The sequence below is a fragment of the Zea mays genome, chromosome 7 (assembly GCF_902167145.1).
Source record: "Zea mays cultivar B73 chromosome 7, Zm-B73-REFERENCE-NAM-5.0, whole genome shotgun sequence".
In the NCBI taxonomy this organism is placed as follows: domain Eukaryota; kingdom Viridiplantae; phylum Streptophyta; class Magnoliopsida; order Poales; family Poaceae; genus Zea; species Zea mays.
In genome coordinates, this window is record NC_050102.1 from 110,892,390 (window position 1) to 110,964,478 (window position 72,089).

The following is a 72,089-nucleotide window of genomic DNA, read 5'->3' on the forward strand; positions in this document are numbered from 1 at the left end:
CTAACCCCCCTCTTATTTTATTTTCTCCCTAAACTCCACCCTTAGATCATCTCATCATGTGCATACACTTGATATGATAGGAGCACCTCACATAGACTATATTCATCACTCAAGATCATTTAGAAAATTATTGATTCAAAGGAAAAAGAATTAAAAAGAAACAAAAGTAGAAAAGGAAAAGAAAAGAAATAGAAATCAGAAAAAGAAAAGAACCCCCCTCGGCTAGGCCGAATCTGGCCCAACCCGCGTCGCGCGCCCGCGCTCCTTCCCCCCTCTCCCCGGCCCAGGCGGCCCAACTCCACGCGCCCGTGCCTCCGCTGATAGTTCGGCCCCACCAGTCAGCAACTCGACTCCCTCCCTCTCGCGCCACTCCCTCTCCCTGGCAGCTCGGGCTCGCCTGTCAGCTCCGTCGTTCTCGCCCATGCCTCACCGGCGCGTTCGCCGCCGAGCGCCTCACGCCCTGTCGCCTCGCCATTAAGGCTTGCACTGGCCTCAGCGACCACCCCGCCACTGTGCCCGAGTCGTCCCCTCACCCCTCGCCTGCCCGAGCCGTCCCAATCGCCGTTAGCTCCATTCCCGCCATCATGGCGAGCTCGTCGGTGCTCGCCGTCCCCTCCATCCCTCTCCCTCTCCCGGGCGCCTATAAAAGGAGCCGCCCGAGCCCCGTCCTCTCCACACCAGCTCCGGCCAACTCCTCCGCTTCTCCCCGAGCAAATCAAGCTAGCGCCGCCGTGCTTCCCCGTCGCTCCGGTGAGCTCCTTTTCCCCCCTTCCATGTAATCATCAGTCCAATTAACCAGTGCACAAAGCTCCGCCACACACTCACGGTCACAGGGCACCCTCCCCACCTCATATTGCACCCGGCAACCTCACCGGCGACCTCACCGCCGTGGACACCCGCCACCACGTCGCGGACCGGCCGCCCTAGGCCTCCGGCGGTCAAATTGACCCCACCCCTGTGATCGCCTGCCCCCGCCCGTGCCTCACCACCACCTCCCCACCGCGGAACCGGACCCACGACGGAGAACCGCCGCGGATTCCACCGCCGGTCGAACTCCGGTCGACCTCCCCCCTCCTTCCGTTACAACCCGCGCCGTTAAACTCCCTCCCCCTCGCTGGCATGTGGGCCCCACACCGCAGCGCCGTTCCCCCGCCGTCCCTCGCTGCTGGGCCGACTGGGCCGCCAGCCGCGCCCCCCCAGCGCGCGCTCGCGCCTGGGTGGGCCGAAATACCCCCCGGCCCAGCAAGGCATGAAACCCTTTTTCTTTTTATTTTCTCATTTCTTTTCCCATTTTTCACATATAGAATTATATGCTAATATTTTATGTACCAAAAATAGTTCAAATAAATTATAGGGCACCAAAATAATGAGATATAAGAAATGACACACCCCATTAGAGTCACCATGATTGATGTATTGTTATTATCTGTGTTTGATTAGCGGAAGAAGGATTCGATCCTCCGGAATTTGTAGCTCCGGAAGAAGGGCAAGAACCCGACCCCCCCGAGATAAATCTCTTGTGCCACGAAAGCTTCGACGATGGCAAGTCCATCCTTCCCTTGATGCATTATTTACCTATTTCTCTCTACCACTACCTAAGCCAGGAATATGGGATGGAATTGAATTGCTTGGTGAGCGTGAGAGAGCCCGCATTAACTACTACCTTTGATTTCAAGGTATGGGATAAGTAAAAGGGTGCAAGTAACATGTTTTCCAAAAAGTGTGCGATGAAGGGTATTCACCCTCATCACCTGGTGAGTAGGATGATCAGGGACTCCCTGGTTTAGGGGAGGGCCTAAGGTGATGGCTCAGCTGGTTTAGGCGTGAGCGGAAGGATTGTCCTCTCGTATAAGGACCGGTTTGTCATCTTTCATTACCTGTACTCATAAAAAGTACAACCACTCGAGGCTATGTGGGCAGCCACTCGATCGGAACTCGTACGATCCAACCCCAGGGTTATGAAGGCTGGGGAGCACCGGGAGGATAAGGAGGGGGAATGATTTGTCCGGTTTGGACATGGCGGTGGCCTGACTCCTTCCGGTATAACCGTTAAGGTTAGGACGTGCAAGGAAGGAAAGAGTTTCGGATTCGGATCTCATTGGCCATGAGATCGCAGAGCCGGACTAGTGGGTAAAGTGTACCCCTCTGCGCAGAGTCTAAACCTATTCGAATAGTCCATGTCCACTGGTATGGACGAGTCTGGTATGGTATGACAATTAGTGTTTCTATAACAATCGGGAACAGGGAAATGTGTGTGTGTGTTTTTGGAAAGAAAATAGTGCCACGAGAGCGGGAAGCTCAGTGGTGGTTACACAAATGTCATTTCTACTGTCTCGAGAAAACCGTAACCACGAGTATTGCCTTTCTCTGAAAAAGGATGAGTGACTTCAACTCTACCATATGAAGCATGTACAATATAGGTCACTTTCTCTTTACGGGAGCCGGGTGGGCTTGCGGAATACCTAGTGTATTCACCCAGATTTATTTATGTTTTTCAGCAGTGGAAGACTTCTTTTCTGCCATGCTTGATTGAAGGGGCTGTGTCTTCACCCAGTTCTGCCTGTGGCCTGGGCTAATTTATCTTCCACTGCGTTTTATGATTTCCGGCTCACTCTCGAGCTTGTACCCCCGGTATTGTAATAACATTACTCAGACTCTGTAACTATTTGAAGTAAGGAATGTGGTTACTAGCCTCCTGGGACTAGTAATTGTATCACATTTGAGTCCCAAAGGATCGGGACGCTTCAGGTGGTATCAGAGCCTATAGGACTGGCCGTAGACCGCATCCCTGACCTTAAAAGTTGCTTAGCAAGAAAACACCTCTTACCCCCAAGAAACATTTTCTCTCCTTTCCTCGATATTAATAGACCATTCTTTTCTTATACCTGATGGAAAACTCTTGGGTCATTAGGACATCATACTGCTCAGAGGAAGAAGGCTTTCCTCACCTTCTACGGAGTTGCGGACTGCGCATGGGGATCCGCAAGAAGCCCGAATATGTCTGGAAGGAATACCGCGAAAATGGAATGGAGAAATGCTCTATGGCAGTCTACCTGGGAGAAAGCCGAAGCTACCCAAACCACCCCCTTCCAAGTTACCTTCATCGGGCATCGCTTCCCAGACACTTGCCAAAGCGTTGCCCGAAAGGCCCTCAAACAGCTATGCCAAAACTACAGCAGAGAAGTCTTTGAAACCCCTCTTCGTTATTTCCCACCCAGCAATAAAAATACCCCCACCTAGAGGAAAAGACTTCAGGCACTATCAGGGAGAGACCCCACCGTGGATGATCCCACCATTGTCTACATGGCCGGATACCTCCACACCCTCGATACTCACTACGATGATCTCTCCTCCCACTGCACCCACCTAAACTCCCGGGTGGAAAGCCTAGAGCAGCAAGTCAAAGAGCTTAAGAAGGAGAAAGCATCTCTCCAAGAGTGTCTCGACATAGCGGAAGGCGAGGAGGCCAACACCCGTGAAGCCTATCGAACCTTAAAGATGGACTATGACAAGAAGCTTAAGAAGCTCGCCCCCACAAAGAAAATCCGGAAGAAAACCACGAGCCAAGGATGCCAGACGGAAAAGAGGAAGAAAGCTCCCCCAGCACCAGCTCCCGCCAGGATAGAGAATTTATCCGATATCGAGGATATGTCCCTCGCTAGCCTTGATGATCTTCTCAAGGAATTTGGGGACACTCTAGAAAAGGAATTCGGTAGTACCTCAGGGAACGCTCGTGTGTAGTACTACTTATAGTAGTCCCATGCTTGTAATGTATTGGTGTAATGAATAAAATAACTTGGTTGAAAACAATTTGCATGTGCATAATAGTGACTCTGTCCCCTGGCAGATGGCTTCGGATAAAACCACGCCTACCGCCTCCGGGATTGGACCAGGGTTTCCCCTAAGAGCTGAAGGGGAAGCCGATAGAGAGGAAAGTGAAACCCACCTCCCCGCACCTCCGCAACTACCCTTAGATCTAGCCCAAGTTCTAGCCAATCAAACCCGACTCATCGAGGTCCTCACTCGAAGCCTGGAAAATCAACGTCCGAATGGTGGAAGACCGCAAGACAGAATGGGGGATTTCCTGAGGCTCAAGCCTCCCACGTTTGCCGGATCTAGCAACCCCCTCGATGCAGACGATTGGCTGCGCACGATTAAAAGAAAGCTGGAAGCCATTGGATGCCCGGAAAATCAGCGTGTTCAACTGTCCGCCCATCAACTTTCCGGGATGGCCTTAGCCTGGTGGGATACCTTCAACGTCACCATCTGAGATGCTACCTGCGCGAAATTTGAAATGGCTTTCCGGTAGCACAATGTACCCTAGGGGCTCGTTCAGCTTAAGGAAGACGAATTCCGGGAACTGACTCAAGACGGAAGATCTGTCAGTGAATATGTGCACAAGTTCACGGAGTTAGCCCGCTACGCGCCAGATGACGTCAGTACCGAGGGCAAGAAGATGGCCCGTTTCCTGAAGGGACTCAGGTCGGAACTCAAGACAATTCTGGCTAACCAAGACTTCCTCAGTTTCTCTCACCTCTCCAACAAGGCCATGCAAGTTGAAAGGGCAAAGGAGGAAGAAAAGGGGCATCTTAAAAGGAAATTCCAAGTCCTCCGGGCTCAGCAGCAAGATCGGCACCAGAAGACTCGATCCTTTGGATTTCCACCCAAGGGACCAAGCTTCAGTAGACCAGCTGGACCCACCCCGTCATGGTTCAGTCAGCAGAGTCAGAGCTCTTTCCATGCCCCCTCAGTTGCAAGCAACCAACCCCCGGCGAATGCATGTTGGCACTGCAGAGATCCTAGTCATTTCAAGAATAACTGTCCCCAGCTGAAGCCGCCAGGACCCGCCTACTCCAACTCGGTGAATGGCCCCAAGAATGCCTCGGCATCCGCCCCCAAGGCGCCCTCCTCCATCAGCCAGCAGAACAAGACCCAGTATCAAGGAAGGGCACGAGTGAATCACGTCGATGCCCAAGAGGCTCAGCAAGCTCCGGGAGTAGTGCTCGGTGAGTTCCTTGTTGAATTTACTCCTGCTACCGTACTTTTCGATTCTGGAGCATCCCACTCTTTCATAGCCACTAGTTTTGTGGAGAAACGTGGCATTCCCTCTACTCCTCTAGAGATTCCCTTGGTCAACCGAACCCCAGGGTCCGACCTTCTATGCCAGCTCAAATGCTCCAAAGTCAGAATCCTTTTAAGTGGGGTAGTATTCTTGGCAGACCTAACCGTCTTGCCTTCCAAAGGGATTGATGTGATCTTAGGGATGGATTGGTTAACTAAACACAACGGTATCATCAGTTGTGCAAGCAAGACAGTCCTCCTCACCGACCACCGGGGAAAGCCAGTCTCTTGTCAGGCCCAGCCACCCGCCAATGACCCGATGATGTTCAATCTGACAGCAGAAAGCATATCAGTAGTCGAAGAATTCATGGATGTGTTTCCAGAATAGTTACCAGGAATGCCACCAGAAAGAGAAGTGGAATTCTACATAGATCTAATCCCTGGAACGGCACCCATCGCAAAGAGACCATACCGCATGGCTCCTACCGAGTTAGCAGAACTGAAACTCCAAATCGCAGATCTTCAGCAAAAAGGATACATTCGTCCTAGCTCATCTCCTTGGGGAGCACCAGTCCTATTCGTCTCCAAGAAAGACGGGAGTATGAGAATGTGTATTGATTACCGATCGTTAAATGAAGTCACCATCAAGAACAAGTATCCACTTCCTTGGATCGACGACCTCTTCGATCAGCTTCAAGGGGCCAAATACTTCTCCAAGATAGACCTAAGGTCTGGTTATCACCAATTGAGGATTAAGGAAGCAGACATCCAGAAGACCACATTTGTCACCCGGTATAGACAATATGAATTCACAGTGATGCCGTTCGGACTGACAAACGCACCCGCCTTTTTCACGAACCTCATGAACAAAGTGTTTATGGAAGAGCTGGATAAGTTTGTCGTGGTCTTCATTGACGACATCCTTATCTACTCCAAGAACCGCGAAGACCATAAGCGTCACCTTCGGATCGTCCTTGGAAAACTCAGGGCACACCAACTTTATGCCAAACTCAGTAAATGTGAATTCTGGTTGGAAAAGATAGCCTTCCTTGGGCATATCTTGACCGCGGAAGGAATAGAAGTAGACCCTTCCAAAGTGGAAGCAGTATCAAAATGGAGGCAGCCGACCAACGTCAGTGAAGTTTGAAGCTTTCTGGGAATGGAAGGATATTACCGCCGCTTTATCAAAGGATTCTCCAGCATTGCAAGACCTATGACAGAGCTTCTCAAGAAAGACCATAAATTTGTGTGGACCCCAAAATGTGAAGGAAGTTTCCAGATCATAAAGGAGAAACTCACAACCGCACCCGTTTTGACACTACCAGATATCCATCAGGATTTTGTCATCTTCTGCGATGCCTTGAGGCAAGGCTTAGGGTGTGTGCTTGAAAGTCGCCTAGAGGGGGGTGAATAGGGCGAATCTGAAATTTACAACTTAATCACAACTACAAGCCGGGTTAGCGTTAGTAATATAATCGAGTCCGAGAGAGAGGGTGCAAAACAAATCGCAAGCGAATAGAGAGTGTGACACACAGATTTGTTTTACCGAGGTTCGGTTCTCGCAAACCTACTCCCCGTTGAGGTGGTCACAAAGACCGGGTCTTTTTCAACCCTTTCCCTCTCTCAAACGGTCCCTCGGACCGAGTGAGCTTCTTCTTCTCAATCCAACGGGAACAAACTTCCCCGCAAGGACCACCACACAATTGGTGTCTCTTGCCTCGGTTACAATTGAGTTGTTCGCAAGTAAGAACGAAAGAAAGAAGCAATCCAAGCGCAAGAGCTCGAAAGAACACAAGCAAATCTCTCTCACTAATCACTAAAGCTTTGTGTGGAATTGGGAGAGGATTTGATCACTTTGGTGTGTCTAGAATTGAATGCTAGAGCTCTTGTAAGTAGTTGGAAGATGGAAAACTTGGATGACTTGAATGTGGGGGTGGTTGGGGTATTTATAGCCCCAACCACCAAACTAGCCGTTTGGTGGAGGCTGCTGTCGCATGGCGCACCGGACAGTCCGGTGCGCCAGCCACGTCACCAGGACGTTGGGTTCCGACCGTTGGAGCTCTGACTTGTGGGCCCGTCTGGCTGTCCGGTGGCGCACCGGACAGGTCATGTAGACTGTCCGGTGTGCCACCCGCGCGTGCTCTGTCCTCTGCGCGCGCAGGCGCGCATTTAATGCGTTGCAGTCGACCGTTGCGCGCGAAGTAGTCGTTGCTCCGCTGGCTCACCGGACAGTCCGGTGTACACCGGACATGTCCGGTGAATTATAGCGGAGCGAATTCCCGAAGCTGGCGAGTTCAGAGTTGCTCTCCCTTGGTGCACCGGACAGTCCGGTGAATTATAGCGGAGCCCTCTGAAGAATTCCCGAAGGTGAAGAGTTGGGCGTCGAGTTCCCTGGTGCACCGGACACTGTCCGGTGGCACACCGGACAGTCCGGTGCGCCAGACCAGGGCACACTTCGGTTGTCCCTTGCTCTCTTTGTTTGAACCCTTTTTGTGGTCTTTTTATTGGCTTATTGTGAACCTTTGGCACCTATAGAACTTATAGACTAGAGCAAACTAGTTAGTCCAATTATTTGTGTTGGGCAATTCAACCACCAAAATCAATTAGGAAATAGGTGTAAGCCTAATTCCCTATCAATCTCCCCCTTTTTGGTGATTGATGCCAACACAAACCAAAGCAAATATAGAAGTGAATAATTGAACTAGTTTGCATAATTGTAAGTGCAAAGGTTACTTAGAATTTGAGCCAATATAAATACTTATAAGATATGCAAGGATTGTTTCTTTATTTTTAACATTTTGGACCACACTTGCACCACATGTTTTGTTTTTGCAAATTTTCGGAAAATCTTTTCAAAGTCCTTTTGCAAATAGTCAAGGATAAATGAGTAAGAATTTTGAGAAGCATTTATAAGATTTGAAAATTTCTCCCCCTATTTCAAATGCTTTTTCCTTTGACTTAAACAAAACTCCCCCTCAATGAAATCACCCTCTTAGTGTTCAAGAGGGTTTTAAGATATCAATTTTTGAAAATATTACTTTCTCCCCCTTTTTAACACAATAAGATACCAATTTGAAAATCATTAGTTTTAAAATTAAGTGGTGGTGCGGTCCTTTTGCTTTGGGCTAATACTTTCTCCCCTTTGGCATAAATCGCCAAAAACGGAATCATTAGAGCCCTTTCCTAACTACTTTCTCCCCTTTGGCAAATAAGACATGAGTGAAGATTATACCAAAGACGGAGAGTTGCTCGGAGCGACGGCGAAGGATGAGTTACGAAGTGGAAGCCTTTGTCTTCGCCGAAGACTCCAATTCCCTTTCAATACACCTATGACTTGTTTTTGAAATGTACTTGAAAACACATTAGTCATAGTATATGGAAGAGACATGATCAAAGGTATATTAATGAGCTATGTGTGTAAGACATCAAAAGAAATTCCTAGAATCAAGAATATTTAGCTCATGCCTAAGTTTGTTCATCAAGTGGCTTGGTAAAGATATCGGCTAATTGATCTTTAGTGTTAATATATGCAATCTCGATATCTCCCTTTTGTTGGTGATCTCTTAGAAAATGATACCGAATGGCTATGTGTTTAGTGCGGCTATGCTCAACGGGATTATCCGCCATGCGGATTGCACTCTCATTATCACATAGAAGAGGAACTTTGGTTAATTTGTAACCATAGTCCCTAAGGGTTTGCCTCATCCAAAGTAGTTGCGCGCAACAATGGCCTGAGGCAATATACTCGGCTTCGGCGGTAGAAAGAGCTACGGAATTTTGCTTCTGTGAAGCCCAAGACACCAAGGATCTTCCCAAGAACTGGCAAGTCCCCGATGTGCTCTTTCTATTAATTTTACACCCCGGCCAATCGGCATCCGAATAACCAATTAAATCAAATGTGGATCCCCGAGGATACCAAAGCCCAAACTTAGGAGTATAAACTAAATATCTCAAGATTCGTTTTACGGCCGTAAGGTGAGCTTCCTTAGGGTCGGCTTGGAATCTTGCACACATGCATACGGAAAGCATAATATCCGGTCGAGATGCACATAAATAGAGTAAAGAACCTATCATCGATCGGTATACCTTTTGATCTACGGATTTACCTCCCGTGTCGAGGTCGAGATGCCCATTGGTTCCCATGGGTGTCTTGATGGGCTTGGCGTCCTTCATTCCAAACTTGTTTAGAATGTCTTGAATATACTTCATTTGGCTAATGAAGGTGCCCTCTTGGAGTTGCTTCACTTGAAATCCTAAGAAGTACTTCAACTCCCCCATCATAGACATCTCGAATTTTTGTGTCATGATCCTACTAAATTCCTCACAAGTAGATTTGTTAGTAGACCCAAATATAATATCATCAACATAAATTTGGCATACAAACAAATCATTGTCAAGAGTTTTCGTGAATAGAGTAGGAACGGCCTTTCCGACTTTGAAGCCATTAGTGATAAGGAAATCTCTTAGGCATTCATACCATGCTCTTGGGGCTTGCTTGAGCCCATAAAGCGCCTTAAAGAGTTTGTAAACGTGGTTAGGGTACTCACTATCTTCAAAGCCGGGAGGTTGCTCAACATAGACCTCTTCCTTGATTGGTCCATTGAGGAAGGCACTCTTCACGTCCATTTGATAAAGCTTGAAGCCATGGTAAGTAGCATAGGCCAACATTATACGAATTGACTCAAGCCTAGCTACGGGTGCATAGGTTTCACCGAAATCCAAACCTTTGACTTGTGAATATCCCTTGGCCACAAGTCGGGCTTTGTTCCTTGTCACCACACCATGCTCATCTTGCTTGTTGCGGAAAACCCACTTGGTTCCTACAACATTTTGATTAGGACGTGGAACCAAATGCCATACCTCATTTCTAGTGAAGTTGTTGAGCTCCTCTTGCATCGCCACCACCCAATCCGAATCTTGAAGTGCTTCCTCTACCCTGTGTGGCTCAATAGAGGAAACAAAAGAGTAATGTTGACAAAAATGAGCAACACGTGATCGAGTGGTTACCCCTTATGAATGTCGCCGAGGATGGTGTCGACGGGGTGATCTCGTTGGATTGCTTGGTGGACTCTTGGGTGTGGCGGCCTTGGTTCTTCATCCTCCTTGTCTTGATCATTTGCATCTCCCCCTTGATCATTGTCATCATCTTGAGGTGGCTCATCTCTTTGATCTTCTCCTTCATCAACTTGAGCCTCATCCTCATTTTGAGTTGGTGGAGATGCTTGCGTGGAGGAGGATGGTTGATCTTGTGCATTTGGAGGCTCTTCGGATTCCTTAGGACACACATCCCCAATGGACATGTTCCTTAGCGCGATGCATGGAGCCTCTTCATCACCTATCTCATCAAGATCAACTTGCTCTACTTGAGAGCCGTTAGTCTCATCAAACACAACGTCACAAGAAACTTCAACTTGTCCAGAGGACTTGTTAAAGACTCTATATGCCCTTGCGTTTGAATCATATCCTAGTAAAAAGCCTTCTACAGTCTTAGGAGCAAATTTAGATTTTCTACCTCTTTTAACAAGAATAAAGCATTTGCTACCAAAGACTCTAAAATATGAAATATTGGGCTTTTTACCGGTTAGGAGTTCGTATGATGTCTTCTTGAGGATTCGGTGTAGATACAACCGGTTGATGGCGTAGCAGGCGGTGTTGACCGCCTCGGCCCAAAACCGATCCGAAGTCTTGTATTCATCAAGCATGGTTCTTGCCATGTCCAATAGTGTTCTATTCTTCCTCTCCACTACACCATTTTGTTGTGGGGTGTAGGGAGAAGAAAACTCATGCTTGATTCCCTCCTCCTCAAGGAAGCCTTCAATTTGAGAGTTCTTGAACTCCGTCCCGTTGTCGCTTCTAATCTTTTTGATCCTTAAGACGAACTCATTTTGAGCCCATCTCAAGAATCCCTTTAAGGTCTCTTGGGTATGAGATTTTTCCTGCAAAAAGAATACCCAAGTGAAGCGAGAATAATCATCCACAATAACTAGACAGTACTTACTCCCGCCGATGCTTATGTAAGCTATCGGGTCGAATAGGTCCATGTGTAGGAGCTCCAGTGGCCTGTCAGTCGTCATGATGTTCTTATGTGGATGATGAGCACCAACTTGCTTCCCTGCTTGGCATGCGCTACAAATCATGTCTTTCTCAAAATGAACATTTGTTAATCCTAAAATGTGCTCTCCCTTTAGAAGCTTATGAAGATTCTTCATCCCAACATGGGCTAGTCGGCGGTGCCATAGCCAACCCATGTTAGTCTTAGCAATTAAGCAAGTGTCGAGTTCGGCTCTATCAAAATCTACCAAGTATAGCTGACCCTCTAACACTCCCTTAAATGCTATTGAATCATCACTTCTTCTAAAGACAGTGACACTTACATCAGTAAAAAGACAGTTGTAGCCCATTTGACATAATTGCGAAACGGAAAGCAAATTGTAATCTAAGGAATCTACAAGAAAAACATTGGAAATTGAATAGTCAGGAGATATAGCAATTTTACCCAATCCTTTGACCAAACCTTGGTTTCCATCCCCGAATGTGATAGCTCGTTGGGGATCTTGGTTTTTCTGATAGGAGGAGAACATCTTCTTCTCCCTTGTCATGTGGTTTGTGCACCCGCTGTCGATGATCCAACTTGAGCCCCCAGATGCATAAACCTACAAAACAATTTTATTTCTTGACTTTAGGTACCCAAATGGTTTTGGGTCCTTTGGCATTAGACACAAGAACTTTGGGTACCCAAACACAAGTTTTTGACCCCTTGTGCTTGCCCCCAACATATTTGGCAACTACCTTGCCGGATTTGTTAGTTAACACATAAGATGCATCAAAAGTTTTAAATGAAATGCTATGTTCATTTGATGCACTAGGAGTTTTCTTCTTAGGCAACTTAGCATGGGTTGGTTGCCTAGAACTAGATGTCTCACCCTTATACATAAAAGCATGGTTAGGGCCAGAGTGAGACTTCCTAGAATGAATTCTCCTAATTTTGCTCTTGGGATAACCGGCAGGGTATAAAATGTAACCCGCGTTATCCTGAGGCATGGGAGCCTTGCCCTTAACAAAGTTGGACAATTTCTTAGGAGGGGCATTAAGTTTGACATTGCCTCCCTGTTGGAAGCCAATGCCATCCTTAATGCCAGGGCGTCTCCCATTATAAAGCATACTACGAGCGAACTTAAATTTTTCATTTTCTAGTTCATGCTCGGCAATTTCAGCATCTAATTTGGCTATATGATCATTTTGTTGTTTAATCATGGAAAGGTGATCATGTATAGCATTAACATCAACATCTCTACATCTAGTGCAAATAGTGACATGCTCAGTGGTAGATGTAGAGGGTTTGCAAGAATTAAGTTCAACAATCTTAGCATGCAATATATCATTTTTATATCTAAGATCGAAAATTGTAACATTGCAAACATTTAGTTCTTTAGCCTTAGCAAGCAATTTTTCATTCTCCATCCTAAGGCTAGCAAGAGAAATGTTTAATTCTTCAATCTTAGCAAGTAAATCAACATTATCATTTTTAAGATTGGGAATTGAAACATTATAAGCATTTGAATCAACCTTAGCAATTAAACTAGCATTCTCATTTCTAAGGTTGTCAATGGTCTCATGGCAAGTGCTTAGCTCACTAGATAATTTTTCACATTTTTCTACTTCTAGAGCGTAAGCATTTTTAACTTTAACATGCTTCTTATTTTCTTTAATAAGGAAGTCCTCTTGGGTGTCCAAGAGATCATCCTTCTCATGAATAGCACTAATCAATTCATTTAATTTTTCTTTTTGTTGCATGTTTAGGTTGGCAAAAAGGATGCGCAAGTTATCCTCCTCATTACTAGCATTATCCTCATCACTAGAGGTTTCATATTTGGTGGAGGATCTTGATTTTACCTTCTTCCTTTTGCCGTCCTTTGCCATGAGGCACTTGTGGCCGACGTTGGGGAAGAGAAGTCCCTTGGTGACGGCGATGTTTGCGGCGTCCTCGTCGGAGGAGGAGTCGGTGGAGCTCTCGTCGGAGTCCCATTCCCGGCAAACATGGGCATCGCCGCCCTTCTTCTTGTAGTACTTCTTCTTCTCCTTTCTTCTCCCCTTCTTGTCGTCGCCCCTGTCACTAGAAATAGGACATTTTGCTATAAAGTGACCGGGCTTACCACACTTGTAGCAAACTTTCTTGGAGCGGGGCTTGTAATCTTTCCCCCTCCTTTGCTTGAGGATTTGACGGAAGCTCTTGATGATGAGCGCCATCTCCTCGTTGTCGAGCTTGGAGGCGTCGATGGGTGTTCGACTTGGAGTAGATTCCTCCTTCTTTTCTTCCGTCGCCTTGAATGCGACCGGTTGTGCTTCGGACGTGGAGGGGTCGTCAAGCTCGTTGATCTTCTTTGAGCCTTTGATCATCAATTCAAGGCTCACAAAATTCCCGATTACTTCCTCGGGAGTCATTAGTGTATATCTAGGATTGCCACGAATTAATTGAACTTGAGTAGGGTTAAGGAAAACAAGTGATCTTAGAATAACCTTAACCATTTCGTGGTCATCCCATTTTTTGCTCCCGAGGTTGCGCACTTGGTTCACCAAGGTTTTGAGCCGGTTGTACATGTCTTGTGGCTCCTCCCCTTGGCGAAGTCGGAAGCGACCGAGCCCCCCCTCGATCGTTTCCCGCTTGGTGATTTTGGTCACCTCGTCTCCTTCGTGCGCGGTCTTTAGCGTGTCCCAAATCTCCTTTGCATTTTTCAACCCTTGCACCTTATTATACTCCTCTCGACTTAGAGAGGCGAGGAGTATAGTTGTGGCTTGGGAGTTGAAGTGTTGGATTTGGGCCACTTCGTCCTCATCATAATCTTCATCCCCTACGGATGGTACCTGTACACCAAACTCAACAACGTCCCATATACTTTTGTGGAGTGAGGTTAGGTGAAATCGCATTAAATCACTCCACCTAGCATAATCTTCACCATCAAACGTTGGTGGTTTGCCTAATGGGACGGAAAGTAAAGGCGTATGTTTAGGAATGCGGGGATAGCGTAGGGGGATCTTACTAAACTTCTTGCGCTCATGGCATTTAGAAGTTACGGATGGCGCGTCGGAGCCGGAGGTGGAAGGCGATGAAGTATCGGTCTCGTAGTAGACCACCTTCCTCATCTTCTTTTTCTTGTCGCCACTCCGATGCGACTTGTGGGAAGAGGATTTCTTTTCCTTCCCCTTCCCCTTGTTGCGGGACTCTTCCGATGAAGTCTTCCCGTGGCTTGTAGTGGGCTTGTCGCTAGTCTCCATCTCCTTCTTGGCGTGATCTCCCGACATCACTTCGAGCGGTTAGGCTCTAATGAAGCATCGAGCTCTGATACCAATTGAAATTCGCCTAGAGGGGGGTGAATAGGGCGAATCTGAAATTTACAACTTAATCATAACTACAAGCCAGGTTAGCGTTAGTAATATAATCGAGTCCGAGAGAGAGGGTGCAAAACAAATCGCAAGCGAATAGAGAGTGTGACACGCGGATTTGTTTTACCGAGGTTCGGTTCTCGCAAACCTACTCCCCGTTGAGGTGGTCACAAAGACCGGGTCTCTTTCAACCCTTTCCCTCTCTCAAACGATCCCTCGGACCGAGTGAGCTTCTTCTTCTCAATCCAACGGGAACAAACTTCCCCGCAAGGACCACCACACAATTGGTGTCTCTTGCCTCGGTTACAATTGAGTTGTTCGCAAGTAAGAACGAAAGAAAGAAGCAATCCAAGCGCAAGAGCTCGAAAGAACACAAGCAAATCTCTCTCACTAATCACTAAAGCTTTGTGTGGAATTGGGAGAGGATTTGATCACTTTGGTGTGTCTAGAATTGAATGCTAGAGCTCTTGTAAGTAGTTGGAAGATGGAAAACTTGGATGACTTGAATGTGGGGGTGGTTGGGGTATTTATAGCCCCAACCACCAAACTAGCCGTTTGGTGGAGGCTGCTGTCGCATGGCGCACCGGACAGTCCGGTGCACCACCGGACATTGTCCGGTGTGCCAGCCACGTCACCAGGCCGTTGGGTTCCGACCGTTGGAGCTCTGACTTGTGGGCCCGCCTGGCTGTCCGGTGGCGCACCGGACAGGTCATGTAGACTGTCCGGTGTGCCACCCGCACGTGCTCTGTCCTCTGCGCGCGCAGGCACGCATTTAATGCGTTGCAGTCGACCGTTGCGTGCGAAGTAGCCGTTGCTCTGCTGGCTCACCGGACAGTCCGGTGTACACCGGACATGTCCGGTGAATTATAGCGAAGCGAATTCCCGAAGCTGGCGAGTTCAGAGTTGCTCTCCCTTGGGGCACCGGACTCTGTCCGGTGGTGCACCGGACAGTCCGGTGAATTATAGCGGAGCCCTCTGAAGAATTCCCGAAGGTGAAGAGTTGGGCGTCGAGTTCCCTGGTGCACCGGACACTGTCCGGTGGCACACCGGACAGTCCGGTGCGCCAGACCAGGGCACACTTCGGTTGTCCCTTGCTCTCTTTGTTTGAACCCTTTTTGTGGTCTTTTTATTGGCTTATTGTGAACCTTTGGCACCTGTAGAACTTATAGACTAGAGCAAACTAGTTAGTCCAATTATTTGTGTTGGTCAATTCAACCACCAAAATCAATTAGGAAATAGGTGTAAGCCTAATTCCCTTTCGGTGCTGATGCAAAACAAAAAAGTCATTGCTTATGCATCACGCCTACTTAAGCCGCATTAGCAGAATTACCCCACCCACGATTTGGAATTGGCAGCCATAGTGCACGCCTTAAAAATATGGAGGCATTACCTAATCGGGAACAAGTGTCACATTTTCACCGATCACAAGAGTCTGAGGTATATCTTCACTCAACCAGATCTCAACCTCCGTCAACGAAGATGGTTGGAGCTGATCAAGGATTATGACCTTGAGATTCATTATCACCCCGGGAAGGCCAACGTGGTAGCAGACGCCCTCAGTCGAAAACCATTCGGAATAAAGGGAACCAACTTTTTAGAAGATTGGAAGAAAGAATCAGCTCAATTGAATACATGTCTGGGAAACAGCGGCAGTCTCGAAGTCAAACCAATGCTGGAAGACCTCATATACAAAGCTCAACGCCTAGACCCGGAGACAGCAAGACTTGTGGAAAAAGCCCGCAAGGAACAACTCCCGGACCTCAGGACAGATAAACAAGGAGCCCTTTGGTTCAAAAATCGTCTGTGTGTACCAAAAGGGGAAGCACGAGAGGTCCTGCTCGAGGAAGCTCACAACTCAGCCTACTCCATCCACCCAAGAACTACCAAGATGTACCTTGACCTCAAAACCAGATACTGGTGGAGAGGGATGAAGAAAGAGATAGCTCAGTATGTGGCCCGGTGTGACACCTGCCAACGGACGAAGGCCAAGCACCAAAAACCTACAGGCCTATTACAACCCCTCCCCATGCCTGAATGGAAGTGGGAAGAAATAGGCATGGATTTTGTAACCGGACTACCCCGGACACAAAAAGGGAATGACTCTATCTAGGTAATAATAGATCGCCTCACCAAGGTAGCCCATTTCATTCCAGTAAAAACTACCTTTGGAGGAGCCACCCTTGCCCGAATTTATCTCAAAGAGATAGTCAGACTCCATGGCATCCCAAGAAAGATAGTGTCAGACAGGGGAACCCAGTTCACATCCAAATTCTAGACAAGCCTTCAGAAAGCTATGGGCACCAAGCTAGATTTTAGCACCGCTTATCACCCTCAGACAGACAGGCAGACAGAAAGAGTTAACAAAGTCCTCGAAGATCTATTAAGAGCATGTGTGCTAACATTCGATAGAAGTTGGGAATCCAGTCTACCCTACGCAGAGTTCTCATACAACAACAGCTATCAGGCCAGCATCAAGATGTCACCATTCGAAGCGTTGTATGGATGAAAATGCCAGACGCCTCTCATGTGGTCCAACGTAGGGGAAAAGCACTAGAAGGACCTTCCTTTGTCAAAGAGGCAGAAGAGAAAGTTGCCTTGATCCGCAGGAGATTACTTGAAGCTCAGAGTCGGCAGAAGAGTTATGCGGACAATAGGCGGAGAGAGCTCAGATATGAAGAAGGAGACTTCGTCTACCTCAAGGTCTCCCCGATGCGTGGTGTCAGGAGGTTCCAAGTGAAAGGAAAACTAGCACCGTGATTCATCGGTCCCTATCCCATCATTGGCAGAGTGGGACCCGCAACGTACCGTCTTGAACTACCAGAGTCCATGTCTGACATCCACAATGTGTTTCACGTATCCCAGCTCCGCAGATGCCTGCAAACACTAGAAAGTCACATCGAAGAAGAGGCAGTGCAGATTCAGAAAGATCTTTAGTACCGAGAGAAGCCAGTTAAGATCCTTGATTCAGCTATCCGAAAGACCCGCACCTCAGAAGTGAAGTTCTGTAAAGTTCAACAGAGCCGAGAAGAAGAAGAGGAAGCTACCTGTGAGAGTGAGGACTCCTTGAGGAGGGAATACCCTTACCTTTTCCCAAATCCAGTCTAAATCTCGAGGGCGAGATTCCTTTAAGGCCTTGTTCGGTTAATCCCGTTACATATGGATTGGACAGGATTGGAAAAAATTGAGAAGAAATTTGACTTGCTTGGGATTTAAACCCACCTAATCCCACTCAATCCATATGCATTGAGAGCTAACCGAACAATCCCTAAGTGGGGTAGGTTTGTAACATCCCAAAAATCCCAACCCAAGGTTTGAAACCCTAACCTCCTAACCCCCCTCTTATTTTATTTTCTCCCTAAACTCCACCCTTAGATCATCTCATCATGTGCATACACTTGATATGATAGGAGCACCTCACATAGACTATATTCATCACTCAAGATCATTTAGAAAATTATTGATTCAAAGGAAAAAGAATTAAAAAGAAACAAAAGTAGAAAAGGAAAAGAAAAGAAATAGAAATCAGAAAAAGAAAAAGAAAAGAAACCCCCCTCGGCTGGGCCGAATCTGGCCCAACCCGCGCCGCGCGCCCGCGCTCCTTCCCCCCCCCCTCTCCCCGGCCCAGGCGGCCCCACTCCGCGCGCCCGCGCCTCCGCTGACAGTTCGGCCCCACCAGTCAGCGACTCGACTCCCTCCCTCTCGCGCCGCTCCCTCTCCCTGGCAGCTCGGGCCCGCCTGTCAGCTTCGTCGTTCTCGCTCATGCCTCACCGGCGCGTTCGCCGCCGAGCGCCTCACGCCCCGTTGCCTCGCCATTAAGGCTTGCACCGGCCTCAGCGACCACCCCGCCACTGTGCCCGAGCCGTCCCCTCACCCCTCGCCTGCCCGAGCCGTCCCAATCGCCGTTAGCTCCATTCCCGCCATCATGGTGAGCTCGTCGGCGCTCGTCGTCCCCTCCATCCCTCTCCCTCTCCCGGGCGCCTATAAAAGGAGCCACCCGAGCCCCGTCCTCTCCACACCAGCTCTGCCCAACTCATCCGCTTCTCCCCGAGCAAATCAAGCTAGCGCCGCCGTGCTTCCCTGTCACTCCGGTGAGCTCATTTTCCCCCCTTCCAAGTAATCATCAGTCCAATTAACCAGTGCGCAAAGCTCCGCCACACACTCACGGTCACAGGGCACCCCTCCCCACCTCCTATTGCACCCGGCAACCTCACTGGCGACCTCACCGCCGTGGACACCCGCCACCACGCCGCGGACCGGCCGCCCTAGGCCCCCGCCGGTCAAATTGACCCCACCCCTGTGATCGCCTGCCCCCGCTCGTGCCTCACAACCACCTCCCCGCCGCGGAACCGGACCCACGGCGGAGAACCGCCGCGGATTCCACTGCCGGTCGAACTCCGGTCGACCTCCCCCCTCCTTCCGTTACAACCCGCGCCGTTAAACTCCCTCCCCCTCGCTGGCATGTGGGCCCCGCACCGCAGCGCCGTTCCCCCGTCGTCCCTCGCTGCTGGGCCGACTGGGCCGCCAGCCGCGCCCGCGCGCTCGCGCCTGGGTGGGCCGAAATACCCCCCCCCCCCCCCCCCCCCGGCCCAGCAAGGCATGAAACCCTTTTTCTTTTTATTTTCTCATTTCTTTTCCCATTTTTCACATATAGAATTATATGCTAATATTTTATGTACCAAAAATAGTTCAAATAAATTATAGGGCACCAAAATAATGAGATATAAGAAATGACACACCCCATTAGAGTCACCATGATTGATGTATTGTTATTATCTGTGTTTGATTAGCGGAAGAAGGATCCGATCCTCCGGAATTTGTAGCTCCGGAAGAAGGGCAAGAACCCGACCCCTCCGAGATAAATCTCTTGTGCCAGGAAAGCTTCGATGATGGCAAGTCCATCCTTCCCTTGATGCATTATTTACCTATTTCTCTCTACCACTACCTAAGCCGGGAATATGGGATGGAATCGAATTGCATGGTGAGCGTGAGAGAGCCCGCATTAACTACTACCTTTGATTTCAAGGTATGGGATAAGTAAAAGGGTGCAAGTAACATGTTTTCCAAAAAGTGTGCGATGAAGGGTATTCACCCTCATAACCTGGTGAGTAGGATGATCAGGGACTCCCTGGTTTAGGGGAGGGCCTAAGGTGATGGCTCAGCTGGTTTAGGCGTGAGCAGAAGGATTGTCCTCTCGTATAAGGACCGGTTTGTCATCTTTCATTACCTGTACTCATAAAAAGTACAACCACTCGAGGCTATGTGGGCAGCCACTCGATCTGAACTCGTACGATCCAACCCCAGGGTTATGAAGGCTGGGGAGCACCGGGAGGATAAGGAGGGGGAATGATTTGTCCGGTTTGGACATGGCAGTGGCCTGGCTCCTTCTGGTATAACCGTTAAGGTTAGGACGTGCAAGGAAGGAAAGAGTTTTGGATTCGGATCTCATTGGCCATGAGATCGCAGAGCCGGACTAGTGGGTAAAGTGTACCCCTCTGCGCAGAGTCTAAACCTATTCGAATAGTCTGTGTCCACTGGTATGGACGAGTCTGGTATAGTATGACAATTAGTGTTTCTATAACAATCGGGAACAGGGAAATATGTGTGTGTTTTTGGAAAGAAAATAATGCCACGGGAGCGGGAAGCTCAGTGGTGGTTAGGCAAATGTCATTTCTACTGTCTTGGGAAAACCCTAACCACGAGTATTGCCTTTCTCTGAAAAAGGATGAGTGACTTCAACTCTACCATATGAAGCATGTACAATATAGGTCACTTTCTCTTTACGGGAGCCGGGTGGGCTTGCGGAATACCTAGTGTATTCACCCAGATTTATTTATGTTTTTCAGCAGCGGAAGACTTCTTTTCTGCCATGCTTGATTGAAGGGGCTGTGTCTTCACCCAGTTTTGCCTGTGGCCTGGGCTAATTTATCTTCCACTGTGTTTTATGATTTCCGGCTCACTCTCGAGCTTGTACCCCCAGTATTGTAATAACATTACTCAGACTCTGTAACTATTTGAAGTAAGGAATGTGGTTACTAGCCTCCTGGGACTAGTAATTGTATCACATTTGAGTCCCAAAGGATCGGGACGCTTCACCGAGCCGAGGCGTTCGCCACTTGCCCACCATAGATCATGAAGCAGTCATGGACCTCGGGGAACTCCTCCACCTTGTTGCCCTCCTTCTTGTCGTTGTCATGGCCTTTGCCACCTTCCACCGGGGGCTCGACCTTATGGAAGTAGCGCCGAAGCATGACACACTCCTCAAGGGTGTGCTTGACGGGACCCTTATGATAGGGGCACAACTCCTTGAGCATCTTGTCGAACAGGTTGGCCCCTCCGGGAAGCTTCCGAGGGTTCCTGTGCTCGGCGGCGGCGACAAGATCTGCGTCGGCGGCGTCGCGTTTCGCTTGCGACTTCTTCTTGCCCTTCTTCGTGCCGCGCTGAGCGGACGCCTCGGGGACGTCTTCCTGCTGGCGTCCCTGAGACTGCTTGTCCTTCCGGAAGATGGCCTCGACCGTCTCCTGACCAGAGGCAAACTTGGTTGCGATGTCTATCAGCTCGCTCGCCCTAGTGGGAGTCTTGCGACCCAGCTTGCTCACCAGGTCGCGGCAAGTGGTGCCGGCGAGGAACGCGCTGATGACATCTGAGTCAGTGATGTTGGGCAGCTCGGTGCGCTGCTTCGAAAACCGCCGGATGTAGTCCCGCAAGGATTCCCCTGGCTGCTGGCGGCAGCTTCAAAGATCCCAGGAGTTCCCAGGGCGCACGTATGTGCCCTGGAAGTTTCCACCGAAGGCTTTGACCAGATCGTCCCAGTTGGAGATCTGCGCAGGAGGCAGATGCTCCAGCCAGGCTCGGGCGGCGTCGGAGAGGAACAGGGGGAGGTTGCAGATGATGAGGTTGTCATCGTCCGTTCCACCCAGCTGGCAGGCCAGCTGGTAGTTTGCAAGCCACAGTTTCGGCCTTGTTTCCCCCGAGTACTTGGTGATGGTAGTCGGAGCTCGGAACCGGGTCGGGAACGGCGCCCGTCGTATGGCCCAGCTGAAAGCTGGCGGACCGGGTGGTTCGGGCGAGGGACTCCGATCCTCCCCGCTGTTGTAGCGTCCCCCACGCCTGGGGTGGTAGCCTCGGCGCACCTTCTCGTCGAGGTGGGCTCGACGGTCGCGGCGGTGGTGCTCGTTGCCGAGGCGACCCGGGGCTGCAGGTGTTGCGTCCCGCGTGCGCCCGGTGTGGACCGAGGCTTCCCGCATGAATCGGGAAGTCGCGGCGCGATCCTCCGGGGGGTACCCTTGCCTTCGGGAGGCAGAGCTCTCGGCCCGTCGGACCGCGGCATCCTCTAGGAGATTCTTGAGTTCTCCCTGGATACACCGCCCCTCGGTGGTGGATGGCTCCGGCATCGCTTGGAGTAGTATTGCCGCTACAGCCAGGTTCTGGCCGACCCCACTGGAAGCTGGGGGCAGCCTTGCCCTGGCATCGTCAGCGATGCTGTGCTGGACGTCCTGGGCCTGATGACGCGCTTCTCCGGCTAGTGCTCGGCCTGCTCACTCCTGCCCGATGTTTTGCCGGAGCTACACAAGTTGTCCTGCCTCCTCGTCGAGCTTGGCCTGCATCTCGCGGATTTGCTCGAGTTGTGTGTCCTGACCCCCCCCCGTAGGGACTGGGACCACAGCTAGCTCCCGAAGGATGTCAACGTGAGGCGCAGGCCTAGGGGGATCGTCGTCCTCCGGCATACCAAGGTGGTTGCCTTCGTCGTGACCCCCTAGATCGACGTGGAAACATTCGCGACTTGGGCCACAACCCTCGTTGTCAAGGCTGTGGCCATCATCGGAGCAATCGGAGAGGCAGTAGTCACATGCGGTCATGAAGTCTCGCATGGCACTAGGGTTACCGAGCCCGGAGAAATCCCAACCAGAGTTGGGCTCGTCATCTTCCTTGGAACCCGGGGCCCGTAGGTCGAGACAGCCGTTAGTCGGTCCCAGGTTGACCACATATGGTACCCTGGAAGGTTAGGATATGCCTTTATGAAAGCATCCACCGAAGTGGGGTCGCTTGGTGGGTCGAAGCTGAATCTAAAAGGCACAGGGTGGAAAACGGACGGTACCTCTTGATCGACAGATGGTGACGAAGTCGCATCGAGGATGGACTGCACCGTTATCTCAGGTACGAGGCTAGCGCTCAGCAAGTCCTTCGCGAGCGTGCTGGCGTCATCTGTCCGCTTGGGGTTGGCGTGTTGCGGGGAAACGACGCTCGTCTTCATCTCAGGCGCGAGGTCAACGCCCGACGTGTCCCCCGCTGGGGCGCCGGCGTCGTCGACTCGCTCGACAGCCAATGAGGTGTCGCCTCCTGCTTGGCCATGGTTGCCCCGCCTCCTCCTCCTGCGGTGGGGAAGGTGACGGGACAGACCCGGATGCTGCTCTTCCGCCATGGGGGGAAGACGTCGTCGATTCCGCCGCCGGGCGGGCTGACGACCGCCATCGTCGCTGTCGCGCGGCGGAGGAAGGAGTACCATGTCGAAGCTGCCGTCGAGGGACATGAACTCGAGACTCCCGAAACGGAGCAGCGTCCCGGGCTGAAGAGGTTGCTGGAGACTACCCATCTGGAGCTCGACGAGAAGCTGTTCGTCAACACGCAGCAGGCCCCTACCTGGCGCGCCAACTGTCAGCGTTTCGACCCCGGGGGGTCCCTGGACCGACGAGTAAATTGTCGCTGCGTGTCCCAGCCCAGATGGGTCGACGCGAGATGGAACACAAGGGGGGAAAAGAGAACTGTGGCTCGTGTTATCCTGCGCGCAGGGCGGATGCGCTTGTAGTAGGGGGTTACAAACGTTCGCGAGGGAGAGAGAGAGCCTGTTCGTCAGCCCGTCCTCCCGTGCGGCCGCCTCTTTCGTACGAGGGCCCTGGACCTTCCTTTTATAGATGTAAGGAGAGGGTCTAGGTGTACAATGGGGGGTGTAGCAATATGCTAACGTGTCCAGCAGAGAGGAGCCAGAGCCCTATGTACATGCCAACGTGGCTGTCGGAGAAGTGCTAGAGCCCTGTGCATGCGATGTCGTGGCCATCGGAGGAGCGTTTGAGCCCTGTAGAAGCACAGCTGTCGGGGCTGCCGGGACCTTGCTGACGTCTCCTTGCTTCTATAGGGAGCTGAGAGCCGCCGTCGTCATGGGCGCACGCGGGGTGCCATCATTACTTGTTTACCGGGGCGAGCCAGATGGGACGCCGGTCTTGTTCCCCGTAGCCTGAGCTAGCTAGGGGTAGGGTAATGATGATCCCCCCTGTGGCGTGGTCAGTCCGAGCCCAAGGTCGGGCGAGGCGGAGACTCCTCCTGAGGGCGAGGCCGGGGTCGGGCGAGGACGCGATTCCGCCCGAGGTCGAGGTTGAGGCCGGGCCCTGGGGTCGGGCGATGCGGAGACCACCTTCCGAGGTCGAGGTCGAGGCCGAGCCCTAAGGTCGGGCGAGGCGGAGACTTCTCCCAAGGCCGAGGCCCAAGGTCGCGCGAGGCAGAGCTTCCTGTGGCACCTGAGGCGGGACTTAGCTGTTGTCAGCCTCACCTTGGCGGGTGGCACAACAGTCGGAGCGGGGCAGGCGGCGCTGTTTTCCTGTCAGGTCAGTCAGTGGAGGGGCGAAGTGACTGCGGTCACTTCGACCCTGCCGACTCAGGAACGCGCGTCAGGATAAGGTGTCAGGCGATCCTTGCATTGAATGCTCCTGCGATACGGTCGGTTGGCGAGGCGATCTGGCTAAGGTTGCTTCACTGCGAAGCCTGCCCGAGCTGGGCCTCGGGCGAGTCGAGGGTGCGCCCGTTGCTTGAGGAGGCCCTCGGGCGAGGCGTGAATCCGCCCTGGTCTACTGTTCCTGCCCGAGGCTGGGCTCGGGCGAGGCGAGATCACGTCCCTTGAGTGGACGGAGCCTTGACCTGAATTGCGCCCATCAGGCTCTGCGGCTCGTGCTGATGGTGATTGCCAGCCGAGTTTAGGAGTCTTGGGGGTACCCCTAATTATGGTCCCCGACACATTTCATAAGCCTTATCAGATAAGGATTTTAGAATAAACTTATCTGATAAGGATTTTTGAATAAGCGTAAAAAAACTATAAAAGGAAGCCACAGTTACGCAAGGCATAGACCTCGAATTCGGCGAACCATCCACGCGCCTATCGCGCGCCCTTCGCCTAGACCGACGAAGTGAGCGCACACGTTCTTCCTTCTACCTCTCACCCAACACATGTAACGATATGAGAAGATCATCAATATTAACTGCTCCATCCATTCCAAAATATAATTCATTTTAGGCTAAATATACATTCATTAATTAAATTATGAATGTAGTTTGTATATATGTTCGGACATAGACAGGAAAACAAGGGCTAGAAAGAACTATATTTTTGGATAGAGGAAGTATTTAAGTGGAGTTCTCTGTATCTCAACTAGTAGGGTGGGACTAATGTTTCAATGTTGGCACAATCCACTTCATGAATGAGACTTTGAGATTTTATAGAAATTATTTTAAAATTTAAATGAATCTGGTCTAATAATTCCAACATTACATAACGCAGGCACCATATGTTGTGTTTGTTCTATATATTATAGGGCTTGTTTGGTTTAGCTTTTTTCTAACGAGCTTTTCTGAGAATCTAGTTGTGGTAAGAATCTGATTGTGTGGAGAATCTGAGTATCGTGCGGATTATGTGCAGAAGAAGTTGAAAAGATCCATAGAGTTTAGGATCTAGAAAGTGACAGATTCATACTATTGCAACAACTTAGTCGATTTCGTGTTTATGTTGATTTTAGATAGTTTTTACCAAATCGATTTTTATAGAAGTTGACTGAAAAACTGAACGTTTGATCGTCCGCAGCAGTTTTTGATGGCTAGAAGCTGAAACAAATAGTGCATATATTGGTTTTTACGTACATGATTATTATATCGGTGTTAAAATATAGTACATTTTTTTATTGTGTACCTCTATTTGTATCTATATATAAAAGGAATATTTTGATCTATATAAAGCTAAAAAACACAAGATATGAATAGTTATGATCATTACAGTAATGTTTTTATGTTGGCTTAACTATTTTTGGCGAGTTATACAGTTCGATGGGCATTTTACGGAAGCCAGACGCCGGCATATCTCCACGCCAACGGCACCACCACCGTGGCCTGAATCACGAGGCATAGCGACAAACGGTAGTAGAAGGAAAAGCCGAGACCGGGGCGTGCTGGTGAAGAGCCGGGGGTCCCCACGGCACAAAAAAAAAAAAAAAAAAAAAACTCCGTGGACGGCAGGATCCACATGGATAGACAGACCATCCGCGGCGCCGAGGCAGGGGCCCGGCAAGCGTGAGCGATCCCGGCGCTTTCCCCAAAAAATCCTTCGCTTTTCGGGAAAGAACCCCAGCGCCGAGAGGAAGAGGAGGGATCTCGTCGACACGCCGTCGGGAACGCGTCCCCCGTTCCCTCGCCGCTGCCCCGACACGGTGCCGTTCTCGCCCGAATCGGCGAATCCCTCCCACCGCTTCGCCTATAAATCTCCCCCTCTGTGGCCCTGATCCTCCCGTACAACAGTGCCCAGTGCCCACCGCGGCAGATCTTCGACGCCTCCGAGGTACATTCCGTGCTCCCCCACCGCCCCCTTCCCACCAGAATATTTTCTCTGAACCATGGCTGCCGCGTGATCTTTTTTCGAGCCTCGCTCTCTCTCTCGTTTTCTTTTCTTTTTCCGGGATAGAGTAAGGATTTTCGGAACTTCTCTTGAAAAATTCGTGGGCGGACAGGGCGATGGAGGAGGACGGCGGCTCCGGCAGCGATAGCATGGAGTTCGTCGCGGGAGCGGAGACTAGCGCTGGCGCAGGCACAAACGCCGGCAGGAACCGCGGCGTGGGTGCAGGGACCAGCGTAGGCGGTGGCGGCGGCACGAAGCTGCCGCATGTGCTGCAAAAGAGTTTCGGCGAGGTGCAAGGGATTCTGGAGCACAACCGCGTCCTGATTCAGGAGATCAGCCAGAACCAGGAGACGCGCGACGCGGACGGTCTCAGCCGCAACGTGGCGCTAATCCGGGAGCTCAACACTAATATCGCCCGCGTCGTGGACCTCTACGGCGACATGTCAGGGTCCTTCGCCCGCGCCGTCGCCGCCAAGAAAGACGCCGCAGGCGACAAGTCGGGCCCTAAGAGGCCCCGCTCCGCCGGCGCTGGAGGGCAGCAGCAGTAGAGCCGGCGTCTTATCCAGTTAATCCATCAGAGGAGGCTCCGTCGTGATTGACGGCGGGGGTCAGGAAACTTCGGGGTTGGGGTGGGTGCACTGCATTGGAAACCTCCTCTTTTTTTTTCTCCGTCCGGTGAAAGGTGACTTGAATGATGTACTGCTGGATTAACTAGTTTGGTGTTGAGAATTGAGATGGACATGGCGTGGACACCTTCTTGTTGTCAGTCGGTGTTGATTGCTGAATCAAAGATGCAGCTAAAAAACTGATTCAGGTTCTGGTGAGCGTGTGCATGGACGACAGTGCAGAGCACCTCCGGCGGCCAAGCCACGAGGCATGAGCGGATCAGGTGGACAGCATCTTGTGTGAAGGTTCAGACGGCACGGCACCGTGGCCACTACCATGATGGCCGAACGAAGGGCTGAAGAAACAATCAGGTATCCTGGATTCTAAGTAGCGTGCAGTACTGTCCTTTCTGTGTGCTCTGCAGTCCCGCCGTACCGTACGTTCGTGCACTGCGAGTCGATGGGCAGGTACAATCGGATCACAAATCCGGCCTGCAAGCAATAGTTGGGAAAGGCGGCTCCTTGTTTTTCTTCTGAAACCTGCTTGCCGTCTCGAAACCAGCGGCGGTGTTCCCTTTACTAAGAACAGATTGCGCCCCACTGTCGAAACGCAAAAAATTAGCAATTCATAAATATACAAACTCTTGATTCAGCTATTTTAATTCATTATAATAATATCGATCTTATTTAGAATAAACATTACAGTGGGAACTAAAAGTGTTTTGTCGCCAACTCACGACTGTTATAAACTCACGACTATATAACAGGAGTGCCAATGAAAGGAACAACCTTCACGATGAAGTACAATTTAGTGCTTCATGTCAAGGCAAGGTAACTTGATTAATAGTTCTTATTTGAAGCTGTCAAAAGGGCAGGGTGAGAAGTACAAATCATGTGCCAATGTTGCAACATATTGAAAGGAACATAATCTAACTTAGAAACAGAGCTTCACTTTGTGAATACCGTGTGAAGTCCCCAACAAGATTGATTTTTTACATTTGGTTTCAAATAAGGTACATATTCAGTCAGACCCTCATCTTTATCCTCAGATTCTTTTATTCTCCTGCAAATCAAATATGGATATTGTTAGCTTGGAAGATAAAAGCAAATACAATAAGTTGGTAGTTCGCATACTGAGCGACAAAGGATGAAAATAACAACCTTGGATGGTGCTCGCTCTACAGGCTCTTCTGAATCTCCAAGCAAGCTCTTTTTTTTATCAGCCTTTGATTTTGGCAGGAATGCCACAACAGCTAAATGGCATGTGTATTGTAATTAGTATTACATACGTACATGGGATCTTATGAAGATCATGTACGGTACAACTAATGCAGGTTATCACATCAAATAAACTGGTGGGAGAGTGGAATAGTTGTTTACCAAAATGCACACACGACCTATCATAGAAGAAAATATCCATGAGTACCAGCTCTTCTCCTTTTCACACGCTAGTGAGTAGATAGAGAAAACGAGGAAAAGGACATAGGGAAGGCACTTCATTGCAATGGCATAGACTAAAAGCTAAGTTAGCTAGCTCTCAAGAAGTCTATGAAAATTGTAAAATGGAAACCCTTTCCAAACATAATGATGAGCTAACTAACAAGCTTGATGCTATTAGTAGTACCTCCAAGGCACCTAAATTTCAAACAATTAAAATTAACAAAAAAATGATGTGTCAAAGATTGTTCGATAGTGGTTACAAGGGGTATGTAATGAGATTGAAAGCCTAAATGTAAAGCCATGGGAGACACATGGGTTTATAAAGGTTTGAGCTCTCATTGTGACATAATACCATATGTACTATGTGTGGTGGTGTTGTAATTTGTGGTGAGATGTCTTCTGATGCCCTCGAGGGCTCCCCTATCCCTACTTTAATATTCCAAGGAGGGATGACAATTTACAAGATAGGCACTGAGTCAGTTACCTAGTTGGAGTCAGGATTGGATTGTATATGAGTTAAAATCTATATTGTACAAATACATCTTTATTACTCGTTGGGATATTTGACATATCTCTTATTCTGATGAGATCTTTGCCATATTTGTGCTAGAATCCTCCTAGCTTCAGGGCCCCTTTTGGTCTTGATCGCCGAGTTCCTAAGCTCGTGGTTGAACCCACAGGCCCTTCTATATAGGTTCTTCATCATGAAGCTTGATATGGATACCTATTGCACATATTATTGATAGTATCCCTCAAGTCTCATTTAGATGAGTCATTGATTCAAGCAAATAAAACTTTTGTCTTCAATCTTCTAGAATGTATTGAATTTACTATATCTGTGTTATTGTCTTTGGTCAAGTCCCTAGCTCATTCATGTAGCCCTTGAGCCTATATGCTTGGCTCATTGTTCAGGACTTGGTCACTTTTCTGAACTAAAATTCTGCACCTCTGCATCACTTTAGCTTCCTTAGTCGCTTCATAAAAGAAAATGCTCTATGGCGCTTTTGCTTCTACAACTTGCTATAAAAGGAAATACCCCATGATGCTTCAACTTCCATGAGCCTCCATAGTCCTACCTAGATGACCAAGAATGACAATGAGGCAAGACTAAGTCACTTCCTATAAAGGCCAAAAATTTGTATTAAAAATAATAAAATAAATAAATATATTTATGTGTTGGTGTTTTGAGATTATGGAACCTTTAGAGATTATTTGTCACATCCGGTTTTGGAAGGCAAACCGAATGCGAACAATGTACGTGCCAGGATCAGAAACCCACATACACAGCGATTACATAATTGGACATCATCACACATTGCTCAAAGTAGATAGCGGAAATAGTACTTTATTACATCAAGATGTCCAAGACATCCACAGAGTCTTTAACATAACATAGTCATTAACATTATCAAAGTGTGGAAAAGCGAACGTAGTAGATATGGCCTTCACAGGAAGCTGACTGGGGGTTTACCACTAACACAACTAGAACTCGTCATAGTCCTAGAACTCCTTAAAGTCCTCCATGTTGCCTGCATCTCCTCCTGAGCCCTAAATACAGTGGGGACAACCTAGGGTGGGGGTGTTTTTAAAGCAACGGTGAGTACACATCAACGTACTAAGTAAATGTCTCGTTTGGCTAAAGTGGACTAGCTGTATGTGGAGTTAAGGTTAAGCAGTTGCTTTTAGTTGGTCAAATATTTATTACTAATAGATTAGCCAAGTTTTAGTAATAAACCCAATTACTACCCAAATGTACTCCCTCTAAGAGGAAATACCAGAGATCAGAGTTATATTCATCATTAGTAACCATCATCATAAAAGTATCCAAAGTTCTTCTAATCAAAGAGGATCCCAAGGCTGCTCTTAACCGTGAGCACGACTGATATACCGGTTTATAACACTCTGCAGAGGTTGCACACTTTACCCATGAGTCGTGATTCCCGTTCTGCCCGGAGATCATGACTCCCCATGGATCACTACCAAGGTGACCTAGCAGGGTCTCACTATGTAGCCTTTACAAAGACTCCTCTGGAGCATAGCTGCTCGTTATGTTTCGCCAGTCGTACAAACACAGTACCCCTCCCTAAGGTGGGTGACTAACAAAACCAAATCGAATGAACCTCGGCACCCACCCTTAGCAGAGCGAGCATTATGCCCCAACCCCCATTGACGGCCTTCGGCAAAGCCAACTACACCCAGGTTCATCTAATTATTCAGCTAAGGGCGTCCCATTCCACCCTCATGGTTGCACTATTATCCCGGGTGGTCACTCAACGAACAGGTCCTTACGAAGAGGTACTCAGGAAACAACCTGAGTCCCCTAAAGTATCACAAGATCATCATGAGGATAACATCATCATGTCATAAATATTCACATCATGTTTGTTGATTAAGTTAAAGCAATAGCATAAAGCTAACCATAGTAACCCAAAAAGGTAACAATGATAAAGTAAATACTGACTACTCGGTCCTTAGGTTTCAATAATGTAATGCGGGATGGTGAATTATAAAGTAAGTAGGACATAATAGGTCAGATGACACTTGCCTTCATGTCACACCCGAGTTTTAGGGCACCAAGACCCGGGCGCGAACATAATCACCAGGTGTGCTAGGACCAAGTCTCACACATATGATGATTCATGACACAGGATCGAATGTCACATCTTTACTACATAACAGGAGTTCTATACAAAATAAATAAATAAATACATTATAAGGAGACAACGGTCCAGCAACCCAAAGTTGACTGGGAGACGATGACCTAGACCTCTCACGAACTCGACACAGCATCCTCCAAGCGCCTCATCCTGCGGTACCTGTTCTTGACCTGTGGGGGGGGGGTGTGAGACAGCAAGAGTGAGCTCACATACGTTCATCGCTCAACAAGTTGTGGGGAATAATGTGCATGAACTCGCTAAAGGTGGGAGCTCACGTGAAGTGTAAGGCTTACCAAACAGGATGGTTAGAGCTGAGCATTGCTTTTAAAGTTGGTCAAAATTTTATTAGCAATTACTAAATATAAGTAAATACCAACCCAATTAAGTAGTAGAACAAAAGTAACAATCTCACCTGCGATGCAATGCATATGACAAATTGAGTTTAAGTTCCATAATTTAATCATGTGAGTGTCCGAGCTGCTCATGACCGTGAGCACGGCTAGTATACCAGTTTTACACTCTGTAGAGGTTGCGCATCTTTACCCACAAGTCATGTTACCCATCTTCCAAGAGACGGCCAATCCCATACACCTCTACCGAGGAGGCGAGGCAGGGTAACACTACGAGGCCTTTACAAAGTTCCACTAGCTTCAGAAAACCCGCTACAGTTTATAGGAAGCTCCAGTGCAGGAGTCGCTCGACTGACCGCCATTGCAGCAAAATCAACCAAGGACCTCCCTACACCGACCACTCCCCTACTGCCCTTGCCCCTTTCGGGTAAGGTAATCATCCACTAGCTTTCCTAGTTAATCAGCCAAGGGCGTCCATAAACCCTTGTGGTAGCACTGTTTTCCCGGGTGGTTCTCCATGTTCCAATTAACATAATGATCTTAACATGAACAATAAATAACAACTGATAACAAAAGTATAATCATGAATAGTGTAATCTTCATACCCAAAACCACATAAAGCAATAGCAGGTACTACCCAAAAAGTTTAGTGGTAAACAAGGTATAAAGATAATCAAACTAGGGTAACCTGTTGGGTCCCATCAAAATTAACCTATGCAGATCATTATGATTAATCAGAACATGACTGGGTAAAAAGAAGTGATCAAGGGCACAACTTGCCTGACACTTGAGATTCCAGGTACCAACTTGCTCTTCAGATGACACGTGTCCTCACTGCTAAACATAGCAATACAAACAAACATGGTATGGGCAAAATTAACATCACACCAAACATAAGAATAAACTGCGTAATAATAATCTACACGCTGATACGAGATCGTGGGTTCGAGAATCGCTAAATTCGGAGCTACGATTAAGAAATTATGGTTTTCCGAAGATCCATGTGGTTAAGTATATAATATATTAAGTGAAACATTTTAACCTATATCTCATGACAAAATAAAGTTATCAGATGATAATAAATATTATTGTGAGACTAATGCAACTAGAACGGATCAAAACGGAGTTACAGATATTGAGTTATGAATTTCTGAAACTATTTAGCACCTAGAATAGATTAATTCAATTGAGCAAATTTAATTCAAGTTTCATGGTTAAACAAAGGTACTAGGTGATAAACAATATTAATACTAAATTATAGAAACTGGAACGAGTCAATTTGGAGTTAAAATGAATTTAATATGAATTAGGCAAGTTCCTAGATTTATTTTTATACCAAAAATTCATTTTCTTTATTAATTTCTGATTTCCTAAAGATCCTGGACTAGGCACATAATTCCTGAGAAGCGCAGGGTGTCGCGTGTAAATTGTTCCTAGACTCCGGCTAATCCCGTAGTGGACGACGGGTTAATTTGGAATAAGCCGAGGGGCTCTTTAGCTAAATGTCGCGGCGAAGGGGTACCGGTAGAGCTGAGCCGTCCGATCCTGGATCCAGGGACCAGATTAGATCCCAACCCACCAATACACCCGAGCCACGGATCATGAGATCGACGGCCATCATCCTACACCCGAGCTGGGCCGCTATGATCCAGTCTGGCCGTCCATCTGCGAACCAACGGATCAGATACCCCAAGCCCAAAACCGGTAAGAGTTATGCGATCTGGAACGTCCCTTCATGATCCGATGGTTTAGGTTGCATCACGCGCAGAGATACGATTCCTCCTAATCCGGCCCACCCATTACAAGATCAACGGCCAGGAGATTCTCTCCCTTACCACTCACACGGCCGGCGAACCCCAGGTAGCGGCGGCATTCTGCCCACAGACCATGGCGGCGGCCATGGCCGATCCCCCCCCAAATCCATAACCCAGACGAATCTTCAATTCGAACGTTGCTACACAGAGCCTTGATGATCACGAGCACAAAGAATTAAGTCTCACCGGTTATCGCGGCGTGGAGAGCACCGGCCACGGTGCATCGCGGCCCGCGGCGGAGCAGAGACACCGGTGAGCAATCTCGGGCTCCCCCGCCAGTGCTTTCGCTGATTGAGGTCACGAGAAAGCTCCAGGCGACCCAAGGAGGAGTTCAGTTCGGTTGTCGAGGCCAGGGAGACGACAAATCGCTCGGCCGACGACGGCGGCCCCACGGTCTGCACTCGATCCCTGCCCGATGCTCTACGGTATCTTCACAAGGTGGCTCTCCTTTCTGATGAGGCTTGACGGAGTTGGTCGAGGGTAGGCTTAGTTTTATACCCGGGGACTGCAACAGCCCGGCGAGAAACCAGCATGTCGCGCGGCGGTCGCGGGAGTTCGTTGGGTTCGGACTTCGTCCCGATCCGAAGCTAGGAGATGACCCTGGACAGTGGGGCCCGCATGTCTGTGTCAGGTGCGGCGCGGGTGAGATTGGCAACTGGGCCCCATCAATCCGTGACACAGGGCATCAAGGAGCTCTCCACATTGACAGCCCAACCCGTGGAGGCCTACCAGTCGGCGGCCCGACACGAAGGCCAGGAGCAAGCTGAATGGGCCGCACGGTAAAAAAAATAGTATTGGGCCGAGGGGAGAGGGGAATCTACTGGGCCGGAGGGTGAGAATTCGGCCCAGCCGAGATCTGGGTTTGTTTTTTTTCTATTTTCTTTTCCTATTCCAAATTTAAAGATTCAAACCCAATTTAAATTACTGGTTTAAATTTCAGATCTCCTAATATTAAATACCATCCTAATGTGAATCTTACACCTGCTATTTGTATTTGTATTATTTATCTTTCTCCCTATTATTTAATTATGGAGAGGGTAATGGACTTAATAAAAATTCCCTTCTTTTTATTCATTTATCATTTGAGGTCAAATTAAGTCTTGATTCCTTGACTCAAACAAAATGCATCACAACAAAATCATCGGCATGAGATGCATATTTCTAAATTTATTTATTTGTTATTTGATCAATATAATTCCATTAGTTGAATATGCTTAAATATAAGAAATTCAAATGATCTCTAAAGGTTCCATAAATTCTCAAACACTAAGAATAATTAATTTTATTTATTTGTTTTACTGATACAAATTTTGGGCTTTACACTTCACCAGGTTGTTGCTCAGGAAGGTCTTCGGCAAAACACTCAGGAACCACGGGTTGCTCGTCGTCTAAATAAAGTGATCGTGCATTCAATACATTTGGATAAAGACAAATGAACAACACACCAATCATGTACAAATAAGTGAACACATCTCAAAAGAACAACATAAACTTAAGAGATAGTTTAGGTTATGTTGGGGGTCTTCTTCTCCGCCGAAGGTCCTCAAAAACACCTTCGGCAAAGTAATACATAAGTCTTCCCTCCTTCTGCTGAAGATCCTCAAGATGAAGACATTGCGTAGAAGCAACGATGCCAAATGCCGAAGCTACCATCAGCTTCGGTTCAGATCAAGCGGAAGAGGAAAAGACTAGATAGACCTTAGTAATCTAAGTTATGTTCATAAATAAATGTTGAGGGTCATGAATGTAATTTTTACTCGGGCTGCGTCCTGTGACTATAAATAGATGAACAGTAACACTGTACTGTTCACGCTGAATTGTAATTGCTTTTTCGCGTCAGCACCTTTGAACAAGCCGAAGGTATCAATGTAATATTAACTCTGTTAATATTTACGTGTATATTATAAAATACAAATGCAAATGAATCAGTAAATTATATTTGTTATCTTTATACATTCTTATTTATCTATGAAATGATGAAGGCATGTTCTTCATAACCTTCATCCGAAGATCATTATATCCGAGAGGAGATAATGCTTCGAAGGACGAAGGTCCTTAATGTTTAGCAATTGCGTTGCCTTGTTCTTGATTCACAGCATTTGAGAACAAGTGACCAACATTGGCACCCACCTCTGGTGAACTCACTTCCATCCACAACACAGCGATAATGGCTTCACAAGGAGCTCAAGCCATGGCACCTTCGGCTACGAAGCTGGTGCTCCCAATCATAGGCGGTTCAAGTTCTGAACCAGCTAACAAGAAGAAGAAAAAGAGGCACAAAGAAGGGTACAACATGTTGGAGTACAAGGACCCTTCATCAAATCCAAATGGTCACACATTCCAATCACCTTCTCTCAGGAGGACTTTCAGCTCAAGGACTACCCCCATAATGATGCAACAGTCATATCTTGTGCTATCAAAGGGTTTCTGGTTCACAATGTCCTTGTAGACACAAGCAGTGCAGCAGATATCATCTTCGCAAAAGCCTTTAGGCAGATGCAAGAGCAGGATGACAAGATACATGATGCCACACATCCCCTCTGTGGCTTAGGAGGAAGGCAGATAGTGGCACTTGGCAAATAACAATGTTGATTACCTTCATCTATGTTCACAATATAAGGATAGAACAAGTCGTCTTTGACATTGTTGATATGGAGTATCCTTACAATGCAATCATTGGTCGATGAACATTAAATGCCTTTAAAGCAATACTTCATCGAGCATATCTATGCATGAAGATACCATCAGACCAAGGTCCCATAGCTATGCATGGGAGTCAAAAGGCTGCTAGAAGGGTCGAAGGGAACTAGACAGATTCAAAGGCCATCCATAATATAGATGAAGCTAAAGCTCATCAACAGTATAAGCACAAAAGAGATAAAGCTGCCTCAGCAAATCAACCGAAGCCTATGCTTCTATGCGAAGACATAACTGAGTAGAAGGTGTTGTTGGGATCTCAATTATCCGATGAACAAGAAAAAACTCTGTTGAGGTTTCTATTCAACAATAGGGATGTCTTTGCTTGGTCAGCAAATGATATTTGTGGTGTTAACAGAGATATCATCGAGCATTCACTTAATGTAGATCCGACTATTAGGCCAAGAAAGCAGAAGCTTTGAAAGATGTCCGATGATAAAGCCGAAGGTGCACGAAACGAAGTTAAAAGGCTTCTGAGTGTTGGTGTAATCAAAGAGGTAACATATCCAGAGTGGCTGGCCAATACTGTGATGGTGAAGAAAGCTAATGGAAAATGGAGAATGTGCATTGATTTTATAGATCTCAATAAGGCATGTCCGAAGGATGAGTTCCCATTGCCAAGAATAGATTCTCTTGTGGATGCAGCAGCTACTTCAGAGCTCATGAGTCTACTGAATTGCTATTTGGGCTATCATCAAATCTGGATGAAGAAAGAAGACGAGCCCAAGACAAGCTTCATAACACCTAGTGGGATGTACTGCTACCTTCGGATGCCTGAGTGGCTCAAGAATACTGGAGGAAGCTTCAGCAGAATGACTGCTAAAGTCCTTTGCTCGCAAATTGGCAGGAATGTTCTAACATATGTTGATGATATCATAGTCAAAAGTACTAAGCAAGAAAATCACACTGCTGATCTACAAGAAACGTTCGCCAATTTTAGAAAGGCAGGTCTCAAGCTCAACCCAGAAAAATGCGTTTTCGGGGTGAATAAGGGGAAGTTTCTTGGGTGTCTAGTGTCAACAAAGGGAATTGAGGAAAACCCAAGCAAGATAGAAGCAATACTTTGGATGGAGCCACTGAAGTCAAGAAAAGGCGCTCAACAGTTGACAGGAAGATTGGCTTCATTGAATAGATTCATTTCAAGATCGACGGAAAGGAACTTGCCATTCTTTGAAGTGTTGAAGTCAGTCGAAGTCTTCCAGTGGGGATCAATTCAGCAAAAAAGCTTTCGAAGTGCTGAAGCAATATTTAATAGAGCTGACAACTTTAACCCCACCTTCGTAAGGAGCTCCATTGCTGCTATATGTAGCTGCTTCTCATGCTGTAGTTAGCGCAGCGTTGGTGCAAGAAAAGCAAGGTGGTCAAGCGAAGAAGCAAGTGCAAGTATACTTCATCTCTGAAGTCCTTAGTCCATCAAAGAAAAACTACACAGAGTTGAAGAAGGTACAATATGTTGTATTGATGGCCTCCAGAAAGCTTCGACACAATTTCCAGTCATACCAAATCATAGTACCTTCTTCTCAGCCTCTCAATGACATAATAAGGAACAGAGAAGCCACAGGAAGAGTTGGGAAATGGGCTGCAGAGCTGAATAAATTCACCATAGATTATGTTCATAGATCTTCAATTCAATCTCAAGCATTAGCAGACTTCATTGCCGATTGGACGCCAAGGGCTCAGGACGAAGAAAGAATAAAGGATGAAGAAGCTTGGATAGTGTTTTGTGATGGGTCATGGGGAACCTTCGATGCAGGAGCAGCTGCCATTCTAATTTCACCATCTAAGATCAGAATCTGCTACGCAGCAAGACTGGAGTTCAGCTACACAAATAACATTGTAGAGTACGAAGCCCTTCTCTTGGGGCTTCGAAAGCTTAAGGCAATGGGAATAAGAAGGGCAATCATCAAATCTGACTCACAAGTTATTACAGGTCACATTGACAAAAGCAACAGAGCAAGAGATCCGAAGCTCGAGAAGTATCTGGACATAGTCCAAAAAATGGAAGCTTCTTTCGAGGGCTTCTTTGTAAAGAATATACCAAGAGGAGAAAATGAACATGCAGACCTATTAGCCAAGTCAGCAGCACAGGGGCTCCCATTACCTTCAGAAGTATTTTTTGAAACAACAAAGGCACCATTAGTCGAACTCATGGAGTGAGCAGTGCTTACAATCTCACCAATGCACAGTGAAGATTGGAGGACTGAGATTGTATCTTTCCTGCAAGGCAATTGTCTTTCGGATGATGAAGCTTATAACAAAAGAATGGAAGCTAGAACAAGGCCTTATGTAATCATAGAGGGAGAGTTGTATAAACAAGGAGTCTGCTCTCTATTACTGAAGTGTTTGTCTAGAACCGAAGGTCAAGAGCTAATGAAGGTGATACATATAGGACTGTGCGGAGCTCATATTGGGTCCAGGCCTTTACTTGGAAAGGTTTTCAGACAAGGATTTTATTGGCCGAAGGCAGCTTCGGATGCAGCAGATTTAGTTCAAAAATGTAAAAACTGCCAGAAGTGTGCCAGAGACCAAAAACAACCTTCGTCTCTAACTCAGCTAATCCAGCCCACCTGGCCATTGCAAAGGTGGGGTCTAGATTTGTTAGGCCCACTTCCACCATCGCAAGGAAATTTAAAATATGTTGTAGTAGCGGTGGAATATTTCTCAAAGTGGATTGAAGCTAAACCTCTAGCTACAATCACTTCGGCCACGGTCCAAAAATTTTTCTAGCAAAATATTGTTTGTCGCTTCGGTGTGCCGAAGGCCATTACAGTTGATACTGGAACTCAGTTTGATGCCGAAACATTCAAAGCTTTTTGTGACCAAATCGGTACAAAAATACATTTTGCATCAGTGAGACATCCAGAATCAAATGGACTGGTAGAACGAGACAATGGAATCATAATAACAAGGATAATAAAGTCAATCTTCAATCAGCCCAAAGGAAAGTGGCCAGACGAGTTAATAAAAGTAGTATGGAACCACAACACTGTTGTCTCAAGTCAACAGGATTTACCCCGTTCAAACTTCTGTTTGGTGACGAAGCAATAACACTGGAAGAAGCAAGAACGGGTTCAATAAGGACCCTAGCTTCGGTAGAAGATGAAGAGGATTGTAAAATAAGAAAAGACACCATAGAAGGGATCAGACTCCAAGCAATAGATCACATCAATAAGTATCAAGTTGAAACAGTTAAATGGCGTGATCGAAAGGTAAGAATGAAAAACATTAAACCAGGACACTTGGTACTTCGGAGAGTGGCCAACCCAGATACCGTGGGAAAACTTTAGCTCGAATGGGAGGGTCCTTTCTTAGTGGTGTCTTCGTCAAGACCTGGGTCGTACAGACTGAAAGACATGGATGGAAATGACATTCCAAGGTCATGGAATGCAAATGAACTTCAGAGATATTATGTGTAAATCTTGTAATTTTCTTATTTTTTCCTATGGCACCCTTTTTCTTTTAAGAGGGGAGAAAGGTTTTTAACGGGGCCACATGTTGTAATTTTTGTTTTTTAGCAGCCCTATGCAATACAAGGGCCAAATTCCCCCACATGTAAAATGTAAGAATCTGAGATTACACCATCGAGTGTAAAAAGTATGAAGAATCTCCAAAGTCATCCCTAAGGGGATGCAGAGCTAGAATGCCAACTAGTAAGAGGTGAAGAAGCTCCAAAGTCGTTCCCAAGGGAATGCAGAGCTTAAATGCCACCTAAGTAAAAGGTGAAGAAGCTCCAAAGTCATTCCCAAGGGAATGCAGAGCTGAACAATCGCCTAAGTAAATGGTGAAGAGACTCCAAAGTCGTTCCTAAGGGAATGCAAAGTCTGGGTGTCTGTTTGTGTGAGTTTATTACCTTCGGCATACATTTGCATACTTCATCACATCATCTTTTGCATTCATACAAACATACATTAGGCATTCGTAGATTCATCATCATGTCATAAAGTATAAAGCATTAACAGGAAAAGTGTGGGTTCCTGCCTTTAATGAGAAAACACTTCGAATACAGAAAGAGACTTCGTCTCAAATGAAACTTCGTTGAATACGAGGGTGCTTTGATGTGAACTAAAATAAGGGAAGGTGTTTTTCGCCTTCTGCTAAAAAAACTACGAACATTGGTTTTGTCCACAGCAAAGCAGACATCACACGAATGAAAGGTAAAATAACATTACAAAGCATTTATAAATATTTACAATTCTGTTCACATTCAATTACAATCCTTCGACAAATAATACACTTCTTGCACAAAGAATTTCCAAAAAGTTTTTCTACAGATATCAACAAAGGGAAGGCCTCTAAAGTCTTCGGTTCAAACCTAACTTTGATTCGATAACCTTCGGAGCCATCACCCTGAAGAATGACGAAGAAAAGGGTAGTGAGGAATCTGGTAAGGAAAAATGTAAAATAAAAGAATAGAGGTAAAGAGTTATACCTTGTTGAGCAGTTTACGAGCTTCGTCTCTAGCCAGCTCTCGGCCACCCTTTGCCCAAATTTGGGTGATAAATCTGTTGCCTATCCTTCGAGCTTCGGCTAGGATATCAACGAGGTCTGATGCCGAAAGGTTAAAATTTGGCCTGTTAACGGCCCTTGCATGACTGCACCCGGCTTTTATGAAAGCGGCGGCCGTACCCCGAGAAGCCACTAGCGCACAGAAGTCACCATGGCTAGTTATGACTTCGTCAAGGACGTCAACCTCCTTCTCAACACATTCAAGTGCTCCGGGCACATCTTCGGCAGAGAGGCTAGCCTCCTCGGACGCATCTCCAACTAAGTTGAATATACTTCTTGATCGAGCAGTGCATTGGCTTGCAAAGTTAAAACATTTCTCCTTAAGAGTTATCAGCGCCTCACTGAGCTTCATGTTCTTCTCAGCCTCAACCTTGAGTGTCATGTTCAGAGCTTCGGTTTCACGGTTGAATCAGCTGGAGTTTTCTTCCAAAAGTGTCTGGGCCTCTGTCAGCTCCTCGCTCAATTTCTTATTCTGAGCTTGCGCTTCAGCAAGCGATCCTTTGGCTGCGAGCAACAAATCATCTTTCTCTTTTAGAGAATCTTCAAGTTTCTTGATCTTATCTTCCAAACTCTTGACAATAACCTCATTTTTCCTATCTTCATCATCTTGTTGCATTTTTAAAGCTTTGCTTAGTAACAAACTCTGTAAAAATGAATTAAAAGTTAGAATACCTAAGTTAACACGAAGATATCAATGTTAACTTGCAAAAAAGAATCTTACTTTGAAGTTCAAGTAAAATAAACTGCCTATGATGTGCTGGCGTCTGTAGCAGCAGATGTCCTTTTCAAGCTTTGGGAAGCCAATACTCTTAGATAGGGTACCTATAGTTTTAGCACCGGTGCGGTCGCGGATGCATCCCACAACTTCTTCATCGACCCTGCCAAAGAGCATTGACCTTGGCTGGTAGCCACAAGATATTGCAAATTCTTTTAGCTCTGACATGTCCTCTTCGGAGAGTTGTTGGCCGCCCAAGTGCCATAGGTTGAAATTCACTTCTTCCGAATAGGTTTCTTCAATCTTCCTCCCCTTGTCAGGAGCTACTGCGGCTACCTCCTTCTCTGTAACCACGTCTAATATAAGTCTGTCAATTTCGGACAGAGTGGTTGTAAGATTTTCATCTTCGACTACAACGGTAGCTTCGACATCAGTCGATTTAGTAGCTTTGTCTGCCGAGGCTGACGACGGGGTCTGTTCAATGGCTTCTTGTATATTCATCATGCGACGTTTCTTCTGGCCCCCGTCTCTCCCATGAGAAGACGAAGAGATTTCCTTTTTTTTGTAAGAGGCTAGTCAGTTCCAACCCCAGAGGACATAGCAGTGCGAACGGGAAAGACTCAGTCATTGAAAGTTGCCTAGAGGGGGGGTGAATAGGCAAGTTAAAACTTTTTCAACAAAAACTAGAAGCAAACTGGGTAAAACTGAATTGATCTTGAAATTCACCCAGTTAACTTTGGAAATGAGATGTTCTAAATGATCCACAGGGTTCAAAGTAGTAGATCTGAGAAGGGCACTTCTCAAAATCCACACACCAAAAAGATATAAATAATCTTTCACGGAACAGTGAGAGAACAAAGAACACAAACAAACACAATGAGCAAGAACACAAGAGACACAAGATTTATCCCGAGGTTCGGTCACACCACCAAGGTGCCCTACTTCCTCGTTGAGGCGCCCACAAAGAGCCGGGTCTCTTTCAACCCTAATCCTCCCTTGCCGACCACAAAGATCAAGCCCACACACTAATCTTTGCTCAAACGAGCGGGTAATACAAACTTTCTTGTGGTCTTCCACAAGATTTGGAGACTCACAAGAGACACCTAGTCGTCTAGGAGCTAGAAACTCCAAGAGTAATGAATCCACAAAGAACTCGATGTAGTACCAAAGCTCGAATCAAGAAGAGCAAGAGGGATTTAGAGATGAAGCACCAAAATCGCAGCTCTTCAATCTCACTCAAAGATTTCTCTCCAAAGATTTGAAATGGGAGAGGCAAGAGGTGTGTGAGAGAGAGTGGGAGGTGTTTCTCAGGTTAGAAATGGAGTCCAAGTCGTGCTCTGCTGTGGGGAAGAGTGTGGGAGGTGTATATAAAGGTGCCCACAAAAGCTGGTGGCCGTTGGGGAAAGTTGACAAAAACCGGTTGAACCGGTTTCCACTAGGAAGAACTCGGTTCACTGATCTACTCAGTCGGAGAGTCGACCGGACTCAAAACCGGTTGAGCCGGGCTCAAATCCGGTTGAACCAGTTTTCCCAAAATCTGCAGACGACTTTTTCTGACAGGACTGACTGGCAGACTGGCAGTGATAGAGGGGAACAGTGCAGAAACCGGTTGAACCGGTTTTAGGTCCGGTTGAACCGGTTTTTGAACTGTTGCACAGATTTTGAGAAAACCGAAGTGAAACTAGGGTAAAATGGAAGTTTTAGATCAAGGATTTTGAGCTTTAGTACCAACACCAACCTTCTTTATGGATCCCCCTTGATAGTACGACGATTCCTATACTCAAGTCAAATAAAATATAATTAAGTAAACTCCTTGAGTCATTGGTGTCTCAAGTGTGATTTCTCCATGATGTTGCTTCATAAGGATCACAAACATCTTTGTCTCACCTTTTGAAGCAAACCCAAATCGAGCCTGTGACTTGTGCCATTTCACCATATATGAGTTCAAATCATGGCTTCAAGTCACCTTACTGATGCATCAACATGTTGTAACTCTTCATAGCTGATTAGTTCATCGACTTAGTGCAAGTACTCTCTTCTTCACCTTAGCCATGGTACCTCGGTCTACAAGCCGTCGCTTGGCCTTCACCTTCGCTTAGTTCCTCGAAGCCCTTTCCTTGCTATCTTCACCCTATCAAGCCATTCTTGAGTCACATCCTATTGAGCATCCATTGAGAGAATCATTTCTTCAATATTGTGAACCTTGCTTGAATGTCATCTAGATATAACTGCTAAGATCAATCAAGCTCTAGTTTGATTCTCATATATTCATATATGGACTAATAGTAATATAGTCAAGCCAATTCACGATTCCTCATATCTTATTCACTTTGGCTTGACCAATCCTCTTAATCACTTCAACCTCTATTATGATCATATTTATGCATAGTGATTTCTCAGGACTTGTCCATATATTCAAACCAATATAGAGACCATATTATATCCATTTGCATTGTCTCATTGGTTACTTGACCTTGTGTTGAACCTTGTTCACTGATCATTATACACTATTCAAGTATGTTCATCATACTGAATTTCCTGTTCAACACTTAGCAAACTTGTTAGACCTTTAAATGTGTTGTTATCCAAATCACCAAAACTCACAAAAGGGATGAATGCACTTTCAATCTCCCCCTTTTTGGTGATTGATGACAACATATTTAAAGCTTACATAAGATTTGATAAATAAGATTTTGAATCCTATGATATAGTTTTCTCCCCCTAAATATGTGTTTCAGAAAATACCAATTTTGTACTCAAATGCCAAAATGCCAAAACCACATATTTGGGTCAATGAGTGAAGACAACTTATATCATACTATTCATATGGTGCTTTGTGTCATAAATAAACGTGATGCTCATGGCATATTATGCACTCATCAATTTCCTTCATCTTATGTTTTACTTATGATTCAACCCCCTTTTGTCAATTATTTCTCCCCCTTTTCAAAAGTCTTCTTACACTTAGTTACATAAGACTAAAGGTAAGCTTTACCCCCTTTTCAAAAGTCTTCTTACACTTAGTTACATAAGACTAAAGGTAAGCTTGAATGCACAATTTCTCCCCCTTTGTCATAAATCTCCAAAAAGGATATAAAGGATATAAAGGGAAGAAATTTTGATTAAGCAAGATTTAAACACACTATCATGAAAATGATCCTTAGGTGGCACAAAGGTAATGGATAAGTGTCACAAGTGATGTACCTTTGCGTTTTACCTTTTCAAGGGGTTTCTAGACTTGTGTTGGATTTAGAATTCATTTGCAAGCTCTTGTTGGCATAATAGTGACATAGGTCCAAGATATCAAATGAATATTGTCATACTAATTGAAAGATAAATCTTGATACCTGGAGTCTAGATGTCACCCAGCATTTTCTTATCATAACAAGAGGCAACATGAAAATTGCACAAGTATGGATTCTACAACTAGTGATCATGTATGAAAAATATCAATTGAAAAACACCAATTGATACAATTTGTTAGATAAGCAGATCACTAATTGCATATTACACTAAGTTCTCCTCAAGTTTTAGTGCGCACATATATATGAATTCAATTGATACCAGTTGAGAGTACTTATTTGCAATTTAAAGTACCATTAGCATAAATGGAGTATCAACTGAACATAATCATGCAACATAAGAAACATGTGCACTATTTAATCAAATTAAGTTCTAGACAGGAGAATTTATAAGCTATGCTACTTTAGACATTTGCAATCCAAAAGAATATGATACATGTTTACCAGTGTTAGATGATGTTGGAGTAGAATATACAAGAGAAACTCATTCTCTTATGAAATGTATAGAAGATACATTTATTGGAGCAAAGAATCTTTGATACCCATCAAAATTTGCAGTGGAAGCGATTGTCTTTGCTTGAAGATTCTTTTTCTAATTTGAGACTACACACATAATAGACTTGAAAATGAAGTTAGTCTCAAAGATTCAAATTATAGACCATTCTCCCCCTAAATGTGTGCATACAAGTGATGAATACTTGTTTAGCTTATGCACTTGGACTTGTGAGGTCAGGGGATTAAGTTCTACAATTTGAACCTTGGTACAAATAAAGTATGAAAATATGAAATTGCACCAATTGAAGGAATTACTCATAATCAAAAGGTATACTAATAGACATGATATGCAATATTTTAAGCCAAGATTCTTGAGAAGTTAGCATGTTTGACTCATACCTCACTAAGATGACTTAAGACAAACTTATGACATCACCACAAGAGGTATTAATCAAATATCTAGAGATTCTATAATCATCACCACTAGTGCAACCTTATGGTGAGACTTAAGATATTGCATATACATGCACACACTAGCATGTAAGAGCCTAGATACAAAAAATGTAATACAATAGTTCATGGAGTGACACACCTTTGTTCTACGCCACATGGTCTCCATTATAATCATGAATTTCCATCTTAGCTTTTGATAGGCTTGACATTATTTTTGCACAAAGCAAGATGATTTTCATTCATGCCCATCAGTCTTCATTACGACATGTATTGAGTAAATTTGCCATGCCAAGGACAAACATATCCTCTTAAAAAAATCAAGAGAAACCCATTCTTTTCAAAGAACTACACAAGTTCACTAAAAGAAAATGTTAGTATTTAAGGACACATGATATAGAATGAGCTCCCCCTAAATGTGTGCATCAAGTACTCGAATTACTTGTAACATGCACTTGATTCAATTAAGATTCTTAGAGGAGTTCATCATATATCTTGGTCAAGGCATAATATATTTGAAACAATTGAATTTATGCTAGAGAACACATATCGTTTCCCCAATAGAAGTAATCCATGTGGTGACATGTGGTAAATATTTGATCATTTCCTTGGAACCACTTATCCTCATTTGATGTTCTCTTTTCACCAAGGTGTGAGACTAAACAACATGAACTTGAAAGAAATCATTAGTCTCACAAGATATAGGCTAAACTCTCCCTCAATTTGTGCATGCAAGGGTACACATAGTACACTATGCATATCAACAATATGAGGTTAAAGGAGACGTTTGCACTATATCTTGGTTTAACATAACATGCTTTACATAGATGATGAAAATTATACCAATTAAAAGTTTAAGAACTAAAAGTATATCAATTGAAATTTTGAAGGGTAAAGCATGCTAATATGAACCTCAAACCTCATAATGAAGGATATCATATAAATATGTCACTACATCTTCATTATTTGGTTGACAAAAAAAATATAACTCCCTTCTTGAATCACTGTGATCTCTTTTCTCTACAATTTCATCCAACCAAGTGATCATGAACTTCTTTCATCTTTTCTTGATTCGATCATATTTGATATGAGATCAATTCAAGCTCAATGATTGAAACAACCAAGACCCTTATATTTGTAGATTTTGAATTCATCTTCAAAGAACTTGGGAGGACCTTGTTGAAACACTTAGAAACACAAGAGAGGGTTTCACAAATGATGATCCTTATATGTGGATGGCAAATAAATCATCATTATTGAAACCCAAAAGGATAGACTAAATTCCTTTAAATTAGTGCACACATATAGTTGATGTCAAAGTTATATGCACTATTGAACATTTTATATTGCAAGGAATTTAACCTATACTATGGTACATCCCACTAAGGATAGAATACTAAAACAACTGAAGGAGAGGAAGTTTTCATACCTTGGCCTCTTATCAACTCCATCTTACTTTAGTTGAATAGTATCCTTTAAGCTTGTGATTTATCCAATTTAATAATAAGCAACATCTCTTAACATAGATTTTCTATGGATAAACTCAACACAAGAGATGGCATTAGTAGCACAAGCACTAGTTTCTTATTTTGCAACCCTTTATATGTGGAAGGCAAGTGTGTTGCTAAAATAAAGAAACCTCATAATATGGACTAAATTTCCCTTGAGCCCTTATGCACAATATATTTTGAATGACATGGATAATATGCATGGTTGTTCAATGAAGTCTAAAGGGCTGACTTAATCCATATTATGGTGAGTGTCTAATATGGAATAATAAAATCCAAATTAACTAGATAGAAAATACGTCACATAATTTTGGATTGTTGACCATATGATAATATTCATTCATCTTCCAATTAGACCTTTATTTCATAATCAACAACTGATGTGTATCCTCAAGTGCTTCTTCTTCCTTAGTGGCTACACAAGTCACAAAAGATATAAGATTTGAAAATAATATGCACTTGAGATTCAGTTGTTACCACCCTTGCTACTATCTCCAAATATGATTTATACATCCATTATCGAGCACCCAACTTGACCCATTGAAGGAGTGATCCTGCAAAACAAGTTTAAGTTTCATATCTTGGTACCCAATTTGAATTGGGTCCTTTGAGATTAGTAGTAAGAGCCTTGAGTACCCACACAATCCTTATTGTGGTCTTTCTCTTTGTGTAGGCACCCACATATACTTGACAACCATCTTACATGATTTCAAGTCAATATTTAATCACATAGATAAAAACTAGAGTTAAGAATAGGAGCCTTTTCTCCTTTTATTAATACATCGTTGTGTTGCCTTCTTGATGATGAACCTACCTTGACTTTGGGTGCACCTAGCTTATCAAGGTTAGTCGCACAAGCATTCATATCATAAAGACAAGTTATGCATGGAATTTACAACTTAGTGATCCAATACAATGTGAAGCATATGGATATCGATTGAAGTAGATTTCTAAGATATCAAAATATGGGTTTCCAAAATTTAGAGAGTATGGATCACTCATTGTACCTTTTACAGTTTAAAAATCATATCCATGTTAGTGCATATGTATGTGATGAATATCAACAAAAAGATTCTTATGCACTTTTAGAATTAACGATAAGGGAATTTTAAACTGCATCAAGAGTAGCTATTTAGAAAACAAAGATTACAATCCATATGAATGAGATACAAATTTACCATTTTGGATTGACTTAGTATAGCTTACTCAAGTGAAACTTATTCTCTATGACACAAGATATATAATGTTCTCCCACTAGATATGTGCATCAAGTATTTGAATGGCTTGCCACATGCACTTTCAATTCAGTTAAGAGTCTCATGAGGAGTATATTACATATCATGGTCAAGGCATGACAAATTTGCAATGAATTAACTTATGCCTAAGAATACTTACCACCATATAGAATGTACCATTTGTTATACCAATTTGATAGATCTTACTATATGTGGTGGTGTCACCTTAGTATTCTTCTTTTCATCATTTGTGGAGACTTCCTTCTTTGTTATCTCTTTTCCTTTAAAACTAGTCGATAAAACACTTTGAAAAGAGGTATTAGTAGTACAAGGAAGTATTTAATGAATGATGATATCTATATATGAATGGCAAACAAATCATCATTTATGAGGCGTAAAGACATAAATTAAATTCCTTTTAAGTTAATGCACATGGAGCATTGAATTCACAATATGCACTAATTTACAAATTTAAGCTAAAAGGAATTTAACCTTCATATTGAAATTCATTTCCATAGAATATATCATTACCAATTGAAAGAATGCCACTTGGAAGGAACTACTATTGATCAACTACCAATTGAAGCAATTTGTTCCATACCTTTGCCTTGAGCATTCCTAATCTTTCTTTTAGGTGAAGATTAACCTTTAAAGCTTGTGATTTTACCAATTGAAAGAGCACAATCTCTACTTATGAATTTCCATGAAATATCTTAAAAGAGATTGTATTAGTAACACAAGCAATAGTTTCCTATTTAGCAACCTCTAGTATATGAATGACAAGAAGGTTACTAAAACAAGGAAACCTCATGATATGAACTAAATTACCCTTACAAGCATCATGCATAACATCAATTGTAAAAAAAGATGAAAGTAGTATGATTATATAATTAAGTTTTACATGGCAAGTTTAATTCATAGCATGGTGAGTGATTAATGTAGAAGACTCAAAACCAATTTAAACAAGAATGAATACATCACATAGTGTTGGTTCGATCTTCTTTGAATGTTGAATGGCACACTCCATTTGGGAAACACATTTTCATGTTGTGAGACTACATAAACACTTGGATAGAAACATTAGTCTCACAACTCTAGTCATATAGAGAATTCCCTTTTGGTAAGTGCTTTAAGAATTTGAATTTCTTACTTAGCACTCTATTCATTTAAGAACATGGGATAATACTCTTTATGTCTAGGTCATGGCAATAATATGATGATTAACTTGAAATATGCCACAAGATACATACAATCAATAAAAAGCATGTAGATTTTCACAATATAAAAATATGAACTTGCAATCTACCATATAATTAGATCCTTTCCAAAGCAAGGTAAAATCTTTTAAGTTCATTCTCAAGTGCTTTATTTTTCCTATGTGGCTACAAAAGACACAAAGGAATATACCAATTAAAAGCAATGTGCACTTAAGAATTAATTGTTACCATCCTTTGGATATCACTTGGTTGTAGGCCTTTTGCTTGATTCCCACAAAGGTTAATCCTTATTCCCTACAACACAAGTTCTTGCTAGAGATGAATATGAAGTTAGTGATATAACAACTCAATTCATCTTTGGGTCAATCTTAAAGGATAGACAATGTAAGATTGATAGCTTGAGATAAGAATTGAGTTAAACCGCTCAAGCACCCCCAAAGCTTCATATCATCTCTAGGTACCTGCAAAACTTATTTAGTACATTTTGGTACCCATTTTTGGATGGGTCCACCAAGATTAGCTAATAAATACTTAGGCACCCAAATGGCCTTTGTGCTAGTTTTGGGTGAACTACTTACCTTTCTAGCACAAGTGTCATTTTTGGGTCTCCTAAGTGAATATGAATGAATTGACATGGTAGGCTTAAGAGTTTTACCCTTTGGACAAACCTTGAATAGATGACCTTTTTTACAGCAATTGTAGCAAATGCGGTGCTTATCCTTGCAATGCATTTGCCTTTTGTTTTCATCCTTTTTGATGGTCATCTTTCTTGATCGTGCAAGATCTTGATTCTTTATGTGGGGGCATGAATCAATTTCATGACCCTTCTCCTTGCATCCATAGCACCTTCTATCGCTTCTCTTTTTGTTGAAGCACATAGGTACATTGTTAGAGCAAATAGTATGAGCATTAATTTTCTTACCATGAATTTTGCTCATGCCCTTCTTGGAAAGCTTGGTATTATTTTGAAGGGGTTTTGTGCATGCTACGGTTGTCCCCTTCTCAAGCTTTTTCACCATATTATCACGGTTATCTTGAGAAGGTTGAGCATGACACTTTCCCTTCAAAAGAGTTAAGCTCCTTCTTAGCCTTCCAACTTCTTCCTTGAGCTCTTTATTTTCTTGTGTCATAGAAATATCACTAATTCCTGAAATTTCTAGCTCAATGGAAGATTGGCTTTCTTGAGAGCAACATTTGTTAGCCCATGATAATATAGTTTTTACTTGAGTACATGTGCATATGTGAGGTTGGTATGATTTCAAATTAGTTAACACAACCTCATGAGCCATTTCTAACATGATATGTGAATCCATAAATTTATTATGAGACCACACAAGCATATCATGTTTTTCTTGCAAAGCTAGATTTTCAATATTTAGCCTTTCTATCGTGTTTTTGAACATAACATTTTTATTTTCTAATTGAGCAATATATGATGAATGATTAACAATTTTAATTTGCTCAATTGAAATGTCTTCATACCTTTGGACCAAATCATCATGAGAGCGCTTTAGCTTCTCATGCTCTTTGGTCAACTTCTCTAAGTCTTCGATTTTTCTGAGGAAGTCTTCTTGCTTATGAAGCATTTCTTTTTGTTCTTCCGCTCTTTTCATGAGTTTGAGCAAGCTCATCTGATGTTTCTTGCTTAGCTGAGCGAAGAATTGTTGAAGATCATCCTCATCTTCACTATCACTTTCTTGATCCTCCTCATCCTCACTTTCGCTTTCACTGTCACTCCCATTAGCAATAAAGCACATATGAGAAGTTGATTTGAAAGACGAACCTTGTGAAGAGGTGGATTCATCGTTTGGTCTCCATCGATCATTTTCTTCTTCAATTTTGTTCTTCGCCTCATCTTCCTTCATTTTGAGGAACATCCTTTCGGCGATTCTCATGGCAAGATCTATTGCCCTAGGATCAACATCTGCACCAAAAGATGAAGTCGAGACAATCTCAAATTTTTCAAGCTTAGAAGCACTTTCATTTCTTAGTCCCCCCGACATGATCTTTTCCTCACGCGGTTAAGCGTTAAAAAGAGGATTAGGCTTTGATACCAATTGAAAGTTGCCTATGTAGGATTACGGGGATGCTACACTAGCGCAAAACAAAATTTTCAACCCCATAATACCAAGAACTACTGCGGTTATAGGTCATGGAATTACCACTAGACGCGCAGAGCAGCGGAAGACGTCTCGATGTAGACGAATGCGTCGAGCAGTGCCGTGCAGTCGCTGGCGTCCTTCACGTCCTCGCACGGTTCGTCCAAGTGCTCCAGATGCAGCACCTCCGAGGTATCCACACGTACAGGGAGGAAGCGCCGCGTACCGAACTGCTAGGTTCGCGACGGCGGCTTGGCGAGGGCGAGAGGCGAGCGGCGGCTGCTGGTTTGCAGGTGGCGAATTAGGTTATCTCTTAACCGCGCCCCCGCCCCTCATTATATAGGCGTTATGGTGGGCTTCTGACGCCGAGGCCCATCATTAACCCTAAAGCCCAGTCTAATTTCGGATCTAATCCGAATTAGGCTTCCTTCCCCTTAAGTGTGTGACCCTATAGGTTCACGTACAAATAGACATAGCTCGAGTACTCTTACTTGGTCCAATAATTGACAGCGGCCTCTAGCAAGACATGTCAACTCCTATGTGTACGTAAAGATCATATCAGACGAACCATTGCGACATTACGTACATGTTGTTCCCTTTGTCTCACGATATTTGGTCTGGCTCTAAGCTGACCTCTCTTTCTCGATACTGTGAATTGGAATCCTTTCAATGGTTAACTCTTAACCCTAGCACGGCCATGCATTTCTTGATCCAATCACTCGAGGGGCCCAGAGATATCTCTCTCACAAAGAGAGGGACAAATTCCATCTTGACTGACCATGCCTCAAAGCATGCTTCCTGACAAACCCAAAACTACCTTTATAACTACCCAGTTACGGGATAGCGTTTGATAGTCCCTAAGTAAGTCAATTCACATCTTGAGAACATGCGACAATCTTAGGTCTAAGGATACAGTATTCATGTTGCAAGAAGAGAACTATATTACAATATCTCACGTTAGGTCGGTCCAGCCTCATGTCATACATGCGCCCACATTATTAGTTTAACATCTCCATGTTCATGACTTGTGAAATGTAGTCATCAACTAATACATATGCTAGTCATCGACTCTGACTAGGGACATCATTTAGAATAACCATATAAGTAAAGAATCTCACAAACAATTTACATAATTGCTAATCAATACAAGGTGCCTTCCATGGATATTCAATTAAGCAATATATATATCATGGATACAAAGAAATATGCTCATCTCTATGATTATCTCTAGGGCATATTTCTAACAGCCTAGAGGGGGGGTGAATAGGCAAGTTAAAACTTTTTCAATAAAAACTAGAAGCAAACTGGGTAAAACTGAATTGATCTTGAAATTCACCCAGTTAACTTTGGAAATGAGATGTTCTAAATGATCCACAGGGTTCAAAGTAGTAGATCTGAGAAGGGCACTTCTCAAAATCCACACACCAAAAAGATATAAATAATCTTTCACGGAATGGTGAGAGAACAAAGAACACAAACAAACACAATGAGCAAGAACACAAGAGACACAAGATTTATCCCGAGGTTCGGTCACACCACCAAGGTGCCCTACTTCCTCGTTGAGGCGCCCACAAAGAGCCGGGTCTCTTTCAACCCTAATCCTCCCTTGCCGACCACAAAGATCAAGCCCACACACTAATCTTTGCTCAAACGAGCGGGTAATACAAACTTTCTTGTGGTCTTCCACAAGATTTGGAGACTCACAAGAGACACCTAGTCGTCTAGGAGCTAGAAACTCCAAGAGTAATGAATCCACAAAGAACTCGATGTAGTACCAAAGCTCGAATCAAGAAGAGCAAGAGGGATTTAGAGATGAAGCACCAAAATCATAGCTCTTCAATCTCACTCAAAGATTCCTCTCCAAAGATTTGAAATGGGAGAGGCAAGAGGTGTGTGAGAGAGAGTGGGAGGTGTTTCTCAGGTTAGAAATGGAGTCCAAGTCGTGCTCTGCTGTGGGGAAGAGTGTGGGAGGTGTATATAAAGGTGCCCACAAAAGCTGGTGGCCGTTGGGGAAAGTTGACAAAAACCGGTTGAACCGGTTTCCACCAGGAAGAACTCGGTTCACTAATCTACTCAGCCGGAGAGTCGACCGGACTCAAAACCGGTTGAGCCGGGCTCAAATCCGGTTGAACCGGTTTTCCCAAAATCTGCACACGACTTTTTCTGACAAGACTGACTGGCAGACTGGCAGTGACAGAGGGGAACAGTGCAGAAACCGGTTGAACCGGTTTTAGGTCTGGTTGAACCGGTTTTTGAACTGTTGCACAGATTTTGAGAAAACCGAAGTGAAACTAGGGTAAAATGGAAGTTTTAGATCAAGGATTTTGAGCTTTAGTACCAACACCAACCTTCTTTATGGATCCCCCTTGATAGTACGACGATTCCTATACTCAAGTCAAATAAAATATAATTAAGTAAACTCCTTGAGTCATTGGTGTCTCAAGTGTGATTTCTCCATGATGTTGCTTCATAAGGATCACAAACATCTTTGTCTCACCTTTTGAAGCAAACACAAATCGAGCCTGTGACTTGTGCCATTTCACCATATATGAGTTCAAATCATGGCTTCAAGTCACCTTACTGATGCATCAACATGTTGTAACTCTTCATAGCTGATTAGTCCATCGACTTAGTGCAAGTACTCTCTTCTTCACCTTAGCCATGGTACCTCGGTCTACAAGCCGTCGCTTGGCCTTCACCTTCGCTTAGTTCCTCGAAGCCCTTTCCTTGCTATCTTCACCCTATCAAGCCATTCTTGAGTCACATCCTATTGAGCATCCATTGAGAGAATCATTTCTTCAATATTGTGAACCTTGCTTGAATGTCATCTAGATATAACTGCTAAGATCAATCAAGCTCTAGTTTGATTCTCATATATTCATATATGGACTAATAGTAATATAGTCAAGCCAATTCACGATTCCTCATATCTTATTCACTTTGGCTTGACCAATCCTCTTAATCACTTCAACCTCTATTATGATCATATTTATGCATAGTGATTTCTCAGGACTTGTCCATATATTCAAACCAATATAGAGACCATATTATATCCATTTGCATTGTCTCATTGGTTACTTGACCTTGTGTTGAACCTTGTTCACTGATCATTATACACTATTCAAGTATGTTCATCATACTGAATTTCCTGTTCAACACTTAGCAAACTTGTTAGACCTTTAAATGTGTTGTTATCCAAATCACCAAAACTCACAAAAGGGATTAATGCACTTTCAGTCATTACCTTCAATATTTCTGAGACCTCCGCAGCAGAAGACAAAGGGCTCACAACTTGCTTTGGCATATCTTGCATCTTCGTCTTCTCAAAGGATTTCTCGGCAAGCTTCCATTTTTTGGGAGCCGATACTTTCGGCTCAGACATAGTTTTTCTCTTCTTCGAGGTCTCTTGGTCTTCTTTGACAGACCGGATAGCTTGCCTACTCAGAATATTGACAACCCTTTTCCTCTTGACTCCTCCGCCCCCTTCATCAAGCCTTTCGTAGTCAGGGTACTCAAAGTTAAGAGCATCCATTACATGGTTCAGCCTTCATTTTGGCCCGGTGCTGAAGGCAGCAGTCATTAGTTGATCTTCTTTTCTTATATAGTTCCCATGAATTTTGTTGCACATGGTTTCTATCAGTTCCAACCATTGAGTGCATGATTCTTTAAACTTTTTTGAAATTTGAAGCGGTACGGCAGACGAACAAGCTCATATTTTTCCCTTCTTCTTTCTTCTTCGGCATTCCCCAGCCGCTAGAAATTGGGAATGTCCGGTTTGCAAGATATTCTTAGACCATATCTCTTGTGCTGATATGTGCAGCCACGACCCTAAATTCCACTTCGGCCAGCTGGCAAGGGGAACCCATATACATGTGGCACAGGGGCTGAGTCATGCCGAAGTTCAGTCGCAGTGGATTCATCACCATGCTCATAAGCTTTTCTCTTTTCTTTTTGTCTGCCTTAACATAGAACCATTCACTTGTCCAACCAGTGGGCCACTTGGTCCGGTAGCCGATAACAGGGGCCTTTGTATCCTTTCGGTATGCCAAGTTGTAACATCCAAATTTTTTATGCAGACCGTCAGCCCTTGCCTTTGTCTAATAATGAAGTTCATGAACCCGGCAAAACCCTTCGGCATTAGCACTCTTTCCCAGGCTTCGGAGCGCCCAGATGTAAATGCTAAGCTTGACGATAGCGTTTAGGATCAGCTGATGGAGATATATCTCAAATTTCTTTAAAACCTCCCCTACCATCTCGTAAAGGGGGAACCAAAGCCCCGCCCTAAAGAAGCTCTTAAACACAACAACCTCATCTTCCTTCGTCTGTGGAATTACTTCTCCAACAAAGCGAATCAATTCATCTTCATTCTCTGCAAAATAGCCTAGCTTCTTCATCACAACTAGATCCTCTCCTTTTACTCTAGATTTTCCAAATTCAATATGACTAGTTTTGGTTGGGCATAGAATACTATCGTCCTCTTCACTTTCGTTATCACTACCGACTTCGGCCACAACTTGTTCAGCTTCGGCGTTGGAGGTAACTTTGGCAGTAGCTCCCTCTTGCACAACCAGACCTGACCGCCTCATCACTTCTGATATGGGAGCTGTCTCGGTTGCTTCAGTTTCATCTCCTCCACGGGACACCCTAGCAGTGGATCTTACTCTAGCCATTTTAGTGTTCAGCTTCTTTTAGACGAAGTTGATCTTAAGTGACGAAGTGCTTGTTTGAAAGCACAATGCAGAGAGCTTCGGCTTCAGTTAAAATTTTCAACAGCACAACGGTGCAATAGCAATGAATGTTGTGGTAACTTCTCACCAACCTATCTGTTTATATAGTCCTGCAGGAGAAGAAGGTGAATCGCCAAAGCGTGTATACTGGCTGAACGGTGGACCGACCAGCGCTCAAAATATTTTAATCATTTTTTGATAACAAAGGTGTTTTCGGACCTTCGACATTCCGAAGCCTTCGTGTTTTTCGTGGATCGAGCTCGTTATGAAAAAATGATCTAGCACCGCGAAGGGGCTACTGTTGGGGGTCTTCTTCTCCACCGAAGGTCCTCAAGACAAAAACACCTTCGGCAAAGTAATACAGAAGTCTTCCCTCCTTCTGCCGAAGATCCTCTAGACGAAGACCTTGCATAGAAGCAATGATGCCAAATGCCGAAGGTACCATCAGCTTCGGTTCAGATCAAGCGAAAGAGGAAAAGACTAGATAGACATTAGTAATCTAAGTTATGTTCATAAATAAATGTTTAGGGTCATGAATGTAGTTTTTACCCGGGCTGCGTCCCGTGCCTATAAATAGATGAACAGTATCATCGTACTGTTCATGCTGAATTTTAATCGCTTTTTCGTGTCAGCAAGAAACCCTCAAACGCTTTCTAAGATGGGCTCAAAATGAGTTCGAGCTCAAAGTGAAGAAAATCAGGAGCAATAATGGAACTTGGTTCAAAATCTTCAAGTAGAGAAATATCTCGAGGAGGGAGGCATCAAGCATGAGGTCTCCGCTCCCTACACTCCACAACAAAATGGTGTAGTGGAGAGGAAGAATAGGACACTCATTGATATGGCAAGGACGATGCTGAGAGAATACAAGACACCGGAATGGTTTCGGTCGGAAATCGTGAATATGGCCTGCCATGTCATAAACCGTCTCTATCTTCATCGCCTCCTCAAGAAGACGACATATGAGCTACTTACCAGTAACAAGCCCAATGTTTCTCATTTTCGTGTATTTGGAAGCAAATGCTTTATCGTGGTTAAGAAAGGTAGCCACTCAAAGTTTGCTCCCAAAGTCGTTGAAGGGTTTTTACTTGGTTATGACTTAAATACAAAGGCATATAGGGTCTTCAACAAATCTTCAGATTTAGTTGAAGTCACTAGTGATGTTGTATTTGATGAGACTAATGGCTCTTCAAGATAGCAAGTTGATCTTGATGACATAGATGAAAATGAGGTTCTGCCGGCTGCAATGAGGACTATGGTGATAGACAATGCGTGACCCCAGGAACAACAAGTGCAAGATCAACCTTCTTCCTCAACAATGGTGCAACCCCCAACTCAAGATGAGGAACATGTACCTCATGATGATGGCATGGATCAAGGGGAGCACAAGAACAAGAAGATGAGGAGGAGGAAGAAGTACCACATGCACCTCCAACCCAAGTCCGCACTAAAATTCAAAGGGATCATCCGGTGGATCAAATCCTTGGTGTCATTAGCAAGGGAGTTACTACACGTTCATGTATTGCTAATTTTTGTGAGAACTACTCCTTTGTTTCTTCTATTGAGCCTTTTAGGGTAGAAGAAGCCTTATAAGATCCGGACTGGGTGTTGGCCATGAAGGAGGAGCTAAACAACTTCAAGAGAAATGAAGTATGGAGTTTGGTGCCACGTCCAAAGCAAAATGTTGTGAGAACCAAGTGGTTGTTTCGCAACAAATAAGACGAGTATGGGGTCGTGAAAAGAAATAAGGCGAGACTTGTGGTAAAAGGTTATACCCAAGTTGCAGGTTTGGATTTTGAGGAGACTTTTGCTCCTATAGCTAGGCTTGAGTCTATTCGAAAGCCTATGCTGCTCACCATTCTTTTAAGCTCTATCAAATGGACGTGAAGAGCGCTTTCCTCAATGGACCAATCAAGGAGGAGGTATATGTGGAGCAACCCCTAGATTCGAATATGACATGTACCCCAACCATGTGTATAAGCTCTCTAAGGCGTTCTATGGACTTAAGCAAGCCCCAAGAGCATGGTATTAATGCCTTAGAGATTTCCTTATTTCTAATGCTTTCAAGGTCGGGAAATATGATCCTACTCTTTTCACTAAGACTTGCAATGGTGATTTGTTTATATGCCAAATATATGCCGATGACATAATATTTGGTTCTGCTAATGAAAAGTCATGTGAGGAGTTTAGTAGGGTAATGACACATAAATTCGAGATGTCCATGATGGGAGAGTTGACTTACTTCCCTGGATTTCTAGTGAAGCAACTCAAGGAAGGGACATTCCTCTCTCAAACGAAGTACACACAAGATACACTAAAGAAGTTCAGGATGGAAGGCACAAAGCCTACTAAGACGCCAATGGGAACTTACAGACATTTGGACCTCAATGAAGGAGGTAAGTCCATAGATAAAAGGTATACCAGTCTATGATAGGATCCTTGCTTTAACTTTGTGCAAGTGGACCGGATATTATGCTTTATGTTTGCATATGTGCTAGATTTCAATCCGACCCCAAGGAATGTCACCTTGTGGCTATGAAGCATATTCTTCGATATTTAGTTCATACGTCTTACATTGGGCTCTAGTATTCTAAGGGGTCTACCTTTGACTTGATTGGATACTCATACTCCGACTATGCCGGGTGCAATGTTGATAGGAAGAGCACATCATGGACTTGTCAGTTTCTAGAAAGGTCCCTGATGTCTTGGAGTTCAAAGAAACAAACATCTGTTGCCCTATCCACCGCCGAGGCCGAGTATGTTGCCACAGGTCAGTGCTGCGCACAATTACTTTGGATGAGGCAAACCCTCCGAGACTTTGGCTACCATCTGAGCAAAGTCCCACTCCCATGTGATAAAGAGAGTGCAATCCGCTTGGTGGATAATCCGTTGAACACAGCCGCACTAAGCACATGGACATCTAACATCACTTTTTGAGAGATCACCAACAAAGGGGAGATATCGATGTTTTCATATTAGCACCAATCACCAGCTAGCCAATATCTTCACCAAGCCTTTAGATGAGAAAAGGTTTTGTAAGTTATGTAGTGAGCTAAATGTCTTAGATTTGCGGAACTTGGATTGATCATGTCATTTTCAGCTTAAGTGTCTTTATTGCTTATTTTGGTGCTCAAGTTGTAAAACATCATCCTCGGACCTCACAAGTCCTTGTGCAAATGATGCATATGTTTAGGGGGAGGATTTGCTGCAACTTGACCCTTTGAGACTAATGTTTTTGCTTAAGTGATTTTGGTGTAGTCTCAAAGGTGAATTTAAAGGGAAATGGTGGACTTGAACAACGAAAAAGGCTTCCACTTCATAACGTTATCATTATACCATGTTCAAGTTGACTTTGGTGTTTATTGCCTTCTTGCTCTTAATTCACAATTTTTGGTGAGGTAATGAGGTTTTAAGGCCACTAGCTTCTCCGTTTGGTGCTTAATGCCAAAGAAGGAGAAATTAAGGCCAAAACAACTAGATCAACTGCCACTTGTGAATTTAAAAAATTATTGTGTTTAGTACTTGTCTTTTGATCAAAACCCTCTTAATGCAAAATTACTCTCTTGTGGGGGAAACGTTTATTATGGAAAAAGGGGAGATTTTGGCTTTTGATCAAAACTGGACTTGAAAATGTTTTGGTTTGCAAAACTAAAGTGCTTTGACATAGAAGTAAGAAAATGAATTTGTTTTGCGAAAATAAACCAAGTGGTGCTCAAATGATCCAAATATGCCAAATCCTATACTTATACTATTTGTTGGGAACTTGTTCTCAAATGCTATGAGTTAAGAACAAGGCAACACAAAATGTTAATGGTTAAAGACCTTCGTCCTTCGAAGCATTATCTCCCTTAAGATATAATGATCTTCAGACGAAGGTTATGAAGGACATACCTTCGTCATCTCAATAGATAACAGAAATTAAGATTATATGATTCATATAATAAACATGAATAATCATATGATATCATTAGGATATTTTTATTATACCATCATGAATAAACATGAACAATATCGAATTACATTTATACCTTCGGCTTGATAGAAGGTGAGAATCCAAGTGTAACGTGCGAGTGAATACAGGTCAGTGTGAACAGTACAGAGGTATTGTTCACCTATTTATAGGCACGAGATGCAACCCGGTTAAAATTACATTCATGCCCTTAATAGCTAATTACAAACATGACACAAGTCATCATGAACTAAACGATCTTTTACTTTTTAAGTCGGTGCTGCCCTTCGTCTCAAGGCGCGTCAACATGCTAAAGCTCCCTGGATTATAGCTTCGGCATATACCTTCGCGTTGTGTCTCACTTGCATATCATCCTGCCGAAGGTGTTTTTGCTTGGAGGACCTTCGGCGAAGAAGAAGGCCCCCAACACTATTGGTGGTTGATTTGACTTCAAGTTGCAAAAAGTTGGCTCATGTCTGGTTATGTTAGTGCCTATTTAAGTTGCTTCTGGTGTGTTGGCATAAATTACTAAAAATTGGGAGATTGAAAGGGAAATGTGCCCATGGGCCATTTTCTGTTTTGGTGATTAAATGTCCAACACATTACTATGAACTAACATCTCGTCATATGATTATGAGCACATGTGATTGTAAAGCAAATTGAGAAATATAAGAAAAGTGCATTTTGGAGCATATTGCAAATCCTATTGCATTGAAGGGACAAAGGTACCATTCTAGCACTTAGTTAATTGTTTTAGTTGCTAACTATGTTCATATAAGTGCTAGAAAACTTCTCAAGTCGAGCCAATTTGAAGAAAAGATGTTTGGCTAAGCTTGGCCAAACTTGGGCCAATCTAGGACTCACCGAACTGTCCGGTGGCCAGATTGGTCAGACGACCAAACTAGCCGCTCTCGGGTTTGGCGAGGACTTCGCCGGCTATAATTGATCGGTGTCACACCCGATTTTAGAAGGCAAACCGAATGCGAACCACTTTTATCACACCCGAGTTTTAGGGGTCCAAAACCCGGGCGCGAAATAATCACCAAGTGTGCTAGGATCAAGTCTCACACATATGATGACTCATGGTACAGAAACGAATGTCACATCATTACTATATAACGAAGTTCTATAAAAATAGATAATTAATTACATCATACGAAGACAACGATCCAGCAACCTAAGTTGACTGGGAGATGACGGCCTAGACCACTCACGAACTCATCACAGCATCCTTCAAGCGCCTCATCCAGTGGTACCTGTTCTTGACTTGGGGGATGTGAGTACAACAAGGGTGAGCTCACATACGTTCATCGCTCAACAAGTTGTGGGAAATAATATGTATGAACTCACCAAAGGTGGGAGCTCATGTGAAGTGTAAGGCTTACCAAAGGAGATGGTTAAAGCTAAGCATTGCTTTTAAAGTTGGTCAAAATTTTATTAGCAGTTACTAAGTGTAAGTAGATACCGGCCCAAATAAATAAGAGATCAAATTAATAACAACAACCACAATGCAATGCATATGACAAATTAAGTTTAATTCCATAGATTAATCATGTGAGTGTCCGAGCCACTCATGACCGTGAGCACAGCTGATATAACAGTTTTACACTATGCAAAGGTTGCACATATTTACCCACAAGTCATGTTACCCATTTGCCAAGGGATCGCGACTTCCCATTCATCTCTGCTAAGGAGACGAGGCAGGGTACCACTACGAGGCCTTTACAAAGTTCCACTAGCTTCCGAAAACCCGCTATGGTTTCTGAGAAGGGCAATATAGGAATCCCTCGTCCGAAAAGCCATCACAGCATGATCGACCCGAGAACCTCCCTATACGCAGCTCCCCTACCGCCCTTGCCCCTTTTGGGTAAGGTAGTCTTCCACTAGCTTTCCTAATTAGTCAGCCAAGGGCGTCCCATACCACCCTTGTGGTAGCACTGTTTTCTCGGGTGGTTCTCCATGTTCCAATTAACATGATGTTCTTATCATGAACATTAAATAAAACAACAACATAATTGGAACATGATCATAATAAAACATTAATTTCCCAAAACCTGGTAGAGCAATAGCAAATCTACCCAATAGTCATCTGTTTGCAAGGTGGGGGATAACAATGCTAGGGAAACCTATTAGGTCCCATCGAATTAACCTGAGCATGTCAAAGTGATTAACAGGAACATTATTAGGTAAAGAAAAGTGATCAAGGGCACAACTTGCCTTAGACTTGAGATTCCTAGGTACTTCACCAAATTGGTCTTCAAGTGACTCGTAACCTCGCTGCTAGTCGTAGCAATACAAACAAACATGGTATAGGAAAAATTAACAACACACCAAATATAAGAACAAACTACATAATAATGTTCTACGCATCGTAATAAGATCCTAGGTTTGAGAACCACTAAAATCGGAGTTGTGGTTATAAAGTTATGATTTTCCAAAGTTTTAAGTCTCTACTATAAAACAAATAAGGTACAAGATTTTAACCTTAGGTTTCATGGTAATACAAGGTTGCTAGATGATAAACAATATTAATATGAGATTAATGCAACTGAAATGGATCAAAAAGGAATTGCTGCGGCAGGTTAAAATCAACTCAATTCCACCAACATCTATAACTTTGAAAGGATGCCATTCTGGTTGCCTTCGAGCACAGAGACGGAGTTGTTGCGGCAGGGCGGCGCATCGGCAAGAATACACAGGGGAACTCGTGTCGGGCGGACAGAATCACGTGGGGCGCTGCAGATCTGGGAGAGGGGCCGAGGCGGAGTAGGAGGAGGTGGCGGCGACAGGATCGATCTGGATCCAAGGGGTCGAGGCAGAGTAGGTGGTGACTGTGAGGACGATGGTGCGATGCGGGTGGTGTGGAGTGGAAGGCCATGGGTGAGCCACGTCAACTCCCTCTACTCTAGGGTTCACGGTGAGTGAGGAAGCGCGAGGAGGTTGGTGGCGAAGGAGTCGTGTCAGGTGCGGCAGACATGGGAGCGGTTCAGAGAGAGGAAAAGAGACCGCGGGTTGATTTCAAAGGAATGTAAGGGATTATTTAGAAAATTTTGACATAGGACAACCGTTGAAACTGGTGCTTTAAGTATAGTAGTCTGAAAAGAGGAAATGAAAATTTTGAAACAAAAACACAAGAGCAGAGAATGTAATTAAGTCTTTCCTGAACGCAAACCTCAATCTGATATAAGGCGTTTCTATTTTTGATATTTATGAATTACCGAATGTTTGCCGACCGTTTCCGAGTGTGTTAACGCCCTTAACAATCACCAAATTCATGGAGTCTTGCTCTAAGATAAAAGCAAGAATACGAGTCAAAGGACTGGGCTGAAAACACACTCGACGATTGACCTTCGCACGTACGCATAGACATATACAACAGCTAGGGAGCGAGTTAATTACCATTTAGACTGCCTTTTACTTTTGCCTTCTAGGAGTTCTGCATATTTTGGTTCGTGAATTCTAATTAAGTATTTTTTTCTTACTCCTTAGTAATGTAATAATGTTGTACCTTTCAAAATATGTGTTTATAACTATATATATAGAGAGAGACATTATATATTTACACGTGTGTTAAAAGGGTCTCATATAAGCTTTCGTCCAAGGCCCCTGAAATGTCAATCACGGCTGATGTCAATCACAGCCCCTGAGATGTTATCTCACCAATCCCGGCTGATGTCAATCACTCAGATGCATCTCTACACAACAATCCCGTATCAACTTTTCACTCACCAAGCCATGGACATGGAGCGCTCCCTGACCTTCACCAGCGACAACGCCGTGCCACAATCCATCAGCGACAATGGTGTGCCACAATCCACCGGCGGCTCTTTGCTCCCGATTGCTCAGCCTCCATCCTCCCCGTCCGGACAACGCCGTTTGCTAGAACAGCAAGGGAATGCATGAAAAATCTGACATATACTCTAATAAAATAAATATGTAATCTAGGTTATGTCGTCTAATGCTGGTCCTTAATATGTAATCTTGCCATGACCATGACGAATGAAGGACAACAGCACTAGTATATACGAAATTAATTTAAATCAATTGCAATAGGATTTGAAATCTAGTGGGGGAAACACGATTCAAATAAGATGGACAATTTCAAATGTTTGAAACTATGGAAAGGGAAATAGGCTTACACCTTTTCCTAATTGATTTTGGTGGTTGAATTGCCCAACACAAATAATTGGACTAACTAGTTTGCTCTAGATTATAAGTTCTACAGGTGCCAAAGGTTCACAACAAACCAATAAAAAGACCAAGAAATGATTCAAACAAAGAGAGCAAAAGACAACCGAAGTGTGCCCTGGTCTGGCGCACCGAACAGTGTCCGATGCACCACCGGACTGTGTCCGGTGCACCAAGGAACCCAACTCCGAACTGCTCACCTTCGAGAATTCTGGGAGCCGCTCCGCTATAATTCACCGGACTGTCCGGTGTAGCACCGGACTGTCCGGTGTGCCAGCGGAGTAACGGCTACTACAGTGCCAACGGTCGTCTGCAACAGCAGTTAATGCGCTACAGTGCGCGCAGAAGTCAGAGCAGAGCCAGAAGGCGCACCGGATAGTGAACACTGACTGTCCGGTGCACCACCGGACTGTCCGGTGGTCCAGATGTCAGAAGCTCCAACGGTCAGAATCCAACGGCTGGGTGACGTGGCTGGCGCACCGGACAGTGTCCGGTGGCGCACCAGACTGTCCGATGCGCCATGCGACAGAAGCCCTCACCAACGATTCTTTTGGTGGTTGGGGCTATAAATACCCCTCAACCACCACACTTCAATGCATCCAAGTTTTCAGCCTTCAAACACCTTACAAGAGCTACAACATTCAATACAAGACACAATCAAAGAGATCAAATCCTCTCCCAAGTCCAAAGATCATTCCAATCAAATAGTGGCTAGTGAGAGATAGACTTGTGTTCATTTGAGCTCTTGCGCTTGGATTGCTTTTCTTCTTCATTCTTTCTTGTGATCAACTCAATTGTAACCAAGGCAAGAGACACCAATTGTGTGGTGGTCCTTGTGGGGACTTAGTGTCCCGTTTGATTGAGAAGAGAAGCTCACTCGGTCTAAGTGACCGTTTGAGAGAGGGAAAGGGTTGAAAGAGACCCGGTCTTTGTGACTGTGGGGGACAGATATCCCCCGGGTCCACTAGAAGGATAAAAGACCTCACGAAAGGCCCAAGGGCCCCATAATTCGTAAGGTCATCCCCTCGTGGGCCTGGGAGGAACGACCAGTGGAACGGATTAGCACAAGGTCGGGTCGACGCAAGCCCAAACGCCCCAACAAATTCGAGCAGTAATCGCAACAGTGACCCGACCTTCCCGCACAGGGGCCCCATACATCGGAACTGAGCGAGGATGAGTCGGCTGAACTATAGGAAGATAGACTCAGTTAGTTCGCTATTAGTTTGGCACACGTTGTTATCATATCCACATGTAATGCCCCACGGTCGAGTATATAAGGCCTAGGGGCACCCCTTCAAGACGATCGACATCATTCATTACTTAGCCATCTACCCCGTTCTCTACGTTTTCCAGCACTAGAGAACTCCCTTGTAACCCATCGCATAAAGCACTCCCGCCAGGACGTAGGGTGTTACGCATCTCAAAGCGGACCGAACCTGTACATCATTGTCTACTATTTCTCGTGCGCCCAGCACGAACCATCGAGCTACAGTCGGTAACACCGTCCTACTCCTAAAAGCACCTTGAGGGGTAACCCTGGGTGCGCGGTCGGACCCGAAACACCGACAGCTGGCGCGCCAGGTAGGGGGTGTGTCATCGATCCAAGCTAGCTCGATGGCCATCACCTTCCAGCACAAGATCATCCTCTGCCCTGGATCCATATTCTGCTTCAGTACTATCTCATCTGTAGCGGATGAGGAGGGAACTCTGCATCGCCTCGCGGATCCGCCAGAGAGAAAGCCTTCCTCAGAAATCTCCGAGAAAATCGGGGCGTGGCAGGAAAAAGCGCAACCTCCAGCGCTCCTAAAAAAGATTACCTCCAGCAAGCTAGGAGCCGAGGGTCCTTCAGCCCGGAGAACTCCGTTGTCCGCCTCTCCGACGAGAGAATGGACACGGATCACAAGGAAAAAGGAAGCAAAGGATCATCAAGCTGATCTTTCTGTGCCTCCGCCCTCAAAGGAGAACAGAAAGAAGATTGCCGTGACAGCTACTCCATTCTACCCGACGTCCTCTTCATCGGGAGAGTGGAGTCGCCCCCATCTCCGACGACGAGCCGACTGCACCCGGAGAGGAACCTCCTCAGCGGGAATCCCGCCGACGAAGGAACCGACGCCGAAATATCCGGCGACATCACGAGGCCGGAGAGCGGGACCCGGCGCAACCTGTATCGCGAGACGAGGTCTCGGAGATAGGAGAAACTCTGGAGGAACGTGTCTTCAGGGAACGAAGGAATTCCCGACGACGCGATCGTCGACGGGCTCAAGAACAGGCTGAGCAGGAGACAAGGCAACATCGGGAAAATCCACTCTTCGGGCGCAACCTAAACCCCGACTTCGCCCGAGCCATGAACACGCCGAGTGAAGTCGGAGGGGTGTTGGCTCGGATAGCTGATGGCCTCCCTCGGACTCCCAACGCCGAGGGCTATCGGCGGCTGTTCACTCAAGCAGCCAATCACCTTCTACCCCTCGCTCACCCGCCGAACGATCTACGACACGCCATCAACAGTCGCCGGGACGCGCGGAGCTCCATCAATGCTTCGCGTGAACGACGACACAAGAACGAGATCCATTGCCGGGAAGAGTACGACCGGGACCATGGCATCCCAGCATAGAGTCAGGCTACCAGGACCGAGTCGGCCACGGCTTCAACTGGTGGCACCACCCGGGGACGGTCGAGGCACCACGATGACCACTCCCCTCCCCGGGACAAACAACATCATCGACGACATGAGGACACATGTGGAGTATCAACACTTACTCCGCGCCTCAGGGCCATTCAATGGCCCCCTAACTTCAAGGTATCCAACGTCGACAAATATGAACCTAAGCAGGATCCAGGAGGCTGGCTGGCCGTCTACACCACCGCTGCTCGAGCTGCTGGGGCAACCGAGGACGTAATGACCACGTACTTACCTATCGTCCTCGGGCAAGACGCGCTGCAATGGCTGCGACACCTACCCCGACACTGCATCGACGACTGGAGCGACTTCAGTCGGCGCTTCACCGCCAACTTTCAGTCTCTCTTCGATAAACCGGCGCAACCATGGGACCTCAAATCCATCAAGCGCCGAGGGGACGAAACTCTTCGGTCATACCTCAAAAGGTTCCAGACCATGCGAAATCGTATCCCTGAGGTCGTGGAGGCGGCAGTGATCGAGGACTTCTACAGGGGATCCAATGACTCGACCTTCGTCCGAACCATATTACAGAAGGCGCCGACTACCTCCGAGCAACTATTTTGGGAAGCCGACCTCTACATCACCGCTGACGAGCGAGCTCAGGACCTCATCGGAGGAGCGAAGCCAGCACCAGCGGCACCGCGACACGACACGAACAAGCAGCCCGACAAGCGTTGGGAGAAGAGACCTCGTGAAGAAGTCCACGCCGCCGGACCACCTACCTCTCGCGCCCGAGGAGGACCTCGTGGAGGCGAACGCACGCTGGACGACATCCTCGACGCCCAGTGCCTGTACCATAAGGACATGCGCCACACCCTTCGGAACTGCAGAGACTTCAAGCACTCCGTCGGGCACGGCCGACCCTTCCAACCTCTACCTCCTCCTCCGTCGTGAGGAGGACCAGGAGAACCGTGACAACCCCAGCAGCAGGAGGAGGGAGGAGGTGGAGCCTTCCCGCACGTTGACAGAGAGGTCAATGTCATCTTCGGCGGACACAGATCGTAGGAGAACAAGAGTCAACAAAAGCTCAACGATCGTCAGATACCGGTCCACCCGCCCCATACCGATGGTCGGAGCACCCGATCACCTTCACCCGGGCAGACCAGTGGCTCAACTTTGACCACCCAGGCAAATACCCGCTCCTCGTCGATCCGGTGATCCGAGAGAGCAGGGTAAAGAAGGTATTAGTGGACGGGGGGAGCAGCATCAACGTCACCTTCCCCCAAACACTCCAAGGCTTGGGAGTTCACCTCAAGGAGCTCCACGAGTCAGACACTCCTTTCTTCGGCATCGTGCCGACTGAAGGAGAATACCCGCTGGGCCACATCTACATGCCGGTCACCTTCGGAACTCCGGAGAACTACATAACCGAGTTCCTAAGGTTCGAAGTGGCGAACTTCGACTGCGGGTACAACGCCATCATCGGGAGGCCTGGATTGGAAAAATTCATGGCCATTCCGCATTATACATACATGATATTGAAGATGCCAGGGCCGCAAGGGATCATAACTGTGCGCGCTGACTTCCAAGGCGCCGCAGAATGTTTCCGAGTGGCCATTCAGGCGGCCCTCACCACCAAACCATCGGCGACTTCTTCTGCGTAGGCGAACTCAAAGCCTGAGGAAGACCTCGCGGTACCCGCGAATGAGGCTCAAGCCGCGACCTCTATGCGTCCGACTGAAGAAACCAAAAGGATCAACCTTGGGTTCACTGATGAACGCAAAACCGCCATCATCAGCTCTAGCCTGGATGACAAATAGGAAGGCGCGCTCGTCCAGTTCCTGCAAGATAACCGAGACATATTCGCATGGCAACCTGCGGATATGCCGGGAGTCCCAAGAGAGCTGGCCGAGCACAAATTGAAGGTCTACCCCCAGGTGAGGTCGATTCGGCAAAAATTACATCGTTTCACGCCCGACAAGAGAGAGGCCATCCGCGCTGAGCTAGCTCGCTTGGTCGCGGCTGGATTTATTAGAGAGGTGTTACATCCCGAGTGGTTAGCCAACCCTGTTCTTGTACTCAAAAAGAATAAAGTGGATTGGCGCATGTGCGTCAACTATACGGATCTCAACAAACACTGTCCAAAGGATCCCTTCAGGCTTCCTAGGATAGATCAGGTGGTAGATTCCACCGCTGGATGTTCTGTGTTGTCCTTCTTGGATTGCTACTCTGGGTATCATCAAATTAGCCTGGCGAAAGAAGACGAGGAAAAAACAACATTCATCACTCCATTCGGAGCATTCTGCTATACCTCCATGCCGTTCGGCCTCAAAAACGCTGGAGCGACTTATCAGAGAGCTATTCAAACATGCTTAGCCGATCACTGGGGCAAGCGTGTGGAAGCTTATGTGGATGATGTGGTAATCAAAACAGAAAATTCAAAAAATTTCATTGAAGATTTACAGCTGGTTTTCAACAGCCTACGACGATATCGATGGAAGCTTAATCCCGAAAAATGTGTTTTCGGAGTACCAGCAGGAAAGTTACTCGGGTTTATTATCAGCCACCGGGGGATTGAAGCTAATCCAGAAAAGATCGAAGCTATCATGAGGATGGAAGCACCACGATCACAGAAGAAAGTTCAAAGACTTACCGGATGTATGGCAGCCCTTAGCAGATTTATATCCAGGCTGGGAGAAAAAGGCTTACCATTTTATAAGTTACTCAATAAGGTGGACAAATTTCAGTGGACTTCAGAAGCACAGGAAGCCCTAGATGCATTGAAAAAGTTCTTGACGACACCGCCAGTGCTGAAACCACCGCGTCGAGCCACGCCGACTCAATCAGCAGAAGATCTGTTGTTATATATCTCTTGCATGACTCATGTGGTGAGCACCGCGTTGGTAGTCGAGCGAGCAGAAGAAGGACATGCATACCCAGTACAGCATCCTGTTTATTTCATCAGTGAAGTTCTGGGCCCCTCGAAGAAGAAATACCCTCAAGTTCAGAAGCCATTATATGCAGTACTTCTAACTGCACGCAAGCTCCGTCACTACTTCGACGACCACAAAGTCATAGTAGTCACCGGATTTCTAATAGGAGATATTCTTCACAACAAAGAAGCCATCGGGAGAATAGCCAAGTGGGCCTGCGAGCTGGGATCTCATGACATTGAATTTCGACCTCGCACTGCCATCAAAACTCAAGCACTGGTTGATTTCGTATCAGAGTGGACCAAACAACAAGTACCAGATAACCCAGAAATCGCAGAAGTATGGCGAATGTATTTCGATGGCTCGTTAAAGCTGCAGGGAGCAGGCGCAAGGATCCTCTTTACTGCACCTGGAGGCGAACACCTCAGATATGCCCTTCAGTTGTTATTTCCAGCCTCTAACAATGCAGCAGAATATGAAGCTCTGATTCATGGACTGAACATTGCTATATCACTGGGCATCAAGAGACTGATGGTATATGGGGATTCTCTGGTGGTCATAAGTCAGATAAACAAAGAATGGGATTGTTCGAGCGATTCCATGGGAAAATACTGCACTGCTGTCCGGAAACTAGAAGACAAATTTGAAGGCCTAGAATTTCACCATGTAGAGAAAGATCGAAACACGGCAGTCGATGTATTGTCCAAGCTAGGATCCAGTCGAACTCAGGTCCCGCCTATAGTTTTTGTTCAAAAAATATTACATCCAAGCATTTCACTGGATCGAGCAGAGGAATGTAATACTCTGAGCCAACCAGAGTCAGATTCTGATGACTGGAGGGGGCCGATCATCAAATATATAAAGAACGAGGAGGAGCCAGATGACAAGAATGCAGCCGAGCGCATCGCAAGACAGTCAGCTCACTATACACTCATTGGGGAAACACTATACAGAAGGGGCACATCAGGAGTCCTCATGAAATGCATTCTCTCAGCTACTAGAAAGCAACTTCTGGATGAGGTCCATGCTGGACAATGTGGAGTACACGCAGCATCCAGGATTGTAACACCCTAAATCTAGTAGAAACAAACAACCCTATTTGGACTATTAAATTTTAGTAGAAAGGAAAATATATATGTTAAATAATGAAATAGTGATATAATTGAATGGAACAATTTCTTGAAATGGTAAAATTTATAAAGTGTTTGATGCATTCATGCTGAAAAAAAGTTTTGCTTGATTTGAATTTTGAATCCAATCTTTAAATTCGATCTTTGTGATGAAAATCTCATTTTATAAATGGATTGCTAAAGTAATGTTTTTGGAAAGTATATGTTTTGAGATGTTAATTTTTTTAGTGTTTATGAACATTCCAAATTTTTAAATTTATTTCTCTTATATGAAAGCGTGTTTTACTTAAAATTTGAAATTATCCCTAAAATTATTTATAAGTTTTATTTAGTTAATAATAAAATTTGGATTTATTCGGGATCTTTGAAAAATTTATATATACATTTATTTTGAACAAAAAGAGAAAAAAATAAACAAAATTTCTTATTGGCCGTATGGCCCAAACTTAGTCACACGCCTCTCTTCCATTCTTTATTCTCCTTCCTAGATACTTGTGTGTGGGGCCCACCAGCAGTCCCTCACGTACCCAGCCAAGTCTGCTTCCCAATCGTTTCTAGCTCTGAGGAAAAATGACCGGCCACCAGGATGCGACCTCGCCGCCGATCGGTTTTTCGGCTCCCTGCGCCCGCCTCCTCATCTTCCCTAAAGTGGAGCTCGCCAACCTCCGTCCACGACACGTCCTCTCCCCTTCCTTCCCCAGTGCGCTCACGTCGCAGACCGTTTCCCCTCCTCCGCGACAGTTTCTTCTATCTCCATTAATGGCTACAATTGCTCCTCCCCATAATTCCTCTCTCGGCGTACGTTTCTTCTTCCCTGGGATATAAATCAAAGCACCGCGCCTGTGACGATTCCCTTCTAGATTTCCCCTGTCTCTTCTCCTCCCGTCCTTGCCTATAAATGGAGCCACAATGCAGTTGCTCCTCCTCCCCCAGCTGCTCTCTTCCTGCTTTGCTCTGACGCCCATCTTCGTGCTACTCGCCCGGAGCAGCGCCACCGCTCACCACTGAGCCTTCCTCTCCAGCAGCTCCCTCCTCTATTTGGCTTCCTGCTCACGACGTCAAGACTCCGTTGCTATCATCACATGCTCCTCGGCGCCATCGCTCATCGAGCCGCGCCATGCTGCATCGTCGCTGGTACCTCCTACTACGTCGACTTCTCTGCTGGTGCCCTCCTCATTGCCGCTATAAATCCATCCCCATCGCCGAACCAAGGTATAGGAAGACGAACATTTTACTAGCTACCCCCTTCATATGTATGTTTAATTGCGTGGAGACGTATGCGATAGGTTCCCTATTTTAAATACGCATTTAAAACCCACATAAAGTAAATGTTGATTTATTAGCTTCATAAATTTGTAATACACATTTA

The 72,089-nt window shown here is 45.2% G+C and overlaps 1 protein-coding gene across 1 annotated transcript; it reads left to right on the forward strand.

Moving 5' to 3' along the window:
* Window positions 1–25,802: 25,802 nt before the first annotated feature.
* On the forward strand, window positions 25,803–26,888 carry LOC100284193 (uncharacterized). The gene is made up of 2 exons (NM_001197003.2): window positions 25,803–26,032; window positions 26,202–26,888. The coding sequence occupies exon 2, from the start codon at window positions 26,206–26,208 to the stop codon at window positions 26,635–26,637; it is 432 nt and encodes a 143-aa protein (NP_001183932.1). The 5' UTR covers window positions 25,803–26,032; window positions 26,202–26,205; the 3' UTR covers window positions 26,638–26,888.
* The last annotated feature ends 45,201 nt before the right edge of the window (window positions 26,889–72,089 follow it).

Bases quoted from the DNA above. Each gene is read 5' to 3' on its own strand.
- LOC100284193 (NM_001197003.2), top strand. From the start codon at position 26,206: ATGGAGGAGGACGGCGGCTCCGGCAGCGATAGCATGGAGTTCGTCGCG.